This window comes from Suncus etruscus, chromosome 5 (genome assembly GCF_024139225.1).
Source record: "Suncus etruscus isolate mSunEtr1 chromosome 5, mSunEtr1.pri.cur, whole genome shotgun sequence".
NCBI classification, from domain to species: domain Eukaryota; kingdom Metazoa; phylum Chordata; class Mammalia; order Eulipotyphla; family Soricidae; genus Suncus; species Suncus etruscus.
Genome location: NC_064852.1, coordinates 129,175,702 through 129,247,790, shown reverse-complemented (window position 1 = coordinate 129,247,790; position 72,089 = coordinate 129,175,702). Strand labels below are relative to the sequence as shown.

General features: G+C 39.1%; 1 protein-coding gene across 2 annotated transcripts; it reads left to right on the top strand.

The window, feature by feature from the left end:
- Positions 1 to 11,813: 11,813 nt before the first annotated feature.
- On the top strand, positions 11,814 to 46,019 carry INPP1 (inositol polyphosphate-1-phosphatase). Of its 2 annotated transcripts, XM_049773272.1 has the most exons (6): positions 11,814 to 12,144; positions 31,702 to 31,968; positions 35,232 to 35,292; positions 41,842 to 42,042; positions 43,633 to 43,807; positions 45,399 to 46,019. In XM_049773272.1, exons 2-6 carry the CDS (start codon positions 31,765 to 31,767, stop codon positions 45,967 to 45,969), a joined length of 1,212 nt encoding a protein of 403 aa, XP_049629229.1. In that variant the 5' UTR covers positions 11,814 to 12,144; positions 31,702 to 31,764; the 3' UTR covers positions 45,970 to 46,019. The 2 variants fall into 2 exon arrangements, with proteins under 2 accessions (XP_049629229.1, XP_049629230.1); XM_049773273.1 differs by lacking the exon at positions 11,814 to 12,144 and having other exon boundaries at positions 31,671 to 31,968.
- The last annotated feature ends 26,070 nt before the right edge of the window (positions 46,020 to 72,089 follow it).

Sequence of the window (72,089 nt, the reverse complement as noted above, 5' to 3'; positions counted from 1 at the left end):
CCCTTGTATTGTAGTGAGATGTGGTCTAAATCAATTTCAAGTTTATGAGATGTGACTGTGGCAGGTCTCAAAAATGTTGTGTGACAACAATGGATAAACCCAATGCTTATTTGATATGACTTAGGAGAGAATTTGACAGAGCCTAGAAAGCTGAGAACTACTAATTGACACTACACTATTAACTCCATTCTAGAGGCCTTGGATAATGTCTCCTGAACTCAACTGCAGTGAAGTAGGAGAGAGGAGGGCATTACTAGTCGTGTGCTGTTACAGGCTAGGGGTCCTACATTTAACCTCAATTCTGTGACTGTCTGAAGATAGTCAAACATTTTTATTTTTAACTCTGAAGATAGTCGGACATTTTTATTTTTAACTTATTAAAAAGATTTTACACTGGTCTTATCCGGGTGGCTTTTAAGGTGATGACTTTGTCAGTGATGACTTTGTCATTTTCTTTTTTGTTTGTTTGTTTTTTTTTGTCTTTGTTTTTGTTTTTGGGTCATACCCGGAAATGCTCAGGAGTTATTCCTTGCTCTACGCTCAAAAATCACCCCCGGCAGGCTCGGGGGATCATATGGGATGCTGGGATTCGAGCCAGTGAACTTCCACATGCAAGGCAAACGCCTTACCGCTGTGCTATCTCTCTGGTCCCGACTTTGTCATTTTCTAAGTATTTGTTCAAAACTTGCCAGAGATTCATTTTATGACTGCATATTTGTGATTAGTAAGAACTTGAAATAACATAAGAACCCATCATAAATTAAAAAAAAAGAAATTTGGATTTGAAAGTAGAACTAAAAATTAATTTTTAATTTTTTTTAAAAATTGATAAACTATAGTGTGTAATTGGAATAGGAGAGGAAGTCATTTGTAGTCTGGATTATATCCTTAGTGGAAAGGACATTCATTTTCCTTTGTGCCACTACTCTGTTCCTGAGAACATAATAACAATGTGTTAAACTGTACTGAACATTTTCATTGATGGCTGCAAAGGAGTGAATTAAAACAGGATAGTAAAAAGATGGCTGCTCTCTTAGTATCATTGTTGCACTGTTCACAACAATCAAGATTCACAGATTAAAGTTTTAGTCTTTTCACTCCAATCTCTTGACTACCAATTTCCTCCACCGATGCCCCCTCTAACCTCATTTACCTTCCACCCACCAACCTGCATCTACAAGAGGCTCTTTTTTTGTTTGGTTTTGATTTTGAGGCCACATCTTCCAATGTTCAGGGGTTAGTCTCACTCTTAACCCTCATCCCCTACACTACCTAGATGAGCCCTAGGTCCCTATGGTTACCTGTGCTCCTCAATGGCTCATCACAGGTTCTTGCAACTTCCTCCTTTCAACGATTACTTTCCTAGCTGGATCCTAGAGATTATAGAAATTTTGCACTTACCAGATTACCAGTTTATTATAAAAGGGTAAAATCTACAGAATCTATACTAAGAGAAGCAAATGGCCAACTACAGGTGTAGAAAGGGGTATAGAACTTCCTTATCTGTATCAAGCATGTTGTTCTCCCTGCCTCATCTGTTTACCAACCCAGAAGCTCTCACTACCTTGTTCTTAAGGGTGGAGGGTGTTTATGGAAACTAAATCATATAGGCATACATCACTGGCCATTGATGCATCTGTTTAACGTCCAGCCTCAAAGATCAGGAGAGTGGAGCTGTAAGTTCCAACACTAAATGCATGGTTTAGTCCACCTTAACCAACCTCCATCCTTAGGTGGGATCCAAAAGGTATATAAAATGGGCTAAGTGATAGTACAGTGAGTAGGCCTTGCTTTGTAGACCTGAGTTTAATTTCTGCCATCCCATATGGTCCCTGGCGGCCAACCAGAAGTGATGCTTGAGCATAAAGCCAGGAATTATCCCTAACCACTGCCAGGTATGATTCCAAAATTCCAAAAACCATTCAAAAGAACTAAGACAAGAAATCTAATATAAGATACCTATTATTCTTATCACTAAGAAGTCCTAAGGATTTAGAGAGCTGTGATGGAGAATTTATAGACTAAGCTCAAATATGTATTTTTTATAAATCATAATACTACTAGTCAAAATAAAATTTCAAAAAATATGTAATTACATTGGTAGAATGTTCTTATATCAAATATAAAAGTTTACAAAAAAGTTAGATAACATATTTAAGTTTATTCAATGTGAAATTACAATGTTATTCATTACTGGGTTTTATATAATGTTTCTACACCAATCTCTTCACCACTACTTACCTCTACTGATGCCCCCTTTGATTCCCTTTACCTCCCACTACCAGTCTGCATCTACAAGAGGCACCTTTTTTTTGTTTGGTTTTGGGGCCATACCTGGCAATGATCAGAGGTTACTCCAGGCTCTGCATGCAGGAATTACTCCTGGCAGTACTCTGGGACTATATAGGATGCCAGGGATTTATGGAACTTAGATTGGTCATGTGCAAGGCAAGCACCCTATTTGAGTTTTAAAAGTCATAGTATTTATGATGGATTTTATCATATATATTTGCCTTTATTTAATTTTTTATTGCTAAGGTAGCATAATTCCAATATTATTAATGTGTATGATTGTCGCAAGCTGTCTGAGTAGGATGCTAGGAGACTCACTGAGTCCTCTTAGGATGGTGGGTGTAGGAGTCGGCGATGGGAAACAAAGATCACACACTCAGAAGTGAGCTTGGATCTATGTCCATTTATTAAGTGTTACTACAGGATATCTGAGCAAGATTTTTTGGCAAGACATGATAATTTGGTGTTTGTAATTTTTTAATTTTAATTTTATTTTTTTAGGTGGTATGTGAAAAGCTCACATCTGTTTTCTACAGGGTTAAACATTATACTTCCTTCTTATCAAAAGCTTGGATGACTGTCAGTACATTCTGCTTGATCTATAAAATTCCTTTTCAATCTGCAGGCCTTTTATTTTTAGGGCTTCAACAATAACCATACATTCTATATCCTCTAATGTCTGACTAAAAAGACAAGTTTTCATTAAAAAGACAGACTTTAATTAAGGTGGCAAAAGGGGCCTATTCTTGAAATAACAGATTTTCCTGGGAAAAACTTTCTTCCATTAACAACCCATTGTTTTACTCCCAGGCCATACCTTGGTTGTTATTTTGAAGTAAAAGATTAGCAAGTCACCAAAAGTCTCTATACATCCAACATTTCCTAAAACCTCATTTCTTTTATCTGAGGGGACAGGGTGGTTAGCAAAACATAAAGGCACAGGACATTCTTTTAATGAATTCATTCCACTGTATGTTGTTTTAAAGTTTTATTATGTTTCTCTAATGCTCTATTTCTCAGGTAAAAAAAAAAAAGATATTTAATCAATGCCACATTTGCCTGTACTAGTTCTTTCATCCAGAGATAAATGTTCAAATATAATCATATTTAGCAACATCAGAAAAGAGATTTATGTTTTACAGGCCAATAAATGCAAGCAACTATCAGTAAGCAATACTGATATATGACACAGCCTCTTATCAGGGAAGGGGCTCTCTTGAGGCTCTTCTCAGTTATCCATCCCTGTCTCAGTTATTCATTCACTCTGTCATAGAGTGGCTACCTTGTGCCGTCTCCTCAGCAGGCATTGCTGGTCCTTAGCCCTCTCTAAAATGGGGTTGTGGGTATATGGTCTTTTTCTGGAAGAGGGGAAATTTTTGGATCTACACAGCAGTACTCAAGGATTATACTCAGAACTCTGGCCCTGGATCAAGGATCATTCTTTGTGGTGCTGGGGGTCAAACCAGGGTTGGTCACATGCAAGGCAAGTCCCTTAACCTCTGTGATCTCTCTCTCTCTCTCTCTCTCTCTCTCTCTCTCTCTCTCTCTCTCGTCCCATGTTTGTGTTTTCCTTTTGTTTTCTTATTTTTGGGGGGTTTGTGTCACACCAAAGTTGCTCAGAGCTTATTCCTGATTTTGCACTCAAGGAACACTCCTGGCAGGCTTGGGTCCAGAGAAGCTCCCTACCCATTATACTATGACTCAGTTCCAATCCCCCACCCCATTTATGGTTCTGATGTACACAGTTACTGCACCTCACCAATACCACTATCCTTACATTACTTATATATTCTATTATACCTCTTCTTTCTCACCCATCTCCTCCCTCTACAGTAACCTTAGTTTTGCAATCCAGGTCTAAGTATTTACCATCATTCGTTTCTATCTAATCCCTTTTTTTTTCTACACATGTCACAGATGAGTGAACACATCCACTATTTGTCCTTCTCTTTCTGACTTCTCTTAATATGAGGCCCTCTTTGTCCGCCCATAATTCCTTGTTTGTTTGTCAAGATTTGCACAAACTTTAAATGGTGTTATAAATATCATGAAAAAGTGAAGTTTGAGGCAGAGGCACTACATTGCTTCTAAAAAGCTATTCCATAGGCACAGTAATCCAAAGAAAATAAAGAAAATTGGAGGACCTAAATTATTCAGTGCTTAAAGGAATTCAGGCATAATCTAGTACTCATCACAAAACTTAGCAAATCATACATGCTAAGCATGAGTCCCGCCATTTAAGCCATAATCCCTGGAAAGTCCTCTTATTCCATTGGATGTTAAATTCTATTTAAGCTATTTTTTTCTTAGAGGTCCAATAAGTTTTTAAATATTTCTAAACTGTAATATTTAATTTATTTAAAATAATACAAGGAGATATTCTCTACAACTAGTAGAGATAGTCTGCATTCCCCTTGTTTGTATGAGGTCCTGATTCCCTCTCCATGAACAAACCAAACACTAGAGAAGAGAAGAACAATAGAGTGTTATATCCTCCCCAAACACTCACCTCATGGAGAGAAGACAAGTTTCTGACATAAGAACCTTTTAGATTACTATAATTGCCTTGCAGAATGTCATACTCACATGAAAATATCCAGGACTTGTAGAAGAATTGAGACACTTATGTTCTGTGATAGTCACTAGTGTTCCTTCATTTGTCAGATTGCCCTAACAGATATTAGTCACCACTTATACTTTTCAACCCAGGACAGTTTTTTGTTTTGTTTTGTTTTGTTTTGAGCAATGGCTTGCAGATGTCAAGGGATAGGTTCAGATATGGGGCCATGAATAGAAACAAGATGAGAGGAACACTGTAAAAGTTATGGAGAGCCCAAGTCCCTTGGACTAAAAAAGCTGTTATTCTCTCTAGGACTGAAGGAAAGGGAAGGTGATCATGTTAGCAGGGCACTGGAGAGGGAACTGTACTGAAGAACATTTAGGGAAACAGTTACTATTGATCCCTGACCCAAAGCAGGAAAAGAAGTGGGAAAATATATCCCAGCTGTCCTCTTTTGTCTCACCCATTTTTTTCACCCACCTAATAGCCAGTGGCAAGAGAGCCCAGAGGAAATGACCAGCTTATGAAATTTTTACTTTCTGAGGCACAGGAGTAGCTAGGAAGATAAAAAATAGATCTGGCAGAAAAGTTGACAGTAGTCAGAATACTTAAATAGTTAAATACCAAATACTTAAATAGTTAAATACCAATAGAGGAAAGTGTCAGCAAATGTTTGTTACCCATTCTTCAATTTTGCAAATAATGGAACTCAAGATGTCATTATGCATTCAGGGCATCATTATGCATGCAAGAGAGTAATGACTACAACTGGAGGTTTCAGAAAATAATTTCTTATTGAAAAATTGAAAACTAAGGTGTTTTGTTGTCACCCAAGTAAGCTTTCTTTATTCTTGATTACAAAAATAATACACATTAGTAACAGGGAACTTCCAAATGCACACCTTGTCATGAAAAAGCTAATCTCATGCTCAATCCAAGGCCACGAGCATATCTAGTATGTCTACATCCTTTCAGGTTTTATAAAGATAATAACCTAGTATTGGAAAATAATCTCCTTTAAAAAGTATTTTTCAGGGTAGGGTGGTGACCGACAGCACAGAGGATAGTGCATTTGCCGTGCATGTGGCTGACCTGGGTTCAATTTTTGGCATCTATATGGTCCCCTAAACTTGCCAGGAATGTTTTCTGAGTGCAGAGCCAGGAACAATTCCTGAATGCCACTGGGTATAGTCTAAAACAAAAACAAAAATATAAAACAAATAAAAATTCCGCTGGGGTCAGAGAAATAGTAGAGAGAGGATGGTTGTCTTGCATATTGTTGACTCAAGTTTGAACCTGGCATCCCTTATGGCTCACAAGATTGCTAAAAGTGGTCCTTAAGCAGAGATAGGAGTAAGCCCTAAGTACTGCAAAACAAAACAAAAAAACAACAATAAAAAAGAGAAAAAAGAACTTATTTCTCCAGTTAAAAGCCATGAATACTATAAAACAAATATAATTCTTCAACTTTATTAAACACTTAAAATTTTTAAAAAGTTTTCCTCATAACTCATCTCATTTCATTTGTTGTGTCCTTGTATGGTTACTAAAAGCACTATGACGAAGTTTCTTGTAGTCTATTCCTTATGCATATGACTGTTCAGGCCATCTTCAGGACACAAACTTTTCTACAGTGACCAAGTTAGTAGCTTTTCTATTAAAGGGGCAAGGGTGTTAAAGAAAAATGTGTGCAGAAAAACAACAGGCATTTGTGGTCTCAGAGCCTAAAGTATTTTCTACCTGGGCTTTTACCAAAAAAAAAAATTTGCCAACTCTCCTTTTTATATTGCCCCCCCCCCTTTTTTTTGCTTTTTGGGTCACACCCAGCAGCGCTCAGGGGTTACTCCTGGCTCTATGCTCAGAAATAGCTCCTGGCAGGCTCAGAGAACCATCTGGGATGCCAGGATTCAAACCAATGACCTTCTGCATGAAAGGCAAATGCCTTACCTTCATGCTATCTCTCCAGCCCCTATATTCCCAATTTTTGAGTCAAAAGAAATGAATGGTTTTTGAGATTTTTACTACATTCTGCCAAATTGCCTCCAGAAACATTAAACCAATTTACATTCATCTCAGCATGAAGTTTGGCCATTTGCCATGCACACTGCCTTCAGGGGTACTGGCCCACATCACCAACTGAACATACTCCTGTTCTCAATTATTGCTACATTATTGTTAGGAGTTTTCACTTCCCTTAAAGATGTTTCTCCACTGACATTTTTTTTTCATTACCTAACTTACGTTTTTGCCCATTACAAAACAGGATACTTATATTTTTATATTATATATTATAACATATGTTATATTATATATCATTATATAATATAACATATATTATAAGAGGATACTTATATTTCTGTATTAACCCCATTAAAATAAGGATGCTACTTTTATCTTTTATATACATTTAATTTGAGGGGATAATTTTTACTTTTCTTTTATTTACTTTAGTTGTTTAATTTGCAAGAGCCACACCCAATGGTGCTAAGGGCCTTTTCCAAGGCATTGCATGGGGGTTGTACTAGGGTACCATTTGTTGTAGGGCTAGAAATTGGGGCTCCTGCATGCAGCCATTCCAGCCCCTTGAGTCATCTCATGGGCTCAATTTTTACTTGTGTTTCATAAATGTTTTGTTATTTAGTCAGTAAAGTTTTATTTTAAGTTATCCCATGTGCAGTTCTCATCTTTCTTCCCTTCAGGATGTCTAGAGAGAGCAGAACAAGGTCTCAGGGTGGCTACAGGTATGTGGGTATGTGGGTGTGTGGACCGCAGAGGGTCTGTAAACCCACAGGAATAAGTAACTACTGCCTGAGTTTCTGCAGCATCCTGAGATCCTTCAATCTTTGGTCTCAGCATGTTAACTTGTCTTTTAATTTTTCTTGATGTCTCTTTGATAGAAAGGTAAAAATTCTATAGTGATTTTCTTTGAGATTTTTGCCCTCTGTTTAGAATTTGCCTTGTGATTAAAAAAAAGTCCATTTATATGTTCTCTTTGCATTTTAAAAATCTTTTAAATTTAGTAATTCTTTTAATCCTGCTAAACTTTTGTATCTAAGAAAGAAATGAAAGCTTCAATGGAAATTATAATTTGAATCTGAGTTATAATGCCATTTTTAAATTAGGCTCACCATACATTTTAGGTTTGATGAGTTTACTTAAGACATTTTTATTCTGTGTTCAATAGAGAATAATACTTACTAAAGCAATAAATAGAAAATGAACAGAAGGGGATGGGATTAAAAAAGAAAAAAAATCAAAAACAAATGATAAAAAGGCCCAGAGATATAGCACAGCAGTGTTTGCCTTGCAAGCAGCCGATCCAGAACCTAAGGTGGTTGATTCGAATCCCGGTGTCCCATATGGTCCCCCGTGCCTGCCAGGAGCTATTTCTGAGCAGACAGCCAGGGCACCGCCGGTGTGGCCCAAAACCAAAAAAAAAAAAAAAAAAAAAATGAAGAGCTAGAAGAAACACAAAGCACTTCACATAGTATTACTAGCTATTATAGCAGTGAGACTATCCCAGACAAAAGCAATAACCTGTATAACGTACAAAGGTATTAAACAAGTTTGTATGTCAAGGAAACTAGATGTGGCCTGAAAAAGGGGTGTCAAGTGAAGGTCAAGAGGGAAAAGGAACTTTTAATACCACATCCAAGAATTTACTTTTAAAACCATGTGACCTGGAAGTCAAATGATGTTTTTATTTTGTTTGTTTCGTTTTGATTTATTTTTCTTTTCTTTCTTTCTTTCTTTTTTTTTTTTTTTTTGAGGGGGAGGGGTTTGGTTTTTGGTGTTTGGGTCACACCCGGCAGCATTCAGGGGTTACTCCTGGCTCTGCACTCAGAAATCGCTCCTGGCAGGCTCGGGGAACCATATGGAATGCTGGGATTCGAACCACTGTCTTTATGTATGCAATCTCTCTGGCCCTCGTTTTGATTTATTTTCTTGGTTTTTGGGCCACACCTGGCAATGCTCAGGGGTTTTACTCCTGGCTCTGCATTCAGCCTGGCAGGCTCAGAGGACTGACTATATGGGATGCCAGAAATTGAACCCAGGTCTGTCCCAGACAAACACCCTACCACTGTACTATCTCTTCAGCCCCCAAATGATGGCTTTAAAAAAAGAACATCTCATGGAGCTGTGAGGTTAAGAGCACAAGCTCTGGCAGCAAATTCCTGAAAGCAATTCCCAACTCCCCTCCCCAAATTCCAGATCTCTAGAGGCAAATTCCTTTACCTTCGGACTATGTTGGTATCTACTTCCTCTAAATACCATGTTTAGGAAGATAATGAAAAGGGCTAGAGAGAATACTTTATATGTTGGAGACCCAGATTCTATCCTTGGCCCTACATCCCTGGTCAGGAGTGAAGTAAGCCCTGAACATCTCTGAGTGTAGTCCGAAAACCCCAAAACAGACAGGAAGGAAGAAGGAAGGAAGGAAGGAAGGAAGGAAGGAAGGAAGGAAGGAAGGAAGGAAGGAAGGAAGGAAGGAAGGAAGGAAGGAAGGAAGGAAGGAAGGAAGGAGGGAAGGAGGGAGGGAGGGAGGGAGGGGGGAGGGAGGGAGGAAGGAAGGAAGGAAGGAAGGAAGGAAGGAAGGAAGGAAGGAAGGAAGGAAGGAAGGAAGGAAAGAAGGAAGGAAGGAAGGAAGGAAGGCAGGAAGGAAAGGAAGCAGGACTGAAGGTCTCTGTTAAAATAGTGCCTCACACGTCCAATCCCTTCCAGCACCCCTCAAGCACAGAGCCAGGAGTACCCCCTGAGCACCACTGACTATGGCTCAAAAACCACCTTCACTCAACCCACCATAAAAATCCAGAACTAGGAGCTGGAGAGATAGCACAGTGTTAGGGCGTTTGCCTTGCACACAGCCAAAACAGGATGGACGGTGCTTCCAATCCTGGCATCCGTATGGTTACCCAAGCCTGCCAGGAGCGATTTCTAAGAAGAGTCAGAAGTAACTTCTGAGTGCCCAACTCCCCCAATCCAAAAGTATCCCCACTGTTCTTGCTTTCTAAACAGTGTTCTGAAGACAAAGTGTTGGCTTGGCCAGAAGATGGTCTGGCATGGTTTGAGAAGTGCAGAAAAGAAAGTCAGCAGGTAGGGCTTGAAAGATGCGTCCTGCCTTTGAGTAATGTGCTGTATAGCAAGAACCTATATCCCCCACCCTCGTTCCCCCATCCTTTAGAGTGAAGCTTTGTCAGGCTGTACTACCTGTTCTGAGCAACTCATTGGGGCCTTCAGTAGGATCATTTCCCAGGGGTGCTGGAAGGACTAGGCTGTGAGGCACTTTTATCACAGAGACTCTCAGATATTTCCTCTCCTCCTTCCTCCTTCCTTCCTTCCTTCCTCCCTTCCTCCCTTCCCACCTTCCTTCCTTCTTCCCTTCCAACTTTTCTTCATTCCTTCCCTCCCTCCATTCTTCCCTCCTTCCTTCCTTCTCTACCTCCCTTTCTTCCTTCTTTACTTCTTTCCCTTCTCCTTCCTCTCTCCCTTCCCTCCCTCCTTCCCTCCTTCCTTCCCTCCTTCCTTCCTTCCTTCCTTCCTTCCTTCCTTCCTTCCTTCCTTCCTTCCTTCCTTCCTTCCTTCCATACATTCATCTATCCATCCATTTTGGGGTTATCGTACTACACTCAGAGATGTTCAGGGATCACTACAGGCTCTGTGCTCAGGGTTCACTCCTGGCAGTGATCTGGGACCAGGTTTAAGCCCAGGGTGTAGTGAGTGAGGGTGACAGCCAGAAGGTTCCTATGCAAAGCAAGTGCTTACCTCCTGAATGCTTTCTTGGGCCTAAGTTTTCTTTTCTGATTTGATTCATCTAAAGAGCATTTCAAATTCTTCATGCCAATCTAAAATTCCTGGTAATATAGTTGAGGCCCAGATCACAATCATGGTAATGAAATCAGAATCATCTGTGAGGGGCCCAGCAGGCTTCAGTGATAATATATCGGTTCAGTGATTCCAGCTGACAGTGAGTTTAGGGAACTTACAGGTCCCCAAGTGCTCAGGAATGGGCAATTAGATGTCATCAGACTTCTGTTCAAGATTTTATTAGCCTTATGAAACACATCTGCAGAATGAGAGATGGTAAATAATTGCCTTGTAGGCAACCTAGCCTGATTCCAACCCCCAGGACCCTGTGATTTGACTCCTCTCACTGCCAAGAAGGATCCCCAACACAGCTGAGTTGTTGCCTCAAACCCACTTGCCGTCAATATCACCCAATCAGATCCCGGGCATTTAAGAGGCTGGAGAGATAGACATTCCTGCTCTCTGTAAGTCTCCTCATATACACAGCTGGAGTATTTCCTGGAGAACAAGTGGCCCAATAGGTAAAGATTTCCCCTCCCAAGCCAGTAGGAAAGAGGGGAAGGAGGAGGAGAAACTTTTTGAGGTGGGGGCTCTCAAGCAATAATGCTCAGGGTCTGGGACCCCCTCCTGATTATACCTGGAGAACAAGTGGTCCAATTGGTAAAGATTTCCCCTCCCAAGCCAGTAGGAAAGAGGGGGAGGAGGAGGAGAAATTTTTTGAGGTGGGGGCTCTCAAGCAATAATGCTCAGGGTCTGGGATCCCTTCCTGATTATACTCAGCCTAAGCAATGCCACAAACCTGGCCATTCACTGGTCATCCCTGGCCAGTGCTCGGGGATCACACCCAGGCCTTTAAGCCTTGAGTTCACTCCCCAGTCCCAGAAAGATTGCACACACACACACACACACACACACACACACACACACACACACACACACACACACACACACACACACACACACACACGCAATTTTGTGGGCGTCTGCCAAAACAGCATGAGGAGCGGTGGAAGGGGACTCGGAGTCCTTTGCCCCTCTTGCATCGTCACCTTCCACTTGTGACGTGGCGGGCGCCGGGCTCCGGGGCGTGGGATGCCCGGGCCGCCCGCGGAGCTAACGGGGCGTCACCGCGGTCCACCCGCCGCAGCGCCCGGGAGAAGGGGGCGAGCGAGGGGACCCGTGGAGGTCGGAGACCCGAGGCCCAGCGAGCCAGCGCCGCCCGCCGGCACCGCCTCCGCCTGCGGTGACCTCTGCGCCGCTCCCCGCCCCGCGGCCTGGACGCACCGAGCCCCGGACGAGCCGCCCGCGCCCCGCGCCCTGCGCCCTGCGCCCCACGGCCAGTCACCCTTGTCCCCGCGCCCTCGCGCTCGCCGCCGCCGCCTCTTCGGCTTCTGCAGGGAACATTGCAGCCTCCCTGGCTCCGCAGCCCCTGCCTGCCTGCCGCCTCCGGTTCGGACCCCTCCTTGGCCCCCCAACCCCGCTGGTGAGTGGATCCGGGGCGCCCGGGCGTCTCTGTCGGACGCCAGGACTCCCGCGGGGCTCCGGGCTCCCGCCGAGATCTCCCCATGGCTCTGCAAGGCAAGATCGGAAAGCAGCAGAGGGAGGGAAATAGGACCCGCCAGCAACTCTGTTTAAGACAAAGCCAGGGGCAGTCGCCTTTCTAAACAACCTTAGTGGGGAGCCCCCCCCCCCACCCCGAGATCAGGCCCAACAGGTAGCGGGCAGAGCTGTCAAACGCCCCTCGCTTGGGCGCTGCGAGGCTTCTAGGTCTTCCAGAGCTGCTGGTTGCTGGCCTAGATCCACTAGATAGGAGGAAATAGAAACTCTATCTAGACATGTCCTTAATCTTCCAAAGCAGAGCATTCTTTGGCTTTGGGGAATGGTGGCTCGGTGGGACCCCGCAGAATGTGACAGGAGAGAAGAAATGGACAACGTGGCTTTGGTGGGATCTTTTCAAGAGGGCAGAGGGACACGAAGCAGAACACAAAACTATGAGTCGAGTGCATCCAGGAAGAATTAAGTAGTAAAAAGATGTCAGTTTGGGAGGACAGTTTTAAAGCTAAGAGTAAGGTGTTACTAATTAAATCACTTTCCCTCACTGTGGCAAGGGCTTTCACTTCACTGGAACAGGGATTGGGGTCATCCAAGAACATGAATGAAACATCTTTTAAATCTGATAGTCTAATGATGAAAACGATCTATTGGACTACCTTTGTCTTGATGACGTAGCTAAGTGATCTCATTTTTATCTTTTATGCATTTGTTTTATCTAGTGGAGAAGGACACACCTAGCAGTGCTTGGAGATTTGAATCATGGGGTTGAGTGGGTTACACAGCAACCCCCTTAACTCCCAGTTATTTTTTTCTTAGGCCCTTCATTTTTACCTCTGGGCAGCACACCCAACTGTGCTCAGGGTTTTCTCCTGCCAGGGCTTTGGGGTTCAGGTGCAGTGGTAGGGATTGGACTCTGATGAGCCCCATGTAAGGGAAGTGCGGACATACTGCACTAAATGGCATCACCCTATCTCTCCGGCCCAGTTCATTTTTACCTTTTAACAACAAGAATATACGGGGGGGGGGTGTAATAAAGGTAATAAAAGAGTTTCCTCCCCCGCCCCATAACCTAGGGCCAGAGCTATAGGACATTTTCCTTGCATGTGGCAGACTCAGGTTCTATCCAGGCATCCCATAGGGTGCCCAGAGCCTCCAGGAGCAATTTCTGAGCACAGAGCTAGGAGTAACCCCTGAGTGCTGACGGGTAGGGCCCAAAAATTAAAAAAAAAAAAAATTCTTACTTACAACTGACATTTTAAAGTATTTGTGTTTTCTCTGATTCTATACCAAGTTATTCTTGTCTTGAAGGTGAATTATGGAAAAGCATAGCTACAATTTACTTAGCACTGATTTTTAAAGTGTTTGTAGTATTGCCACTTACTTGGAAATTGTAGCTTTGACTCATGCAATTTTAAGTGATATATCTCATTAGATTTAAATTATGGGTGTACTTGTGGTAGTCCTAAAAAATTAAAAGAACATCCTATTTGACATATAATTCTTGTGAAATCGAAGTTCAAAAGTTATTCCCTATGCAAGCATTTCTTTTTTTGTTTTTTTATATTTTTTTCTGATTTTTTTTTTTTTTTTTGTCACACACAAGATTCCGCAGGAATGAAATTCTAAATTCCTGCTTGCAAAACATGCACCTCAGTCCTTGGAGCTTTCTCCCTGACTCCATTTCCTCTTAGTTTTCTGTCTCTGACAACCAGAAAATGTCTAATTCTAGTTTATCTTGTAGATGAATTGCCTCAAGGATTTATTGCCTGGATGAAATATGACTTAAAAAAGATTCTTCAGTTGTAACTTGGGAATTTGTAGAATGCCTGAGCAGGGGGGAAAAAGACACTCACAGAAGGAAAAAAATGTTAAAAATTGTGAATCAAATCAAGCACACACTAAAAAGGCAAGCTTGACAAACACAGGTGGGAAATAACTTGTTGAAATGAAGAGCTGACGGTACCTATTAGCATTGCTGTAGATCAAATGTCCTTAATGGAAGCTTTGCTAATATGATGCTGTTGCCCTCTAAGCACATGGAAACATTTATACTCTGATAGTTACCCACCAGTGATTAAGTGCTTTGCACGTTTCGTCTCTTTGAAGTGGAAGGAAATGCTAATCTAAGGTCTTTTATAAGAACGTAGTATTAATGGATTTTAATGCAGATTACGGTGATTAATGACCCATAGCAAAGTATGAGGTCTGACAATTTCTCTTTTATATAACAAATTTGCTATGTCTTCTGTGTTCCTAATTGGGGAAAACATGATGGCAATTTTTAATAGTAATAATAGCTTTATTTATTTGGGGGGTAAGGGGAAATGCTTAAGCTGTTCTAGAGAGCATGTAGTGTCGCTTCTAGCAAATATCAGTCAGCAGAGCAGTTGTTAAGTATGAGAAATATGGTGCTCTAGGCAAGGCCCAGAAGACCACGAAGTGCAGGATTTGAATGGGGTTGACTACATACATGTCCAGCCTTTAAAGTGTTTATTTAAAAATGATCAAACCTTGAGGTTGGAGCAATAGCATAGCAGGTAGGGTGTTTGCTTGCACGCAGTCAATCGGGGACTGATCTGGGTTTGATCACCTGCATCCTATATGGTCCCCCGAGCCTGCCAGAAGCTATTTCTGAGCACAAAGCTAGAAGTAACACCTGGCCACCACTGGGTGTGGCTCTAAAACAAAACAAAACAAAACAAAGCAAAATAATCAAACCATCTTCAAAAGAAGCAAACCTTTACTTGTCCATAAGACAGGTCAATTATGTATAAAAATAAATCAACACATTGATTGTTAAATATCTATAAAAGAACTTGTTAAGATGAATGACCACATTGAGTGTTAGAGTTTCTTTTCTTCTCTTTCAATTCCTATTTTTTTTCTCTCTTTGGCAAGAGAGTGGTTTGCTTGCTTATTTTTATTTTTAACATAAGTGAGTTAAATATGACTTATCCATAATTATATTTATCTGGATACATTTAAATAATCTAAGGAAACTTAAAATATTGCTTATGGAAATATTAATTTAGAGAAAATAATATCATTATTTTTCATGATTTGTAACATTTGACATAGAATATTGCATTCTAAGTTCTTTTATTTTGGGGGGGCCACACCCAGTGACGCTCAGGGGTTACTCCTGGCTATGTGTTCAGAAATTGCTCCTGGATTGGGGTGCAAATGGGATGCCGGGGATCAAACCCAGGTCCATCCTGGATCAGCTACGTACAAGGCAAATGCCCTACCATTGTGCTATTGCTCCAGCCCCATATTCTAAGTTCTTTACCTAGAAACCCCTTCTTGTTAATTTTCAAGAACTACGTACAATCCCTACTTGATCTTTAAAGTCTTAAAAGTATGATAGATTACAAACTTCTGGTTAATGAGAGAAGTAGAAATAATCAGATTAAGAACATACATAAAAATCAGCTTTGACATTTATTTATGGTTGAAGGATTAGTAAAAATACAAAAGAGTTTAGGATAAATTTGTCTATTGATGTGGCCTTAATAAGCCACTTATACCTTTAATATGGCCATGCATTGTGTTACAATAGTATTATGCTCTTTGAAACGTGCCAGGTATGTTTGCTATGCCTTGTGCAAATGTCATAGACTGCATACCTGGTGATGTATAAGATCACCTTTGTACACATCAGGTGGCCTGGAACTATACTTTGAACTTTCCAAGTGACAGGTTCTTTATTCTTTTGTCAGTTTGTCTGAGCTCCTTTAAAGGCAGGTGTTATGTTCAGGGTTCTCTATTGTGCTAGTCAACATAGAAAATATTTGCCTCCTAGAGCTATCAGTAGAATGGTAACAGATATCCTGTGAAGCCAAATCTACCAAAAATTTTAATAAATGGTCTAAGACATCTTCTTTCTTACTGTAATATTCAGGGATTACTTTTTAGGTCATGTGACTTATCATTGCAGAAGTAAGCAGAAGCCATCTTCCTTAAATCCCTGTAAATAACTGCTTTTAATGATGTTTTCTAAATTGTTATCCTAAATTTGCATAAAATAATTCCTTCCAGATTAAATTTGAAGAAAGAAAATCCTTTAAGGCATGCTTATCTCTAAAGGAATGAAAATCTGTCAACTTATAGAACCCCTACTGTTTGTCTTGAGGGGTGTGTGTACTCTGTTCTAGCGGAATTCAGTAGCCTGTTGGAGACAGAACGATAGTGCCTCAGAGGGTGTTCAATGATCCCCCATACATAAGAACCCCTATATATAAAAATGCCCTCTGACTATTAGAACCCTGTCTGATGTACAGGATGCAAGATCAACTTTCGAACAAATTCATCTAGTAGACTAATAGTACTCAACTTCCTTTCAATCTTACTTTTATACTCTAATGCTAAGCTCTTTTGTTTTTATTCAGTAACATTTTGCCTTTTATTACTAAATAGATGATAAATATAAAAAAACTTCAAAATGTGCACTTTTTTATTTATTTACTTTAAATTTGGGGCCACACCTGGAAGTGCTCAGGGCTTACTCCTTGCTTTGGATTCAGGGATCACTCCTGGATATGTTTGGGAGACTATACAGGCTGTTAGGGAATGAACCTAGGTTGGCCTTATGCAAGGCAATGACCTTATCCACTATACTACTTCCCTGGCCACCAAACTCTGTATATTTTTAAATTTATGGTTTTTTTCTTTAGTCTGAAAACATTTTAGTATACTTTTGTTGCTGTTATTATTGTTTTAGGGTCACATCAACCAGTGCTTAGAGCTTACTTTGGCTCTGTGCTCAGGATTCACTTCTGGTAGTTTTTGGGTACCATATACAGTGCCAGGAATTGAACTGGTAGGCAAATGCAAGGGCCTTACCCCCTGTAATATCCCACATATTTTAGAAAAACTTATATGCAAAATTTTTCTTTTTTTATTAAATTTTTTATTTAAGTACCATTATTACAAACATGATTATAGTTGGGTTACAGTCACAAACAGAACACCCCCCTTCACCACTGCAACATTCCCACCCCGAATGCCCCCCTCCTTCCCATCACCTGTCTATTCGAGACAGGCATTCTACCACAGTTATTTTTTTTTAAGTTCAGTAAGCTGTTTTTTATTCTTTCTTTAAAAAAATATAGTAATAAAGGTGTGAAAGTGGCAATCGCCGTTGTTTGCATAGGCCTAGCAAAATATGGGGAAAATAGGAAAAAAAAAATCCTTGGCCTGATTACAAGAAAATCTCACCCTAGAAGTTTATTGGCATAAGACCAACTCTGTGCTCCAGGCATACCAGTCTGTCCAACCCCTGAGTCATTCTCCATGGTCCTGATGAAATTTTTTCGCACTTTAGCTATTGTTGGTGTCAGGTTCCTGCATTTAAAGATTCTGGATTCAGTTCATTTCCTTCATTGAAGTCAGGCTGATGTGGAGCATCCTCTAGTTTCACCTCACCATTAGTTGTGGAGAGCCCTGTCCTGCAAGCAGGTTGTTGCTAATTCATCTGGGTGTTGAGAGCACTCTTTGGAGTAAGTCAATGCCAGAGCAGTGGTAGGATCTTCCCTGGTAGAGGTTTGTGTCCTGGTAATATTATAGACAATTGTGGTTGCTTCCATAGATGGTATCCATTGTTCAGGGGTGTATGAACAATGCCCATTCTTCTGAGCCTAAGCCTAATCATTATGCCAATGTTTAGGATATGAAGCCTAACTGCATTACAAAATTTGTGTTCCCATCACTATTAGATAAGAACTTGTTTGCATATTTAATATTTTCCCATTTTAATGTGCCTATGCAAAAGAGAAACAATGCCACAAAGTATTGTTGGTGCAACTGGGGCTCGAGGGAACAAGTCCAACTTTCTCTGTAATTTGGTTCTAACATGAATTCTATACAAAGATACTCTTCTACCAGCATTGCTTATTAAACAGATCTCAAAGGGGAAAAAGCAAACAAACAAAAAACCGGTGGGCAAAATTGTCACTATATGAGGATATTCAAAAAGAGTTATAGATGTTAAGGGAAAACATCTAAGATATACAAAGGATATACACATGTCCCTTTTATGTTTTAGAAATAGTCGGGGAGGGGGAGGGTGTTGTTCTCGGGACACCACTTTGGTCTGTGATTTGGCCATCTGGAATCTAAACAACTCCCAGCACTCCCGTATTAGGAAATGTCTTTGAGTGGGGGCCTCTTGGAAAGTGATTATGGTAGCAAGCACAGGTACCCATGGAAGAGAGTTGGAGGATAGAAGTCAATTAATAATAGATTGATAGGAACAGAGTTTTGGTTTTTTCCCAGGCTGAAAGTCTATTTTTTCATTTTGGGAGCTGGCTGGCAGTTAGCTTGAGAGAGGATAATAATCTGCTTCATAAGGATCAAAGAGTTGAGGGTAAAAATGGTTACATGTGGGGTAATAGACAGTGGGGGTGAGAATAAAGGACTAGAAATGAGCCTGTAAGGTGGTGAGCCAATGGGGGAAGGGAATAATACAACATAGACATTTTGTATATTATAAACATAGATGAACACCTATGATATCCTATTTAACTATCTAATCTGTATAACACAAAGTGAATCAAACTATATGATATCCTATAAATCTATATAAATTTTATGCGTGGTGGCAATAGCCCCTGCATGGTTTGAGAATGGAGATTAGTGGGAAGGGAAGTTCACCAGTCCCCTCCCCCAATCCACCCCTCTGGTGCAGGGTGGGAGATGGGAGAGGCCTGGGGTCCCCTTTAAACTGCTCACCATTAGGGCCCGGAGAGATAGCACAGCGATGTTTGCCTTGCAAGCAGCCGATCCAGGACCAAAGGTGGTTGGTTCGAATCCCAGTGTCCCATATGGTCCCCCATGCCTGCCAGGAGCTATTTCTGAGCAGACAGCCAGGAGCAACCCCTGAGCACCACTGGGTGTGGCCCAAAAACCAAAAAAAAAAAAAAAAAAAAAAAACTGCTCACCATTACCCACCTTGCTGGCACCCTGGTAAGGCAGCCAGGGGTAACCCTGGGATCTGGGAGGAAGGAGAGAGAAGGCTATGGGGGGCAGCTGGGAGCTGCATGTTCCCCTAAGCTTGGCCAAAAAGCCTACAGCATGGAGCCAAGTCATTCCCTGTGTAGCCTTCTGAAGCTTCCGGCTCCCAGAGAGGAGTTTGGATCCTTAATTATGCTGGAAGCCAGAAGTTCACCAGTCCCCTCCTCCCTCAGTGCAGGATGGGGGAGGCCTGGGTACAAAATTTTTCATGACTAAATGTTACTGGTTAAGTTAAAAGCAAAGCAGAACATAAAAACTAACTTTATTATGATCTAAATAAAGGTTCTTTCTTCAACTCAACTGCTTGACCCATATAGACAATAAAGTCTAGCATTAGATGTATTAGTACCAAAAATAAGTGCTTCACGAGTTCAGAAGATAAAATGACAGAAAAAATGTTATGTGCAAATGGACTTGAACATTAAGATTGTAGAATCTGATCAATAACTATCAAATTATAAATAGTGCTCTACTGGAAAATATTTCTTAAGTCAGTGATTTTGCATCATATTTTTCTTCTTTGAATTATGCATAACATTTTGGTGTATTACACATTACATTATGCATTATGTATATAAAATCTTTAAAATGAGATTTTCTAACTACCAAGAGAGTCAAACTTAATCTGCCTCAATTTTTATATACTTGTGATTTCAGGTTTCAGTTATGATGCCATGGTTGTTTTGAAATTATCTTATAGTCACTAGAAGTTTAAAATATATATTTTAAAATGACTAGATAGGGGGCCAGAGCGATAGAACAGCGTATAGAGCTCTTGCCTTACACATGCTCGGCCTGAGTTTAGTCACTGGCATTTCATATGGTCCCCTGAGCATGCCAGGAAAGCATTCTGAGCAAAGCTAGGAGTATTGCCACACCTGAGCATTGCCAGGTGTGGATTAAAGAAAGAGCCAAAAAAAAAAAAAAAAAAAGATAAAATGAGCAGATAAGAAAATATCTAAATGAGTAGTTCTTTTACTTAGTGAAAATCTTCCTAACTTAAAAAGCCAAACAGAGATCATTTTAAATTTAAAATTATTTCTCAATGGAATTATTTTTTTTATGGTTTTTAAATGAGTTCTGAGAAATCTTCAAAATGCCTACTTCTTGCAAGTATTATACTAGTATTTGTTTGTTTGTTTGTTTGGGGGCCATACTTGTGCTCATGAGTGAGTTACTATTGGCTCTGTTCACAGGAATTACTTTTGGTGTTGCTCAGGGGATCAAATTGAATGCTGGGAATTGAATCCCAGTCAGCTGTATACAAGGCAATCACCAAGTTCTGTACTGTCACTCCAGTCCCTGTACTAGTATTACTGTAAACATAGATCAACTTGCATTCTTCAGCATTTAATCTTTATTAGAAAAAGCCTCTGAGCTGAATAAGGTTCTCACCCTCAGTTGCAGTAACAGGAGACAACCAATGAGAGATGGTTACTTAATATTTTCTTGTTATTAGGGAAAAGTCAGGTAAGTCACTTATTCTGTTCTCAGCTCTGATCTACTAAATCAGGTGTCTCCAAATGAGGAGGGTCATAAAACCTTCATTTTGAACTGGTGTCCCATGAATTTTTGACCTAGATAATTTGGAGAGCAGTGCTAAAGGATAGTCTCACTCACATTCACAAGTTATCAGAACATTTGAGAACTGTGTGCCTCTTTAGGAGCAATGGTTTAGTGCTAGAGATGTCATGTGGTGACTTTCACAGAGCTCAGGTGAGGTGAAACAGCAGCTTAGAAATGCTGCTAGAAATATGTCAACAGTATTCAGGAAGTAGGAAAGAGAAATGTGAAGGTTAAAGAGATGAATTGACATACCCTGCATCTTAATGACTTTTGAACAAAACCAAATTACACAAACTATTTTTGATTACTTAATCAGCTCAGTTAATTAGGTCACCCCAAATGGTAAAGCACTATTTTAAATTTTAATTTGACACTCAAAAAATGGTGTCAATGCTAATCATTTAGGTACATCTTGGTTTTGTTAATGAGTCTAGTATATTTATATCTATATTTATATCTAAAGAGAGAGAGACTTATGTAAATACATATGGACTCCCATACCTAAAAGCACCTGCATAATGCTGATAAAACCCAAGTAATAAGTAAGATGACAAGAAAAAATGATGTGTTCACAAGGTGAAATAGAAACTCATCAGTCAGGCCTGGAGAGATAGCGGCGTTTGCCTTGCAAGCAACCGATCCAGGACCAAAGGAGGTTGGTTCGAATCCCGGTGTCCCATATGGTCCCCCGTGCCTGCCAGGAGCTATTTCTGAGCAGAGAGCCAGGAGTAACCCCTGAGCACCGCCGGGTGTGGCCCAAAAACCACACACACACACACACACACACACACACACAAGAAATTCATCAGTCAACATTTATGGAGCACCAGTAAGGTAAGCAGAGGTCTAAGAAACAGACTATGTTTAATTCTCTTACCAAACAGAGAATATCATTGTGATAAGGATGTTAGAGAGCTGAGCTAGAGATAGTTTCCACCTCCTTTTTCCCATGATCCAAGGTGAGGATCAGGAATGGCTCATGAAGACATCAAGAGTTTCTTGATCAAATTGTTTGTCCCCTTTACATACATACACACACACACACACACACACACACACACACACACACACACGCAAACACACATATTTGAAAACAAATAGACAGTAACACTTTTTGTTGAATTAAAAACATATGAACAAGACTATCAGTTCTATAATTTATATAGTTAATCCATCCATATAGTCCTTTCTGGATCCAGAGCATTTCTGGTACATAAACCCTTTATGTTCCCTCCATACCAACCTCTCCTTCTCTAAGAATAAGCACTGTTGTGAATTCTGATACCATGACTTAGCTTTGTGAGTTTTTCAACTATAATTAATTTGCACAGCATATATCTTTTTTGTCTTGATTTCTTCTACTCAGAAGTCTAATTTTTTAGCATGTGTGGATTTTTATTAGGTAAGGATAGAAAGTGAGAATGATTCAGTATTGTTCATATTATGCTTATCATGTTTTTAGTCAACAAATTTTACAAGTAGTTCTTCAAAAATAATTCCATCAATTTCATACCTGTCAGCAGGATCACCCCAAAATGAACATGTTCCTTTTTTAAATTAAAGCAACTCTCTTTGGTGGAGGAAGTAGACACTGTTGAAGGAAGTAGACACTATTGATGTTGGAACATTGCATGCCTGAAACTCAGCCATGAATAACTCAGTAACTCTGTAAAGAAATAAAGTACGATAATTCTGTCAGATATCTGGTGGTATCATTTTATGATTTTAAATGATATGCTCCTGATTATTGATGAGAGAAACATTCATTCCAGATGTTCACTTTTAGCCATTTGACATATCATTTTATGAAGTCCTTCCTCTAAGTTCTTACCCTTGAATTGAAACTGAGAAGGTGAGTTTTGTAAAAGGCAGTGGGAAGTCCTACCAATCAGAGAAAGAATGCATGTACAAAGTGATAGTCTGTTCAGAGCACTGAAGAAAATGCACCAAGGAGGGAACTGAACTGCTGAACTTGATCTGAGCCTGAGAGGTGACAGCAGCAATAATAGTACACAGTTCGAAGCCAAGCATAGGCAAGCCAATAATATAAGTAATCAATTCTGAAAAAAGCAGTTTCTAGGCAGGGCTGCGAGGATAGCTCAAGTGGGAGAGCATATGCCTAGCATGGATAAAGCTGAGTTTGATCCCTAGTACATAGTCCTGGTGAACCTCAAGCTTTGCAGCACCAGGTCATATATCAGTCAAATCTACAATACCAGGCCAAGCATTACCTCCTCTGTACCCCTTCCGCACTGTTAGATATTTGATTTGATGGTAAAATACCTGAAAGTTGAACAAGCATTATACAAGGACAATTTCATTCCCCTAAAGCCAAAGCTAATAGTGTAACTCCTTGGTCAAGCTGTGGTGCTGTTTCCCTCTGGTTTAGTCCCAGTGAAGCAGATGAGAATCTTTGTGTGTGTGTCTGTGTGTGTGTGTGTGTGTTTAATTACTTTATTTAAACTCTGTAGTTACAAGATTGTTCATATGCAATTGGTTCTATTTTCTTGCACCATTGCAAAGTTGTTCAAATTGAGTTTCAGTCATACAATGTCCAAAACTCTTCAAAAGTGCATGTTTCCTGTCACCAATGTCCTCATTTTCCTTCCTACCCCTCAACACTAGTCTCTCCCTGCAACCTCCCGTGGGGGACCCCCGACCCTCGGGGGTTTGAGAAGTTAGTAAGAGAAGCCCTCAAGACGACACATGCTGTTCAAAAGGGAAGTTTATTGTTGGGGGATCAGCTTTTAAGGGCTGACATATGTCAGAGGGTGTTACGGGTTTTTCCACCAATTACAATTACAAGTATTCATTAGCATAAGCTGGGTCAGGTAATAGGGAGGGGCAAAGAGGTAGAGAGCACGTTTTACCTGAAAGCATAAGATTCAAACAGAGTTCTATAAATTTTACTTAGCAAGCATAAATAAAAACATCAGTTGTAATCATAATAACCTTTTGCTAACACAAAGGCAAGTTGCTCTATATTTTTCTTTCTGGCTGGATGTATTGGGCTGCTTTGAATTACTTTAGTATTTGTCTATTTCCTTTGTTCTCAAGGCATGGGCGCCTTTGGTCACGTGGGTGACAAGATTAGGAATTACTGAGGTGTCCTATGTTCTAGGTTTCATCAGCTAGGCTCCCCACATCTCCCCTGTCTGAATCTCTCTCTCTGCTTTCTCTCCCCCAGATGAGGATCTTGTATAGTAATATTGAGATAGTGAGCTGCACTTCAGTCATTTCTAGGTGCTCTGGGAGTTATGCATGTTGTAACCCAAATGTACTTTGTGTGAGGCCTAAAACGTCTGACAGGGAAGTTTCCATTCTTGAAACTACTTCCTGAAGCAGCCTCAAGTATGGTGCAGTAGGAGTAGCAGAAGGAGGTCTTTGTTTATGCTGAGCTAAGCAGAACTGGGGCTGGCCCCTCAGTAGTGCCCCATCCGGGCCTGGAGGACATTCACACTTCCTGGAGATGGTACAACAAGCTCTCACAATGAATGCATGGATTACTTGGTGAAAGCCAAGATTTTGCCAGTGCAGCAGTAACTCTTAGCAGAGCTGGCACAAATCTCCAATTGCTGGTTCCCCAAGGATGGATGAAAGAGTGAGTTCAGGGTATGATGAATGGGGAGTGGATTACTTGTTTGTAGGGCAAAAATAGTGGTGGTTCTTCATAGGAATCAGGGGGTGTCTGTGGAAATGTTCTAATCTGAGCCACTAACCATCTTCTCAGAGAACAGTTCTCTTGTGTGTGGGACCCTAATCCGTGGCATCACACATCTGAGGCCAGGAACCATGAAAGGGCACAGCCCACTTTTGCTGAATGCTGGCTCTTCACGCTAGAACAAATGTCCTTGGTCTAGAATTCCTACCACTTACCCTAATGAGCCGTCACACTTGACAGATATTGAGTCTTTCCAGTCATCCTTGGACAGTCAGTGATGCAGCCAGAGCACCTGGAGAACCGCAAAAGCCAGCACTTCCACACGCATGCCCAGATTCTGAAGCAATGGAGTCTACACAAGGAACTCTTTTGAGGGGCATTCAGAGAATGACAAATAGTAGACTAGCATATTTTTATTGTTGTTGTTTTAAATATTAAGATATATTTATTTTCTGGGGCCGGAGAGATAGCATGGAGGTAGGGCATTTGCCTTGCATGCAGAAGGTCAGTGGTTCGAATCCCGGCATCCCATATGGGCCCCCAAGCCTGCCAGGAGCAATTTCTGAGTGTAGTGCCAGGAGTAACCCCTGAGTGCTGCCGGATGTGACCCAAAAACTAAAAAAAAAAAAAAAGATATATTTATTTTCTTTAGTGTATTATTTAGCTGAACATAAGGTAATGATCTTGACACAATCCAATTTCCCTTTTTCCTTTTCTTTTTTAAAAATTAATCACTTTGTGGCCGGTAAGGTGGCACTAGATGTAAGGTCTCTGCCTTGCAAGCGCTAACCGAAGAAGGACCGCGGTTCCATCCCCCGGCGTCCCATATGGTCCCACCAAGCCAGGGGCAATTTCTGAGTGCTTAGCCAGGAGTAACCCCTGAGCATCAAACGGGTGTGGCCCCCCAAAAATTAATCACATTAAGTACTGTGATCACAAGGTTGTTCATAATACAGTTGCTTTTTCCCATAATCGCAAAGTTATTCATGATTGAGTTTCAGTTATATAATGTACACCACCCTTCACCAGTACAAATTTTCTGCCAGCAATGTCCCAAGTTTTCTTTCCACCCTCTGTCCTGCCTGCCTCTGAGGCAGATATTTTTCTTCTCCCCCTCTCTCTCCCTCTCCCTCTCTCTCTCCCCCTCTCTCCCTCTCCCTTTCTCTCTCCCTCTCTCTTGCTCTCGCTCTCTCTCACTCTCCCTCTCTCTCCCTCTCTCTTGCTCTTTCTCGCTCTCCCTCTCTCCCTCTCTCTTGCTCTCTCTCGCTCTCTCCCTCTCTCTTGCTCTCTCGCTCTCTCTCACTCTCCCTCTCTCCCTTGTTCTCTCTCATTCTCCCTCTCTCCCTCTCTCTTGCTCTTCTTGCTCTCTCTCACTCTCCCTCCTTTCCCTTGCTCTCTCTCCCTTGCTCTCTCTCCCTCTCTTTCCCTCTCTCTCCTCTCCCACTCTCCCCCCCCTCCCTCCCTCTCTCTCTCTCTCTCTCTCTCTCTCTCTCTCGCTCACTCGCTCTCCTCTCCTCTCTTCTTTCCTTTCCTTTCCTTTTATTAAATAGTGGTTGCAATATTGTTGTGGACTAATAGCATTTTTAAATAAAAATTTAAGTGATCCACATCATGTTGTCAATCTGTTTTTCTCAGGTTATAATATAAGACTGTTTTATGGGAAGCTGTATTTTATAATCATAGTTGTCTTTTTTTCTCTTCCATATATAAAACTAAGAATTGAGTCCTTTTCCAAAATGCTTGCATTTGATCTTTCTGATGTCCCAGCAAAGTATTATCTTCAGAGAACAATGTTTCAGATATGCCAGCAAATGATCAGATGACCTTCAGCTAGTTAATAGAAGAGCCAGATTTTGATCCCAGGTCTGTCTGGCTTCATCATTTACATATCTATTACTGGACTACAGATTACACCAATAGCATGTAAAATTTCTCATTTGTGACTTTTTTTTAATCGGTGAGGGTGGACGGGTAGAGTTTGTGCCACATCTGGCAGCACTCAGGGCTGCTCCTGGCTTGGTGCTCAGCAGTTGCTCCTGACAGTGCTCAGAGGATTGAGTGTGCCAGGAATCAAACCCAAACCTTCAACCTGCAAAACAGGCACTCAAGCCCTTTGATCTATATCTCTGGTTCCCTGTTTGTGACTTTTGCATTCCTACTATTCTTATGAGGTAACAATAATCAGGTATTAAAACTAGATTTTGTCTTTGTACAGAGAATTAGCTTCTAAGAGAAATATTAAGATAAAGACACCATTTTAAATGGGCCTTAATTTTATTAAATATGTTCAAACAGATATTAAATTCCACAAAGAAAAAGTTATGTTTCTATCTGACATTGTGAGGTAAGAATATGTAATATTACATAAAATGTAATATTAATATTAACATACAAATATCAATTTGAGATGGTAAAGATGCAACTTTGTAAAACTACTCTGCTCAAGAATGTTTAGCCCCATATTCTCCCTTGAACACTATCTCACTTGCTTGTCTATTTCTTTGCTTATTTCCACTCTGAAGAGGTCTGAATTCTCTATAAAACACACTTCTCCCTCTCTCTTTTCTCACATCATTCTAAATGACTTTCTGTAAAAACTGTCTTGCTTCAAAAAAATAAAAATAATAGAACTACTTTGTTTAAAATAATCACATGGGTTATTATGGAATAAGGCTGATGAAGGTTTACTTTCATCATGAGTGATGAGTTATTTGGCTGTCAAAGTGAGTGGCCTCTAGTGGGAAAACTTGCTACACAGGATTCGATTTTATAGACCACAAAAATGGGGAAGAGAATCTTAGGCTATTTTTATTGTTTGACTAGAAACTAAGAGATAAAAGGAATGGACTGTATTGACGTTTGCTTGAAAATACAGGTCTCTATTTCAGAGGAATTATAAGCAAAATTATATGTCAACATTTGAATGTTCAGATGCTATAATTTCTTTTTTTTTTTTTTTTTTTTTTTTGGTTTTGGGGCCACACCCAGCAGTGCTCAGGGGTTACTCCTGGCTGTCTGCTCAGAAATAGCTCCTGGCAGGCACAGGGGACCATATGAGACAACGGGATTTGAACCAACCACCTTTGGTGCTGGATCGGCTGCTTGCAAGGCAAACGCCACTGTGCTATCTCTCCGGGCCCAGTTTCTATGGTCTCTGTAATTTCTAAGTTGATGACTGTATTCAGAAATGGGGAAATAGAACCTGTAAAATATGTTAGAAGAAGTAAGGTCATGTAGTTGGACCCTAATCCAATGGGATTGATACCTTTATAAGAAGAGAGAGAGAGGGGCACCAATGCTGTTCTCACAGAGGAATGGCATAGTAAGAAGATGGCCATGAGCCAAGAAGACAGATTCTAGAAGAAACCAAATCTGCCCACAGTTGTTCTTGTACTTCCAGTCTTCTGAACCATGAGATATTGTTGTTGTTTATACCATTCAACCTGAAGTATTTAGTGATGGAATCCTTTGTAAATTAATACAAGAGGAATTTGATATTAGAGATGAGCCAATGGTAGCCAATTCAGAGAGACAACAGAATAGGTTGATGAATCAGCTAAAGAAAAAGTATCTGAGAGAAGGAGGTAAGTCAGAACAAATCGACGGTCCATAACCAAACTCGTGGTTTGTGTTTTTGGACATTTTGTTGTTGTAAATATTCTTCCTGTGAGATAAACTATTTTAACTCAACCCTGGTTCAAAATTAAGGCAAGACTTAAAAGTAATTGCATCTCTAGAAATCTTGGTACACTTTTCCTACTTTTTGTTGTTTACTTGCCTATTGACACCTCTTGACATTATATTTATCACAGATCCTCCAAGAATGAAATGAAGTCTTAATCTTAAAAGCAACCTGAAAAAAAAAACTGGAAAAAAAAAAAGCAATCTGAGTATCCCACAGATGATTGGATAAGTAAGATGTATAAACAGAATGGAAGGCTATGCAGTCATTACATATATTAAAATGACTGTATATGTGCATATATAATATATATATTATTTATATATACACACATATATATAAATCTGCATTTTGAAGCATCATGGATGGACCATGGTATTATGCTTAAAGTAAGATGCTATGATTTTATACATACATGGTTTATAGAGGAGTCAATGCATCAAATGAAAAACAAATTAACTTTTGAAGTCTAAGTCAAGTTAGGGGGTCATTAAAACGGAAGATCAAATGAAGTTGGCTAAATCTGATATAGAGGGTCAACTATATTGTGAAAGACAGAACAGCCTTTTTGTGATTTATTAAATATTTAATGCAGTAAGACAAACACTTCAATAACTATAAGCAGAAAATAGAATATTGCATTAAAATATAATACTACATATTACATTTCTATTTTTCTTTTCTATTTTCACTTGCTAAGTAAGAAAGATAAAGGCACATCTGTAAATCTAAAAGCAAAAAAAGGAATTTTGAGAAGTACCTACACAGACTAACAAAGGATTATAAGCTTTCATGGTTCACTTTTTATTTTTTTTAATTTTTTTAAAATTATCTTTATTTAAACATCGTGATTACAAATATGATTATAGTTGTATGATTACAGTCATGTAAAGAACACCCCCTTCACTAGTGCAACATTCCCACCACCAATTTCCCAGATCTCCCTCCTCCCCACCCCACCCACACCTGTACTCAAGACAGGCTTTCTACTTCCCTCATTCATTCACATTGTTATGATAGTTTTCAGTGTAGTTATTTCTCTAACTGCACTCATCACTCTATGTGGTGAACTGCATGTCATGAGCTACACCTACCAGCCCTCATCTCTCTTGTCTCTGAAATACTGTTAAAAATGTCTTTCATTTTTACCATTTTCACCATTTTCTTGTGAACTTAATGTAGCATAGACAGGATTTTATTTTTAATGATACACATGTAAAAAAATTACATTGCATGTAATGCAATGTTACTCAATAATAATTTTTAAGAAAATTATCTTAGGACTGAAGAGCTAAATCAAGTGGAAGAGCAAATGTCTAATATGTTTAAGGCCCTGAGTTTGATTCCTGGAAATGGATGGTTCTCTCAATCAAAGCTAAGTATTGCTTTGGTGGTAGTAAGGCCTCAATTCATGAGGCCTGAACTTCCAGGCAGAAAATTTCTAGGATTAGCTCTAGTGCTCCTGAACATTAAATCACTAAAACCCCCGTAAAAGATTTTTTCCTTTATAGTGGAGAAAGAGAGTTCATTGTTATATTCATTTTGCTTTTATTACTGTTGTGCTTGGACATATTTCCAAAGAAATTGATCAATAAACTAGAAAATATTTTATTAAACTGTCTTAAGTCAAACTATAACATGTATTATAACTATAATACAGGGCAGGGCTAGAGCAGTGGCAGTAGGGCATTTGTCTTGCACGTGCTAACCTAGGACAGACCGTGGTTCGATACCCTAATGTCCCATATGGTCCCCCAAGCCAGGAGCAATTTATAATTACATAGCCAGGAGTAACCCCTGAGTGTCACCAGGTGTGGCCCAAAAAGCAAAAAACAAAAAAACAAAACAAAACAAAAAAAATCTCTCCTGATGGCTGCATAATATTCCATTGTGTATATGTACCACAGTTTCTTTAGCCATTCATCTCTTGAAGGGCATCTTGGTTGTTTCCAGAGTCTTGCTATGGTAAATAGTGCTGTAATAAATATAGGCATAATGAAGGGGTTTTTGTATTGTATTTTTGCGTTCTTAGGGTATATTCCTAGAAGTGATATAGCTGGATTATAAGGGAGCTTAATTTCCAGTTTTTGGAGGAATCTCTATATTGCTCTCCAGAAAGGTTGAACTAGTCGGCATTCCCACCAGCAGTGGATAAGAGTTCCTTTCTCACCGCATTCCCGCCAACACTGCTTGTTCTCATTCTTTGTGATGTGTGCCAATCTCTCTGGTATGAGGTAGTACCTCATAGTGAAAACAGAACTATTTTTAAAGGAAGGAAATAGTTTAGTATCTGATTCTGAGCCGTTCCATTCTATATTGTGTAACTCTGAAGATGTTACTTAACCTCTCAAAGCTTCAGTTTCCTTGACTATAATGTGAGAAATTATTAAAGCTTTCCCCCTTTTAAAAATAAGTAGAAAGTGACTCTAATTGTAAGATAAAGCATAGTTGGTAAGTCAAGTTATAAGAGCATAACTCTTAGAAGTCAGAGTTTTTCAAGACCCAACAAGTTACATACTTGATCTAATTGAATCAAACTTTATTGTTAGAAAAACAACACAGATAGGAAAGCTCTTTGTTTTTCTTTTTACTGGGCATTACTCTCAATGCCTCCAACATACCAGGCATAAACTTTACCATTAAGTCACATCTGGCTGTGTTCAGAGTTTACTCCTGACTGTTTAAGAATCACTCCAGAGCAATAGCTCAGCAGGAGGGTATTTGCCTTGCATGGGGCCCTCCCAGGAGGGACCTGGGTTTGATCTCCAGCATCCCAGATAATCCCTAGAGCCTGCCAGGAGTGATTTCTGAGTGCAGAGCCAGGAGTAACTCCCTGAGTACTGCTAGGTGTGCCCCAACCCCTCCCCCAGATAAAAGAACCACTCCAGCAGTGCCTGGGATGTGTATGCCCAGATTTGTGGTGCCAGAGATCCAACTGGAATCAGCTGTGTACAAAGCAAGCATCTGACCTCTCCCCATCTACCTTTTTGTTTTGAAAATATTTTTTATGTGAGATTCTTGTTATGGAAAGAAAGTGACTGGCAAACCATCTGACCCACTAGCCCACAAGTGGTCTGAGTCTTACAGAGCACGATGGTCCTTGCTGCTGTGGTACTGAGTATTTTAGAGGCTTGCCCCTGAACTTACAGGCTAAATCCTTTCCCACTTCTCCCACTTCCTGCCTAGGTAAAAGAAAACACCACTTCAACACTGCCTCCAAACCCATACCATCATTCCAAGGGCATCCTAAAAATACAACTTTTCAAAATCCCTGCATGTTCGTCAGTCTGTGCCCAAGATAGAAAGACACAGTAGATTTTTCACTCATGGCATTTCTCTACTGAGAATTTAGTTCTTTGAAACACGGATCTTTGAGACTATAGATATTCTTTTAGAGATTTTTTTTCCATTCCGAATCTCCAAGGTAATATCTTGCATGCAAAGGGTAGAGCTATGAGACAGATTAGTTTGTTCAGCTAAGCAGGTCCCTTGATGCCTGGATGACTGGTGAGTGGTGGGAGGCAGCCTGACATCACTCTTGAGCTACTTTCTCTTTCACATTCTTCCCAGCTGACTGAACAGAGGTGGGTGCTGGCTTCAGCAGAAGCTGCCCCAGCAGAGCAAGGTTTGGAAATGTCAGCAATCCTCCGAGAGCTGCTCTGTGTCTCTGAGAAAGCTGCCAACATTGCCCGGGCTTGCAGGCAGCAGGAAGCCCTCTTCCAGCTGCTGATAGAAGAAAAGAAAGACGGAGACAAGAACAAGAAGTTTGCCGTTGACTTCAAGACTTTGGCTGATGTGCTGGTCCAGGAAGTTATAAAACAGAATATGGAGAACAAGGTAAGAAAGGTCGGGGCCAAGGTAATTGGGAAATAATTACCCCCTGGGTTTTACTTCCCCTGAGAAAAGGTTGCCCTTCCCTCTTCCTGGTTCCAAATACAGCTTAGGTATTCCCCCCACCCCCACCCCTTGTTTTGACAGCATTAGCTACTGACATATTTGCTGCATAATGAATTCTAGAAACAGAAAGCAAATAAGGAAATAAAAAATCACTTCCATTCCTAACAATTTTTGTGTGTGTGGTTTTTGGGTCACACCCGGCAATGCTCAGGGGTTACTCCTGGCTCCATGCTCAGAAATTGCTCCTGACAGGCATGGGGGACCATATGGGACGCTGGGATTCGAACCGATGATCTTCTGCATGAAAGGCAAACGCCTTACCTCCATGCTATCTCTCCGGCCCCAGACAAATGTTTTTGAACTGACAAGGATAATACTTTTCTTGGATAAAAGAAAAAAAATCTTAAGTATTTATTTAAATAAGTAATACACATTTTATGGGGGGGTGGACAAGGGAAAGTAGAAATACTCTTGTGAATAGAGAAAACCACAGCTATGTTTTATGAAAGAGTTAGAACAATTTTTCTTCTGTGGTTAAGTGGCATCTATCACTTATTTCAAAAAGGTGTCATTGAATAAATTAACTTGGTGGTGTTTTGGGGGTCCCCAGTGCTATACCCTGTGATGCTCAGAGACTTATCAAAGTCAGGGCCTCACACATGCTCTACATGGGTTCTATTGGTTGAACCATCTCCCTTTTTAATAAATTTCCCTTCTGAGTTGCACAATTGACTGTTCTTTTTTTTTTTTCCTTTTCTTTTCTTTTCTTTTCTTTTCTTTTTTTTTCGGGCCACACCCATTTGATGCTCAGGGGTTATTCCTGGCTAGGTGCTCAGAAATTGCCCCTGGCTTGGGGGGACCATATGGGACGCGGGGGGGGGGGGTGGAGGGGTCGAACTTCGGTCCTTCCTTGGCTAGTGCTTGCAAGGCAGACACCTTACCTCTAGCGCCACCTCACCGGCCCCACAATTGACTGTTCTAAGTGGTGTACATAGACTGCTCCTGGATCTCTGCTCATGTATTATCCCTGGCCATGCTGGGGATGGGGGACTATCAGCAGTGCCAGGATAGAACCAGAATTGGTTGCATTGCAAGGAAAGTGCCTTAATCCCTGTATTCTCTTTTTTGTCCCAAATCCCCCCTTTTCACTGTAATCTTTTATCTAATAGTGGTATCTATTATGGGCTTATAGAATTCTGAAGACTCAGTGTTTTCTATTCTAGTAGAAAAACATTATTTACACTCAACATTGATAATGATTCTGGATTATTTGGGATTCAGCTCATTGGAGAAAACAAACTATTTATAAATAGTAATAATGACAAATGACAACACTAGCAACTAATTGTAAGTGGTTACTGTATATGGGCTTTAAATACAGTCACTTATTTAAAAGAACTCTTATCCCACTGCATGAAGGAGAAAAGAGAAACATAAAAGTTACTTACTAGGGGTTATATAGTAAATGCAGAACTGATCTTTCGGGCCGAGTTTGTGCACTTTGTATAAAATATTGATTTTTTATGGAATTTTAATAGTTAATTTGAAGTTTGGCAAACTCTGCTTTTCATGCTCTATAATGTCTGACTTCAACAAAATGAATTTATTTCTGTTAATAATCAAAATCAAAATACTTGAGGAACTGAGAAACTATATTAGAAATATATCAACATTCATTTTAATAGGGTTAATATTTGTCCAAAAGCACTATAATAAATTTAGGCAATGGTTAATTCATAAGGATCTATGAAAAATAAATAATACTTTTGACCTGTGAACCACCTTTGTTTCCTTTGTGTTCTGACCCTCAGTCCTATACCTTGAATGAAAGAACTTGAGTTCAGAATATATAGGCTGGTTGCTAGCCTTGTAGATTTGCATTATTAATCAAAAGAGAAAGAAAAAAAAAAACAAGCAGTAACAAGTAGTTGTAAGCACTATTAAAGCTAATAGTCATCAGGGGCTTGAGCTATAGGAGAGTGAAGATGGCATTTGCCTTGTTCGTGGCTGACCTGAATTTGATCCCATATGGTCCTTGGAGTCTGCCAGGAGTAATTTCTGGGAATAGATCTAGGAATGATGCCTCATGTACTACTGGGTGTGGCCCAAAAAAGAACAAACAAACAAAAGATAATAGTCATTAGTATTGAGCTTAAATATTTAAAACATTTCCTTGCTTTTATTCTTTAAGAATGCACATATGAACACCTTTGAAGAAAACAACACCTTTACTATACTTTACTATAGAGTGGTTTAGAAGTAAAACTTATTTGAAAACTTCTGGTCACAGGGAGATGAGAGAAAATTTTAGCTTTATTTTTTTAATTCAATATAGAAATATAAATTATTAGCCAATAAAATATTTCCTTTCTTTTTATATATCATTTATTAAAAATACCTCCAACAAAATCAGAGAATGTTATTGAACAATGAAAACAAAATCTAGTGTAATCTTATGCCTTTTCTAATATTATCTTGTATAAATGTCGAGGGTACTGTTCAAAAGCAGCCATTTACAATATCTTCCTAGTAAATATTCTAATTATATAAATTAAGAGGTATGGATTTTCTAAAAACTCTTGAGATTATGGTAGTAATTTTATATAATATGAACATTATAGAAGGAACACTACATATCAGTTCATTAGAATATTAAGAGGGCTGCAGGCAAAGTGATAGTGTAGGGCTTAAGGTACTTGCCTTGAAGTTGGCCAATCCCAGTTCAATCCTCTGCATTACATCTGGTTTCCCCAAACACTGCCAGGAGTGATCCCTGAGCAAAGAGTTAGGAGTATGCTCTGAACATTGCTAGGTGTGGCCCCCAAATCAACAGAATTAAAAACAAATATATTAGTAGAGATCCAGAGAGACAGTAGAAAGGGTAGGTGCTTGCCTTGCACCTGGTGATCCCTTAACTGAGGATGGCCCCCAGAGCACTGCTCGAAGCAGCACTAACATGGCCTGAAAACCAATAAATTAAAATATTAGGAAATTAAAAACTGCACCATCATCACTGCACCATTGCATCATTTTAAATAATGATTCCACTGAGACATGCTGATTTCTGGAATTGGACATTTCTGAATTTTAGGTCCTCTAAAATTTTTTGCTGCTTAATTTCAAAATAAGTAGAAATCTGTTCAGAATTGAACAATTATGTTTGCTTGATTGATGATCTCATTTTATAATCAGTTTCCATTCAGTTTCCAGGCTTGGGAGAAAAAGTGTTTGGAGAAGAATCCAATGAGTTTACTAATGATTTAGGTAAGTCTATGGATCAATATATTTTAGTCACTCCATTATGATGTGGTATTTTAATTCTCAAGACAGATGGATGTTTCAAAGTCTTTCATGTTAGAAAAACATACTTAAATGTGATTCCAAATTTTCAGGTCTTAAGATTTATCTGAGGTGTTTTTTTTTTTTTTTTAGCAAGTTCACATCTATTATTTTAGATATAAGTCTGTAGTCTTTAAGTTGGACAATCTTTGGAAGATTTGTATGGCCCTTTGGGAACTTAAGAGTGCACCCAGAACAAACAAATAATTGAGCAGACAATTTCAAGTGTAAGGTTTTAATTCACTTGTAGAATCCTGTGGAATTTCATAGCCCTTGGCTGAGACAGTAGAGGAAGCTGAAATACTGTGGTTTCCATCAAATCACCTTATAACTTTTCAGTGTTTACAACCTGGAAAGGGAGCAGCAGTCACTAAAATGTCCCATTTCATGCCAGGCTTTGTCTTAGTGATTTTTCTTTGGGACAAGATTCTCTTTGTATAAGTCACCATGTTCCTTGTAGAGAAAATTATCTAAATCTCTGACTCTTTTCAATAAAACATATTTTGTTCATTTTGTTTTGGTAAATAGTAAAGCTGAAAACCGTGAGTTTTAAATAATGGTAAATTTTAAAAACTTGGTTTTTGAAAAACTTAAAAATGTTTTTTAAGCCACACCTGGTGACACTCAGGGGTCACTCCTGGCTATGCACTCAGATATCACTCCTGGCTTGGGGGACCATATGGGATGCCAACCATGGTTCATCTTAGCAAGGCAAACACCCTACTGCTTGCACCACCACTCCAGCCCGAAGTGGCACCTTTTTTGCAGGAAAAATTTTATGTATTATATATGGAAAAATATTGTAAGAACGAATAAGAAGTTGGGCTCAATCACTTACCAGTGATTTCACTTACCAGTGAAGTAGTTCTTGAGACAGGTTAAAAGTTTAGATAAGACAGAGAGAGTTAACTCAGAAATAAAACCAAAGTTGGTGCCCTCCAGGAATAAGGAACTAGAGTATTGAGTGAGCTTGGAATGTTCTATCAGAAAAGGCTCCCTTGACAACCAAAGTTTGAATCAGAGTATCCCTTGACAGCAGGGTTTGGATCAGAGTATCCTTAGACAACCAAAGTTTGGCCAGAAAAAAAAAAAAAAAACAGTGGTTAATTAAGACATCTATACAATGAAATAATTGTACTGTTACTGCTTGTGATTTCTATATAAACTGCTTGAAGATTTGACTCAGACTACTTGCCAAGAATCCCTTCATTGGATGAGGATGGGACCTCGGCTAGCCAAATAAACTATTTCCTTTTGCATCTTGCATTATCAGAGGTGTTCTCTGACTCTCGGTGCCATTTTGGGTATCAATTCAGACCCTAACAATATTTGTTGCTTTCATTGGTGTCATATGAAGCTACAAATAGTTCCTTAATACTTAGTGAGAAGAGAAAAAAGTCCCATGTAACCTTTTTAGGTTTTAGAAAACAAAACCCTAGGGCCAAAGAGGTGGGGCTAAGGGTTCCTTTGCCCTATATTTGTCCCACCTCTATCAGATTTCTGGCCTCATGTGTGAGGTGAGGGCATGTTTGGGTGTACCTCTGATGCTTCCCCTCGAGGGTCACCAAATGTGACCCTAGTGGTTCCCAACACTGCCTCCCTGCACCCTAGCAGTCAGCCATGCCCTGCTTGTTGAGGGTCTAGGGAGTGGTCCTGGGACCCCATCTCCAGCACCACTTATGAACCTCCCTCCACCAGAAAACACTACAGATGTAATGCACTCACAAGAAATCCTAAAAATACTTATAGACCATTCTGTAAGCCATTTAGTGTTTCATTTATATTGAATTATAGTGGAGAAAAGGCATCTCATAAACATCCTGCTGAGACTTGAACAAGTCAATAGCATCCTGTGTTGGTGGGACAGAGAAAGGGACAGAGAAGGATGGGCAGACACTGGCAGAGGCAATGTGTGCAGCAGGCTAGACAGCGGGTCATGGTAGGAAGATATATACATTTTCTTCTGTGCTCGAAATGCACTAGAAAAATGATACCATGGTCTTGTTCCTTTTAGCAACTCAAACTGAGACTAGAATAATAGAAGCCTCTGGAACGGTGATGATTAGCATTGTTAGTCCCCAACATTAATGGTCTAATTTAATTGGATTTTAAATTGAATGAGTGCTTCTTCTGACTCAGAGTCAGCATTAGATTAGACTGAGGCTTTGCTTTAACGAACATCAGTGATTTATGACTCACCTGGGGATCTCATTAAAACTCAGGTCAGGGTGGGTGGGGTCCTTTTCTGAATTCCCAACAAGCTTCCAGCTGCTGGTCCTTGGAATGGCTTAAGTTTCCAGGAGTTTTTGTACCTAAAAAGTCCCAAGGTGCCATGACACAAGTGGTAAGGTGTCTGTCTGCCTTGCCCACGCTAACCTAGGACGGACCTTGGTTCTATCCTCCGGCATCACATATGGTACCCCAAGCCAGGAGCAATTTCTGAGCACACAGCCAGTAGTAATCCCTATCCCTGAGCATCAGCGGGTGTGGCCTCAAAACAAAACAAATGAAAATAAATGAAAGATGCTAGTGGCTAGAGTGATAGCACAGCAGGTAGGCACATGCCTTGCAATCCCCCACAATCGCATATGGTCCCCTGAGCCTGCTAGAAGTGATTCCTGGAGTAACCCCTGAGCACTACTGGTGTGGCCTGAAAACCAAAAAGAAAAAAGTTTTTAAAAGATTATTTTCTTGGGGTCAGAGCAATGGCACAGGGATAGAGTGTTTGCCTTGCACGCGGCTGACCTATATAGTGCCATATGGTCCCCCAAACCAGGAGTGATTTCTGAGCACATAGCCAGGAGTAACCCCTGAGTGTCAACCGGATGTAGCCAAAATAATCGAAAAAAGAAAAAAAATTATTTTCTTTATTATTGTTACTTTGTGTTGCTATTAGTTTGTCTATTTGGGTGGTTTAACATCTCCTTTCTTTTTGGGGAGAAGCTATAAAACAATTTCACAAAATTTCTAAGAAGTATGTTTATTTTTTTTTGTTTTGGGCCACACCTGGTGATGCTTAGGAGTATTCATCGCTCTACACTCAGGAATTACTTTTGGTAATTACTTGAGGTTGCATATGGGATGCTGGGCATCGAACCCAGGTTGGCTGTTTGCAAGGATAGCACCCTCCCTATTATTCTATGGCTCTGATTCCCAAGAAGCATGTTTAAAGTGATAGTAAGGGACCTGGTATACGGATCAAAGGAGAGGAGATTATGTCTGTTATGTGCAACCTTGAATGCAACCTGCATACGCATTACCCTAACACTCCAGACCACTACCCCGTGTGGCCCACATAGTGCAGCTCCAAAAGTCTGATCATCCCTCCATTCTCCCTAGGTAACTTGACCTTACCTGCAAGACCCCGCCCATTTCTGGGAGGGGTCTTGGAAAAGGTAGATAAAGCCTTTGACCCAGGGGATTAGGCCTTTTTGGTCTTTGGCCAGCATGGAAGTCAAAGGGAAGATGGCTGAAAGAAGTTAAGATGCAGGGCTAGCTAAGAATGACTGATTGCTTAAAAGGTTATGATATAGGCCACACATGTGGTGGACAGGGCATGAATAAAGTTGATGCTTCCTGATGCCTGTCTCTGGATGAGTCTGGTTCCCCCGTTCACCTAAACCTGGGACCCGCCAACTGAATGAGAATTGCGGAGCCACGTGGCCTGGGATGGCAGAGAAAAATCCTTCCATCCATCCTTCACCATCCAGCTCCATCGTTAATTATTTAACACAACAGTTGTGGGCTCCAGGAGGAGAGCATTATTGTGGGTGGCCCTATAAAATATAATAAAATGGGGGCCGGAGAGATAGCATGGAGGTAAAGTGTTTGCCTTGCATGAAGAAGGTCAGTGGTTTGAATCCTGGCATCCCATATGGTCCCCTGAGCCTGCCAGGAGCGATTTCTGGGCATAGAGCCAGGAGTAACCCCTGAGTGCTGCTGGGTGTGACCTCCCCCAAAAATAATAAAATGAGGATGATAAATTATGGTTTTCTTTAGAGAAGGAGCTTTGCTTTCATCTTGACTTTAATTGAGTTTCACAGTTTATTTCTCTATATGTCATTTCTTTTCTATATTAACAAAAGCCAGATACTTTGCTCTCTATTACTTTACTGTGCAAAAATAATTATGAGGTAAAAACAGTACCCTCGGGGATAGAGAGGTAGTGTAGCAGGTAGGGCTCTTACCTTGTATGCAATCAACCCAGCTTCAATCTCAGATTCCTATATTATCTCCTGAGCACCAACAAATTATCTTCTGAGCCCTTCCAGGAGTCATTTCTGGAAGTAGAGCCAGGAGTAAGCCTGGAGTACTGCCCTGTCATGGCATGCAGCCTGAATGTCTCCATTGTAAGGGAAGCTAGCCCACCAGATGTGTCTATTGGCTTTCCTGGTGCAGTGAGCTGAAATTCCCCCAAGAAATATTTTGACCAGCAGGCCCGTTGGTGGAATCAATCATAACCCCTGCATGGATTACTGGCTATATTTCTGTTATATTCATGACATGGCGGTGACATTATATATCTCTTTTCTTTTTTTTTTAATATAATTTTTATTTTAGTTATAGTGGCTTACATATCGTTCACAGTAATATTCCAGGTACATATTTACATTGAATCAGGGGGATTCCCACCACCGAATTGTCCTCCCACAACCGCTCCCATCCTGCCTCCCATATCCTCCACTCTCCCTCCCAGGGGCTACTAGAATGCATGGTCCCTTCTGTGTCTAGTTTATTACTTAGTGGTCTTATAACTGTTTGGTCTTGGTGACTCCATTATATATCTCTTTTCATTTGGCTTCGTCTCCCTTGCAAGACTACAGATCAAAATTCAGCCTCAGTCATTGTGCAGTCAGAGAAATTTCAGTACCAAAAAGTGCTATTTCCCTGCTGGCTAAGTATATTTGCAACTCAAAGACAGTCCAGCCAGCTAGCTACCTGCAACCTGTTTTTCTGTTTTCAGTTTTTAGGTAGTAAACAAACAGCTCCTATCTTTCTTGCATTTTACTATTCTGGCAGGCTGCAAAATTGTAGCAAAACCAGTTCCTCTTTCTTTGTTATAAGAACATCTTTTTTAAACTAGATGTTCTTATATATGATCTTCTTATATATATTCTTATATATGTTTCTTACCTTTTACATTTTCTTTTTTTTTGTTTTGTTTTTTGTTTTTCAGGCCACACCTGTTTGATGCTCAGGGATTACTCCTGGCTAAGCGCTCAGAAATTGCCCCTAGCTTGGGGGGACCATATGGGATGCTGGGGGATCGAACCGAGGTCCTTCCTTGGCTATTGCTTGCAAGGCAGACATCTTACCTCTAGCACAACCTCGCTGGCCCCAGTTCCTTACCTTTTAGCTGGGGATTCTTTTTACCTGTATGGCTAGTTCTTTAATATGTATATTCTAGGGCTTGGTATCATTGTATTCCTCCTAAATATCCTCTGCCCTTTGTTTTTGGGGAAATACTTTGCATACCAGAGTTGTGCTTAAATGACAGCAGCCTGAAGAATAATTTTGTCACACGTCTGTTGCAGATGCAGGTCCCCATACAATGTGTGGTCTTATTATTTCATATTTTATATTCAACCGCTCATGTTACCCGTTGTCCTTCGTGAAGGATTTTTATCCCCACCAGAGATGCTGAGACGGAAGATGCCTGCAGCACTGCCCAGTGTGGCCCCAAACCAAAAACAAAACAAAGTATATCTTAGAAGCAGTTAGAGGCACTTAAATGTGCTGATAAAATGCAGGTTCTTTTAATTTACTTCTTCAAGCATGAATAGAATAGTCTATTGAAACATAAATGGCATACATAAAATTGAAACACAAATATAAATTTATTACCAGTCTAGGAGGTGGCTCAAAGGGTTGAAGCACATGCTTGGAATGTAGAGGACTTGAGTTTGGTAACTGACACCACAGTCTCCTGAGTTGAGATGACTGTGGGGAATGGCCCTGCGTACTACTTGGGAAAAAATTGCTCTCACCCCTTAAAAGAAATTATCTAGGGACCATGACTCAGGAATTCTTTTTTTTTGGGGGGGCACACCCATTTGATGCTCAGGGGGGGATTGAACAGCGGTCCTTCCTTGGCTAGCACTTGCAAAGCAGACACCTTACCTCTAGCACTACCTCACCGGCAGGACTCAGGAATTCTTAACTGATCTGGAAGCTCCCTTGAATTGGATACAAATTTGTGTAACTGTGCCCTGTGGACAATTTCCTAAGCAAACAGACCATTGACTCCTCCAGCCTATTTCCCATTATTCACAAGAAGAACATTAATTATCTCTGGGCATCTGTGACTTACCAGTCTTCTATGTTATTCTGGTCATCAGACAAGTTGAAGCTCCTGATAGAGATGACTCTTCCTCATTTAACTAAACCACACAGTTTTGTTGTTCTCCCGGCCCATTTTTTGTACCACCCCCAAAAACTCTTGAAAGAGAATGACTTAGTGTGCCTTTCTTCTAGGGGAAAAGATTATCTTGAGAGTGTGTCCAACGGAGGAAGAGATGGTGGAACTTCTTAGTAAAGTCCTTAATGGAAACAAGTTGGCATCAGAAGCATTAGCCAAGGTTGTTCACCAGGATGTCAACTTGACTGACCCAACTCTGGATTCCATTGAGATAAACATTCCACAGGACTTGCTGGGAATCTGGGTGGATCCCATAGGTAAATATAGGAAAGGGAATTTGATTTTGTTTAATGTTATTATAGAAATGTTTTGATGTGGGAGTAGTGGTGGGAGAAATCGGTCAAATGAAAGTTATTGAAAATAGAGTTTAACTGCTGGAATTTTTGAACAATTGACAACTTTGAAATGATAAAAGGCTGATATGTATAGATACATGCATCCCTCCAACAGATAGGTGCACACATTTATGTCCGTGTACAAAGCCAATGCAGTCAAGCAAACCACAGCTGACTCATTTGAGAGCTTAGCTAACCTTGATTCTTTATTTGTAACGACTAAAATAGAGCCAAAACATGAAGCTCATTGCCTTAAAGCTGTGGACCTTATCTCTGATACTAATTTGAGAATTATCCTTGGTATTTTTAGGACTTTCTTCTTTCCCATCTGTCTAGCATATTCAACTCACTACAAATGAGACCATTCATTATGCTGAGCAGGAAACTTGCCTCCGCCATTTCCATCCTACACACATAATAACAGCTTGATACAAATGCTTTGAGTCAGAGAATTTTAGAATATCCAGCCTGTGGATAATATACATAATACTAAGGATCTTTCCCAACTCTTTAATCACTCAAGGATAAACTAGCATCCTTCAGGCTTCTGAGAGACTAGGCTCTCCTATTGATTGGCTCTGTCCTGACCTGACTCCTGTGATCTTCTGTTGCCACAGCCTTAAACCAGTACTTCCAAATGAGCATTAATTCCCTTGCAGTTGTGGTCTTTTTTGTTTTTGTTTTTGTTTTTGTTTTTGGGCCACACCCGGCGGTGCTCAGGGGTTACTCCTGGTTGTCTGCTCAGAAATAGCTCCTGGCAGGCACGGGGACCATATGGGACACCGGGATTCAAACCAACCACCTTTGGTCCTGGATTGGCTGCTTGCAAGGCAAACGCTGCTGTGCTATCTCTCCGGGCCCGCAGTTGTGGTCTTGCTTTACATGTTGGTCTTAAGAAAGGACCTGGCCCCTTGGCAGTTTTTTTTTTTTTTTTTTAACAGTCAAGCCATTAATTTCTTTGTTGTCTCAATTACTGTCTCCTTTGCTTTGAGGAACCAAAAACAAAAGACATTGTCTACCTGAAAGTTCCTGAAAGAGTTTTTCCTTTCCACTTAGAAGCAGTCTTCTAACTCACAGGAAATCTAATGAAATGTCTGTTTTCCTTTTAAATATTTATGACATTTTATGACTATTTGAGTACTTCTAGGCTACAGAGTGCCATGCTACATGCCACAGAATGATCAGGGGAGATTCATCTTCCTAACTTATAACTGGGGCCTTCTGACTGTGTCCTCTAGTGGAATGGACAGGAGATTTCTCCAGATCATCTCTTATAAGTGCACTAATCACATTCAGTAGGGTTCCACCCTAAATTATATCTCTCCCAAAGATTCCACCATGACCATCAACTTTAAGGAGTTAGAATTTGGAGAAAACCACAAAATTGAGATGAAAGTAATTTCCATTTGAGTAGGAGAGAGAAATGATATGACTGACTGTCTTTATCACTGTATCCATCATCTTTTAACTAATATTTTTCCCTGAATTCAAACAAGTTTACTCAATTTTCAGATTCAACTTACCAGTATATAAAAGGTTCTGCAGACACTAAATCCAACCAAGGAATCTATCCCAGTGGACTCCAATGTGTGACCATTTTAATTGGTGTGTATGATATACAGACAGGTATTCCCCTGATGGGGGTCATCAACCAACCTTTCCTATCACAAGACAGAGACACCCACAGGTAAATGATGAGCATTTCTGAATCATATGATTTTCAGAATCACTTCTCATTCTTTTGCTTAGAGTCGAGTATACTATAATCTTATATGATATTCTATATGGATAATTTATAGCAATTTCAGAGGGAATTCAAAATAAAATGGAAAAATGACCCAAATTGGTAAGTATGCTGAGAATTAGGATGCACTGTGGAACACTGTCCCTAAGCTTCACCTCTTTTTCTGTCCCTCCCTTAATCTCCATGGACTCCTGAATGGACAGTAGGAACCACCATGATGCCAGTTGCTTTGGTCCATAGCCCAAAGGCTTTGCAGGAGACTTGGGAAATTTCAGTGAAAACAAGCAGCTTTCTTCTTATGGTGTCAGCTTTTGATTGAAATCAGCCCTAATTTTCCTTTCCTTCTGAACTTTTTGAATTGCTTTAGGCAACTAAGAATTATTTCTCCTTCATAGCTATAAACTCAAGCTCTGATATGTTCACATGTACGCTATCTCCCTGACTTCTTCCAAATGGAAATCAATGTTTCTTTTATCTTTACATCATCATGTCCAAGTTAAAATGCAGTGGAACTAGCATTTACTAGCAGATACAGCCCTGACCTAGAAATGGAGGTGGCTGCAGAACAACTAGAGGAGCAGGCTCTGCAGTGAGACTGCTTGATTGGAATGCAGGTTTACTGATGAGATGGGCTTGAGCAAGTGATTTTTATACTTGCTTTTCCTCTCTGTAAGCCAAGTAGGTTAATAACATGCACAGTATTATTAAGCATTCATAAATGAGAAATGCAGGCATTTCTGCCAAACATGAGGCTTGGGTCTTAAAGCCAAACTGGATCTAATGAATGGAAGAATGAAAAGGAGGGAGCAGGGCCTAAAACAACAGTACAGCTTGCCTTGCATGTGACTGACACAGGTTTGACTCTTGGCATTCCATATGGTCCCCTGAGCCTGCCAGATCTAGGATAAGCCCTGAGCATTGCTGGGTGTGGCTCAAAAGAAAAAAAAAAAAGAAATGACCAGATGAACATAAATTACTATAAGAATTATGAAAGAATTGCAGATAAAAAGTTACCTGTTGATCTTTTTTCCTCTGCCAAACTCCAGATGGCAAATATGAAAACGACATTTTGTATGTGGCCAGAAGCCCCCAATTATTCCCAGTATTGTCCCAATTGGATAGGATAATCATGTGAGATTTATAGCATTGTGAATCTTTAACAACACAGAGCTGCAGACATGTGAAAATCTTTTAGAATATTAATGTATATTAATATTATTGACATTAATGTATATACTTATGGACAGTTGACTCCTTACATTATTTAATATTAAATAATATAATTTATTCATTTATCATTCTTTATTATTTATATCCAAATATGTAAAGTATATGTATAAATCTGTATATAAACATATGTATACTAGTAATATTAGTATGTTATCATTAAATTGGAAAGCAATATAATACTGATTATAATAATATATACTATAATAATATATTAATAATACATATTAACATATCTGATTATATATAAACAATATAAGAACAATGTCATCACCTACTTCCACAAACCAAAAGTTGTCTTTTGCAGGTGGAAAGGACAATGCTATTGGGGCCTTTCTTACATGGGCACCAATATCCACTCACTTCAGCACCTCAACTTGAAGAGAAACATCACCGAAATGCAGAATCCAGCAACTGGAAAGAAAAGCTCCGAAGCCCAAGAGCCAGGAACCCACTTTTCAGCTGTCATTAGTACCAGCGAGAAGGAGCCCATCAGAGCTGCACTGTCACGTATATGTGGGGAGAACATTTTCCGGGCTGCAGGGGCTGGGTACAAGAGCCTTTGTGTGATCCAAGGTCTTGTTGATGTTTACATCTTTTCTGAAGACACTACCTTCAAGTGGGACTCCTGCGCGGCCCATGCCATCCTGCGGGCCATGGGTGGGGGCATGGTGGATCTGAAAGAATGCTTGCTAAGAAACCAAGAGCCAGACCTCGACCCACCGCAGCTGGTGTATCACATGGAAAATGAGGGTGCTACTGGTGTGGAGAAGTGGGCCAACAAGGGGGGACTGATTGCATACAGGTCAAGGAAACAGCTAGAGACATTCTTGGGCCTCCTCATCCAGAACCTCACACCTGCAGGCTCAACCATATAGATGAAGCTTGTCTCCATGTACTTAGACACTGAACTGTGTATCATTTTCCACATCTCCATCTTGAGGGTAGCTTGGTCCTACTGACTGATGGTCAGTGCTATATTTCTGGGTTTTGTTTTGTTTTTTTTTTTTTTTGCAAGGATGGGCATGAGGATTCTCTCAGCAGTGCTCAGAGGGCCTGGAGGACATGCCTAGCATTGGTATTCCAACTGGATATGCTGGTCAGTTCGATGATGGAGCTTGATGATGGAGTGGTGCTTGGGCCTAGTGGTGGGACGAGTGGGAATGGGTTCACATGGTGCCAGAGACTGAATTTAGGGTCTAACATACACCAGGCATGAGCCCCTGTCCATGGAGTTCATTTCCCTGCCATCTTCCTCTTTTGAGGTGCATTTTTCCATTGTGTGTTCATAATATTAATTTCAATAAATGAACAACGTTCCTTTAGCAGTTAATAGCCTTGGGAATTCTTCAGAGTGGGTCTTAGTTGAAACACTGCAATAATATTCTGAAGATGAGGGTGGAAATCCTGCTCAATGAAGAAGTTTCTCTAAACAGCCAAGTGATAGGAAAAAGTGAAGAGCATAAAAGAGGGCATTGTGATTGGGGCTGGTTTTCTGTTTTAAGGGGAACTTTGCAGTTTTAACCTCTGGCAGAACATTCAGAACTATGGATATTCTGCACCATTTAGCCAAGTTTGTGTGCTTTAAACAGTATTTTTGTGTTTCTCATAAGAAAGACTGGAACTCTGGATTCTCTCTCTCTCCTTCCCTCTCCCTCCTCTTCTGCACTCTCTCCTCTCATATTCATCTCTAATACTCTCTCACCCTCACTAAATTTCTCTCTAAATTTTTCATGTATCAGTAAGAGTCAAGTAACTCTGGAACTTTTGTGTTTTTTTTTTTGTTTTTTGTTTTTTGTTTTGGTTTTTCGGGCCACACCCGTTTGATGCTCATGGGTTACTCCTGGCTAAGCGCTCAGAAATTGCCCCTGGCTTGGGGGGACCATGTGAGACGCAGGGGGATCGAACCGCGGTCGTTCCTTGGCTCCAGCTTGCAAGGCAGACACCTTATCTCTAGTGCCACCTCACCGGCCCCACTTTTGTGCATTTTTTGTTCTTCAAACACCAAAAGTAAACTTAAACGCCACCCTTGTTTATATTAGCATCTTCCTGGGTCATTTCTGTGAGGTGGATGTAGACTCTTCCCTGTCTCCTAAAGCAGTTTGGAAAAAAAACTTTGGCCTCCCTCAGTTCTCTTCTTTCCTTGCTGCGCCCTCTGTGGGCCAAAGGTATTTCTGCAGATTTCTCTCTTTTTTAATTAGTAATTTTTTTGTAATTCAATCACCATGAATCACACAGTTACAAAGTTGTTATGGGTTTCAGTCATACATTGTCCCTTTATTAGTACATATTTCCCACCACTAGTGTCTCCAGTTTTTCCCCACCCTCCCCCACACTTCGACTCTATGCAGACATTTTCCTTCTCACTCTCTTTCTCAGTCTTACTTTTTTTAAACCCTTTTAGACACTTTGGTTTACTTCTATGGTTTGTTTCTGAAGAGATATTATATATATATAGCTTTATATCCTTTCAACACTCAGTCCTTTTCCAGAGTGATCATTTAAAAAACAGTGTAAAACTATGTAGTTAGGAAAAAAAGTCATGAAATTTTATTATACCTGGATGGATATGAGAATATTATGCTGTATGAAATGAGTTAGAGGGAGTGGAGAAGATATATAATTATTGCCATCATTTGTGAGATATCTATACAGATATATACATACACAGAGACACAGACAGACAGTGATAATATCCAAAGACAATAGAGATAAGGACCAGGAAGACTAGTCCATGAAAGCTTGGCAAAAAGGGAGGGATGTGCAGTGCAGTTAGGGCATAGAAAGGACCACTTGACAGCATTCTTTACTTTTCTGTGACTGTGTTGAGTGTAAAATTAACACTCAAACTCATTCCTATAGTGCATCCAGCAGATGTAGTGAAGTAGAGAGTGATAGAGATTTCTGTTTTAAAAACTCTGATGATCCTTTGTGAGTGATTGTGGACTCTCAAGCTGTATAATCTTCCCATTTATAGTCTAAAGATAAAGGTTTATTTTTAGGCAAGTGAGGCTTCTTCACCAAACATGTTAAAAATAAAAACCCATATCTCAGTCCTGCTCCTTGCTATCTGCCAGAACAGAGAAATAAAACATGATGGAAAAAAAAACCCACATTTTGTATGGATGTTCTTAGATTATGTAAATAATCAAAATCCAGTGAAAAGCTATATGACAGGAAGAATAAAATCCCAGTTTCTTTAAGCCTTTACTCACAGATACTTTGGGAGTGTTTTTCTTGTATTAAGTTCCCTTTGAATATAATCTCTGGCTTTCATTTCTGCAAAGAAAGAACTTCAAAAAGTAGGCTGAGGGCATAATTGTGCTGGTTTCCATTTTTTTCCATCTATTTTTAAGTTTTCTAATATGTGCTAATTTTTTTGTAAGATCTGTTTCACCCCTTCTGAAAGCCCTCCATGTTTTGTTTCCAAACTCACATTCCATTATTTTATATAATATTTAATGAACATACTTAGGAGTTAAGTATATAATCACATAATATGTTGGAAAGAAGTCCACAATGCTTGGTAAAGGCACAATAGAACTGAAGGAGCAAAATTGAGGATGGTGATGAGCAAAGTGGTTAAGAAATTTGAGAAAGTTGCCTAAAGCTAGGGCTTGCAATAATTATAAGTGTATAATAGTGATAATTGATAATAGTACAATAATTATTATTCCAGAAAGTAGCCTCTCAGCCATGAAGATCAGTGTTCTGTGTTAGTTTCATAGCTGCTTAGCTTCATAGAATGGAGTAGTTCATCTGCCAGGACACTTGGATGGAAGGTAAAGAACAGAGAAAAGAAACTTCAAGTGCATTTTCAGTAATAATTTACTTTGTAAAGCAAGTCAGCCCTGATTCTTCTCCCCTCACAACTGACACTAAGGAAGCCCTCTTGAGTCCACTTTCATCGATATGGAGAATTCACTTACTCCTCTTCATTCCACTACCCTCACTCTGCCTTGCTTGTCTCACCTAGATGACTATGAATCAAGGCCCTCCCAAATGTAACACAAAGTGATCATATCCAAATAAATTTCAGATCATATTTTCATTATCTCCAAAACTCTCCAGCAAATCCTCAACTTTATCCAGAAAAAAGCCAGTGTCCTGATACAGACTATCAGGTCCGTCTCAAGACCTTCCTACTCCCCTGAAAAGTAGGATGTCAAATGCTCTCCCATTTCTTTTCTTGCTCCTTTAATTCCAGCCATGTTCTCTATATTGCTGTGCCTGAACTTGTAAAATATATTCTTTCCTTCTTAGGATGTTGGCACTTGCTGTTGTAACTTAAATATTTTCTCCAGATATTTTTATATCAAATAATTTTCCTCTTTAATGGCACTCCTTGCTTCTAACAATGATCATATGTTCATTCTCTCTAACTTTTTATTATCTTGCCTACTTCTTTAGCCTAAGCCTTCTCATAGCAGTTTAACTGCATAATAGTTTCTCCTTCACCCACAAGAGAAAGTTGTTCTAACATACCATGTAAATAACTCAGCATATTTGAAAGAGTGAGCTTGTAAGCAAGCCTGGCCCTTAGAAATACTTGACCTCAGCACTGTAGCTCAAGCTACTGGCTCCCAGACCCAGTTGGACCAGTTCAGCTTTTGCTGGATAAGTGGCCAATTTTCCCTATTTAGTCAATTATTAATTATTAGTTACTTAAAACTATTGCAATATCTCTCTTTCTTGTCCTGTCATCTAAAGAACTTACAGTAGGGAGAAAAATGTGACTCAGACTCATTACTTTCTCCCTTAACTAGTTTTTATTTCCTCACTCATCCCCACCAACAGAGCCTGAACATCACTGCTGGTGACAAAATACCAGCCCCACAGCACAGATTTAATGCAAAGATCTGGTTATTTGTTGCCATATTCTATGTGTCACCAGAGCTACGCTAATGATGCTCAGCATGCAAGGCAAGGCTTTCATCATTGTCACTACTTGCCTGCCTCCCCCCACCCCCCATCTCTGAGTAACTATCCAAGACTTTAACTTGCTCTTGGGAAATGCAACAAGATTTATTCTCTGACACAGTTGATTCATAGGTTACTTAAGTACTAAAATGACTGACACTAACAACTTAACTAATCAACTGTAAAAATGAACCTCTGCCTTACTGTCAAGTTTTCTAAAATATTTGGAATCTTATGACTAGAAGTAATTGATAATGCTCCTGTCCAACTCCTTTATGATGTTGACACTTATGGAAGGAGTGGTGACACAATTATAGAAACAGGTTAAAGAGGAGGGACACAAAACCTATTTTTTTAATAATATAATTTTATTTTGATCATAGTGGCTTACATATTGTTGACAATAATATTTTAGGTACATATTTACATAAAATCAGGAGGGACTCCCATCCATCACTAAATTGTTCTCCCTACCCGTCCATTTTTGTCTTCCCTCCCATTTCTTCTTCCCTCACCCCCAGGGTGGCTAGAATATGTGGTCCCCTCTGTATCTAACCTACTACTTAGTAGTTTTGCACCTGTTTGGTCTTGAGGCCTCCCTTATTTCCCCCTCTAACTGGAGGCAAGACCAGCTATTTCAAGTTACGCAGTTTTGCCTGAAAAAGAAAAAAGTAATAAATTGGGGTAAGAGTCCAATACCCCGAAAGTGGGTGGAATCTTTCTAGTGGCTCTCATCATTGATTTGGGAGGTGAAGGAGAAAGAGAAGGTGAAACACTCCACCAGTACCAAAAGAAGTGTCAAATATCCAGTGAGGACTCCAGCTTTATAGATAAGCACCACAAAAAAAAAAAAACAAACAAAAAACAAAACAAAACAAACAAAAAACCAACAAAAACAAGCACACAAACAAAAAACACATCATGGTCTTGAAATAAGAAACATGGCATAGCACATAACGAAAGAAAAGAGAGGAAGAGAAAAAATAAGTATAACTGGGGACAACAATTTCAATAATCACACCCAAAGAGAGAAATCGACCAAAATAGGTAAATAAAAAATAATAATAATAAATGAAGGTAAAAATATATATATATATATAAATAACCAAGGTTTTGTGCTTTTTGTATTTTTGTTTTTTCCCTCCTGCCCTGGCACAGTAAATATTGGGGTCATTCGACAAGGAATACACTTGGCCTAAAAAATATGGGGTTTCTCCGTTCTTGGAGTATACTGTCATGGGATCAACTCTAGACTTTGCTCAGGATCATTTACTCTCCCGGTGGCGTTTTTGTGGTTGGTAGACTTCTGCTCTGTCCAGAGTGATACAACCAGAGCTCTGTGTTTAGAGGTCTCAGTATCTGCACAGATCCTAAGATGGGATTTATGATGAAGTCAGTCTTTGTGATTCTAGAGGTTCTGTTACCTCAGTGTCATTTTAATCCATCTTCTGTGGTTGGTGATCTTGGGCTTTGCACTGAGCCTAGGATGGCACCTAGGTTAGCGTCTTTCTTTGTGCTTCCAGAAGCCCCATTCCATTACAATTGTCTCTGCAGGACCTTTGGGACTGGGGATCATGCTTATTGTGCAGGTCATAGTTCAAACCCTAACCTAGGGCTTTTTTATTGGTCCCAAGATGTGTACAGTCTGGTCGTGCATAAAACCTATTTTTAAAAGTATTAACAAGCAAGCAATGCTGTGAAAAGAAAAGTGGATAAGAAGTTCAGGAAAGATACCTAAAGCTAGGACTGCAATAGTAATAAGTAAAGATCAGACTGAAACCGTGACATTTGAAAAATGTATTTAAAAATCAGTTTATCTGGCATGGAGAGTTTTCAGTAACTCATAGTTGAGCTGCATATAAATTAGCAATTTCACTTTTGGATACCTATGCCCAGGACTTAAAAGCTTTCTTTTAAAAAGATGTATGCATGCCATTATTCATTGCTGCAATGAATATAATAGCTGAGATATGGAATCAACCTAGATGTCCAAGATCCATATGTCATCATTCAGATGTCAATCCAGGTAAATGTATTACAAAAATTTGGCACATAAACACAATGGATTACCCCACAGCTGCAAGGAATGATAAAAATCATGACATTTGCTGCAAACTGGTTGGCACTAGAAGATTGTCATGTTGAGTGAAGTCAGAAGAAGAAAGAGCAACAGGATGAGCACACTTCTCTGGGGTTTATAGAATAACTGAATTAGGAACTGTCATGGAATAAAGGAGGACGCCTAGACCACCCTTGACCCCAGAATTTATTTAGTGAAGAAAGGACAGAAAAGGAAAGAAATCAAGGCAGGAATAAAGAATATGAGAAAGGTAGAGAAATAGAAGTCCCTCTATTATATTGGTGATGTGGGAGAGTGGTGTAGCTATCAATCCAAAGCACAGACTCAAAAACACTAAAAACATCAGATCAAAGCTGCAACCACTAAATTGTAATGTGCCTCTCAAGGTGGCAGGTAGGGAGTGAGAGAGTAGGAGATGATGGGGTATGGGAGCACTGGTGAGGGGAGTTCACAATGATGTCGGAGAGGTGTTGAAATACTATATGCCTAAAACTCAACTATAAATAGCCTTGTAAATTACGAATCTAACTAAAATAACTTAACTTTATTACAATACATCACAACCTGCAAGTGGCAGGTTGGCTCTCCTGGTTTGGGGGTTTTATTTTTCTTTTTGAACAAAAATTTTTTGGAACTCCTAAAAATTTTAGGAGCTTGAAAGTGTAACTCAGTGGAGAGTGAGTGCCTGCCTTGTAAAAACGAAGCTGAAAGTTCAATTCCCAGAACTGCCCAACATGCTGAGTGCCACTGAGAACACTGTTGTCTATAGTCCCAAGCACCTGGACTAAGGTGCCATCTCTGGCTCACTGCAGCCAATTGTGTGGTCCCAACAATGTGACATCAGCAACAAAAAGGAAGGGGGGAAGGCAGAGCCATAGGGTGGCTGGTAAGCTAGTAGGATAATTACCTGTCATGTGGATGACTGTTGACAACTCACATGTCTGTACGACCTTTCTGAGCACACCAGGACTGATTCTCTGATCCTGAGCACAGAGCCAGGACTAATCCCTGAGCACCATCAGGTATGACCACAAAACAAAACAAAAGTAAAGAGGAAAGTAAAATAAATCTAAAACAATATCCTAAGGATTTTTATTTAATTATGCATATTATTCTGACATTCATAATTGAATCTCTAGCAACTAGACTTGCACTAGCCTCGGGTAACTTTTGAGTACATGAAATGTAGCTATTCTGAGTGGAGATGTGCTGTAAGTTAATATACACACTGGGCATCATGGAAAATCTCTAAAATATAATTATTATTGGCAGGTGAAGTGAAACTATTTTAGTTATGTAGCATTAAATAAAACATTGCTATCATCAATTATACCTGTTATTTTCTTTGATATTGTAGCTGCTAGAAAATTTAAAATTATAATCTAGCATCTTTGATAGTCTCACCCTTTTAAAATAACAAGATACATACATAATAAAAATTAAATTTTAACCATTAGATATATAGTTAATTTTGATTTAGCCAATAGATATAGTTTAGTGGCATTAAATATCATCACATCACTGTACATTAATTACCATTATTCATTTTCACAACCTTATCAATCTTCCTTAAGTAAAACTCTCTAGGACTAAACAGTGTTTCTCTTCTGCCTCTCTGGTTATGACCACTCTACTTTTTTGCCTCTGAATTTCCCTACTTGAGGCACAATGTATAAGCAGAATCACATAACACTTGTCCTTTGGTATTGGACTTAATTCACTTAGCGTCACAGTTCAGGTTGATCCATGTTATAGTGTGTCTGCATGCTCTTCCTCGAGAAGACCGAAGACTATTCCTTTGATACATAGTTCACTTTAACTATGTATTTATGTATTTAAATTTATGTGTTTATTAATTATTATTTTATGTATTAAATACATGAATACCAGTCGTCTCTTGAGGAACCATTAGATTGCTTCTGTCAGATGGAGGAAGCATCATCTTGTATGACTTACCAAAGTGCACCTTAGAAATTGCTTTGGGTAACTAAAGAATCCTTGTCTTCTGGGTGAAGCAGATATATAGATACAAAGCAGCTGACAAAAAAGATGTTAAACAGTGAAGAAAAACACAAAGAGGAAAAATGGTTCCTAGCATCAGCTCAAGAACTTAGACTCGAGCTAATCAACACTTAGACTTTTTCTGATACTGAATTTCATCTTTAGATAATGTGATTACTCAACTTTTGATGGAGAGTTTTGAGTTATGAACAACATACCATAGTTTGCAACTTGGTGAATATTATAAAGTTTAAGCAAAATAATACATCACGAAGGCATAAAGTTCATTAGTAACAGAATTAGTAAACAATTGTAGTTGCTTAGAAAGCCTCTAGAATTTATCTACATTTTGTTGTCTTTTGTCATTTTATAACTAACAATGTGTTCCTAGAGCTCTGCTGCCCTCTCCTCTATTCTTCCACTGTTTCAAACTCAGAGTGCAGATGAGCTTTGCATGTCTTCTACTTTTCCTGTCTGGCTTAGTCATTCAATACATGAAGTCAGCTTAGACCAATCTATATTACCTGGTCCCATCTCTTTATCCAGAATCTCATAGACCAGAGCATCTTACTATAACTAACCCATTCATTCTTTGGTTAATTTATTTCCTAGTAGAAAAAGTAAATATTCACATATTTTCTTTTTTCCCCTAAAGATTAAAAAGCAAACGTTTTCTTTTTATTCTGTTTATGTTCTCCTCCTCCAACCCCTAGTGTTAAATGCAAAGAAATAACAGGGACTTTGCTGCAACCTAAAGCATCCATAGGTGACACCTCTAATTGTAGCAGACCTGGCAGTTGGCTTGAAACACATGTTCATAAAGCAGGCATAACTAGCAACAAATGTTCCCTTTGATGGGGAATTTCATTAAAGCCGGATACCTGCAAGAACAGAGCATTGAAATTGGTCCAGGGAAAGTAGTTGGCTTGATTACTGGCTCCATCTTCAAAGGTTTTATTTTCTTTCTTCTATCTGATAATCAAGTTATCCGAAAACTCTGGCTCTCAAAATGACTGGCATTCTGAATATATAGCTCCTTTTTTTGCTATGTTATTGCCAATGTATCTGGTATTAAAGGAGACATGGTCATCAGGATTCAGAGCCATTTTCCCCAATATGCACTGGTGAAGGAAGGGGTGTTGAAAGGTAGTATGACTGAAACTCAACCATCAACAACTTTTTAACTCTGTATTTCACAGATATTCAATCATTTTTTAAAGAGCTCCTTTACCTTTTACTCATTACAAAAGAAAGGAAAACCACCAACTAACTTCCTGAACTTGTGGCTTGCAAGCTTCAGAAGGTTTTCCATACAGAAGACTGGCTAATGCCATTTCAACAAGTTAAAAATGTTTCTCACCATACATATGTTTCCGAAATTGAGCTGATGAAACAGTGGAGCATCTGTGTGAATGAACAGAGCAGTAAAAGGCCCCCTACCTTCCATTCACAGAGTCTAAAGTGTTCTCTGAACCCTGTGAGCACAAATTCCTGGAGATCCTGATGTACAGGACAGCAGCCTGATCCAGTGAGTGAAAAGGAAATACAACACTCATGAAAGAGAAAATTGGGATGCCAAGAGTCCCTGAGAACTGAGACTTGCTTCCAAGAATCCAAACTTGCTCCTTTCATGCAAGAAGGTGGCATGGAGGACCAAGGCAACCTATTATATCCTTTCTCGTTTGTTATTTTTCTATATTAGAAAATCAAGGTCCGGAGAGATAGCATAGCGGCGTTTGCCTTGCAAGCAGCCGATCCAGGACCAAAGGTGGTTGGTTCGAATCCCGGTGTCCCATATGGTCCCCTGTGCCTGCCAGGACCTATTTCTGAGCAGACAGCCAGGAGTCACCCCTGAGCACCACCGGGTGTGGCCCAAAAACCCAAAAAAAAAAAAAAGAAAAAAAAGAAAAAAAAGAAAATCACCTGGAGATGATAACATAGAAGGCAGGGAAGATAGTTTAACTCAGTTTCTGGTCTTCCCAGTTCTTTCATGCTAGGTGACAGGGTTGGAAGAATAAATGCATATCAAGAAATGAGGCAACAAGTCTGGAATTAGGCTAGGGATATTATTCAGTAGTAACTTGAGATGCAAGTGTGGAGCTCTGAGTTTGATCTGATACCAAACAGTCCCGCAAACACTATTGGGTGAACTTTTGCACTGAGCTAAGAAGGCCCCTGAGCACCGCTAGAGGGGGCACCCAAGCAAAAAGACAAATACAAAATTGCTAGTTTCATGCACTGTTTTGATAGTTCTGATAAAAGTAACATATAGAGCTACATACAAGCTATGATCAATGATTGGTATGGTTTGGAGTTTTTCAAATATGAGGAAAATGCTCTGATGACTACTCATTGTGCGATATATAAAATGAACAACAATTTTTGTTATAATTTAAGTTTCTATACTTAAACATAACAGTAAATGCAAATAAGTATGACTAATTGAAAAGGAATGATGGGGAGGGAGGAAAGAGAAAGACAGATTGTGAAAGAAAGGGGGACTTCTTTTACTTTTGTCCCTTTAGAGGTATGTTTCCCCCCTGCTTCCTGAATAAGAATCCCTATCTTGCCCCCCCCACACCCTGAATTCACTAGTTCTCCTCTTTTTACTCTTTGAATTTTTGTCTTATTAACCTGACCAATGAGCTAGGTCTACCCCCATCTGAGAGTTCCTAGGGTCTTTTTTAGTCACTGTAAAACATGCTACAAAACCCAGAATGTTTTAAGTATATTTTTTACCTGGCATGTGGAGGTTCTTTTTGGTGTTGTTTTTAAATTACTTTATTTAAACACCAAGGTTGTTCATAATACAGTTTTCTCTCCCCCCACAGATTCAAAGTTGTTCATGTTTAAGTTTCAGTCATACAATGTAGACCACCCTTCACCAGAGCACATTTCCTGCCACCAATATCTCCAGTTTCCCCACCTGCCCCCACCCCTCTGCTTGTCTTTGGGACAGTCATTTTTCTTCTCTCCTCTCTCTGTCTCTCTTTGTCTGTCTGTCTGTCTGTCTGTCTGTCTGTCTCTCTTTGTCTGTCTGTCTGTCTGTCTCTCTTTCTTTCTCTCTCTCTCTCTCTCTCTCTCTCTCTCTCTCTCTCTCTCTCTCTCTCCTCCTTTTAGACACACTACTAACGGGATCATGCCTGTCTCTTTATTTCCTTTCAGCACCCAATTCTTGTTCAGAGTGACCATTCCCAAATATCACTGTCATAGCAGAAAAGCAACCACTATGACAGTGATAGTTAGAAACGACCTCTGTGGGGGTTCTTGCGTGCAGTGACAGCGCCAGTATAGGTCAGCACATTCCACATTTGCTGGAAGCTTGAGACTCTGTCCACCAGGTGTCTCCAGCACATCTGTGCAAGCTCAGAGGTAATGTCTAAGGCTTATTGTGGCAACTTTTGTGGCAACTTCTGTTCTTGGAAAACCTCTAATAAAGGATGACGTTTGCATCATGTTTTACACAAACCATTTTTCTTAAATAATTAATTTCTGTTATGGTGTTAAAGTATTTTATTTTTATTACATTCTTAAGTGGAAAACACACAAAGTCAAAAAGAAAAATATCCCACGTCCAGATATAGCTATTGTGGACAGTTTTCCATGTTTCCCTACAATTTTACTTTAACGCATAAAACAGTGGAAATGCAAACTGTAATGGAGAGATATTAAATATATATGGCAATTTAAAAAAAATGATATCCAGGAGGCTAAAAAACTACAAATTAACAAGAAAAGGACAGAAAGCGCAATTTAAACATTTGTCATTAGAGCCTTCACAAAAGATAGTACTTAAAGGGGCTGGAGAGATAGCATGGAGGTAAGGCATTTGCCTTTCATGCAGAAGGTAATCGGTTCGAATCCCGGTGTCCCATATGGTCCCCCGTGCCTGCCAGGAGCAATTTCTGAGCATGGAGCCAGGAATAACCCCTGAGCACTGCCGGGTGTGACCCAAAAACCACAAACACACACACACACACACACAGTACTTAAAGGACCAGTAACTGATACCTAAGTAATAGCACAGTGGGTATGGTATTTGCTTTGCATACAGCTGACCCGGGTTTTATTTTCAGCATCTCATATAGTCCCCCGAGCCTGTCAGGAGTGATTCTGAATGTAGGGCCAGTAGCAACTTTTGAGCACTGCTAGGTGTGGTCCAAATACAACACACACACACACACACACACACACACACACACACACACACACACACACACACAAACAACAACAGCAACAACAAAATAGTAACCATAAAAATGGTTATATGAGTCATTAGCAAATTATTTAAGGGCACATAGAAATGCTACTATACTGGCTAGAATGATTTAACTTAACACAATATCAAGCACTAGTGAGAACTTGTTAAAGTCTTTGTTAGTTGGAGTGAGGATTTGTACAAACACTTTAGAAAAATATTTGGAAGCATCTTACTTGCTATATTTTGCCTTGTACACATCAGACCTAGGTTTAATCCCCAGCATCTTATACATTTCCCTGAGCCCTCCAAAAGTTATCAGTTCAGAGCTAGAAGTAACCTCAAAACAAAACAAAAAAATTTTGTTAAGGATATTGGTGGGATTTTTCTTACAATTTTATCTTTTGATCATAAAATTAATGTTAACCTAATAAATTTCCAGTTTCTGTGTTTGTATAGAAGTGATATTATTTTCATTTTGCTTTGCTTTGTTTTTGGGTAACACCTAAAGTTGCTCAGGGCTGACTCGGCTCTGTGCTCAGAGATCTCTCTTGGAATTGCTCCGGACCAAATGAGGGGTCAGAAATTGTACCTGGGTTGGTAGTGTGCAAGGCAAACACTCAGCCAACGATGCTGTTTCTTCAGCCCTGACACTTTATGTTTTTAAATTAATTTGTATACTTTATCTATACAAATAAAAATTTGTATATTTGTATGTTACTTTGCATAATACTTTGTCTTTTTAGGGAAACTTTGGTACTTTCTTTTCTTTTGGTACCCTGACACTTTATGTCTTTAAAGTAATTTGTATACTTTATCTATACAAATACAGATATGTATATTTGTATGTCAATTTGCATAATACTTTATTATTTTAGAAAAACTTTGGTACTTTCTTTTGGTTTGGGGGCCATACCCAGAATTACTAAAGGGCTCCTCTAGCTCAGTACTTGGTGATCAAAACTGGAACTCCCCTATTCAATGTATGTGTCCAATCTCTTAATAGAGATGCTATCTTGAGATAAATACCCCTGACTTAATATTATGTCTCCAGCCCTTATTTCTGTTATTGTTTTGGCCCATAATAACTTGCCTAGGGGCTACTCCTGACTTAAAGCATGAGTATGGGGCCGTTCTCTGCAGTGTTTGGAGAAAATATTAGGTGCTAAGAATTAAACCTAGGGCCTCACCACATACAAGGCAAGTGCTAACCACTGAGCCACATTCCTGACCCCTTATTATCTTTTTAAATAGGCTTAATAGAGAAATCCCCTTCAGTTTTGCATTGTGTCTTCTTTATATCTCTTGTTCTGCTTAACTGGATATATCAATTTTATTGATAATTTTAAATTTTTACTCATTTTACTCATTTCAAATATATATGTCTAACATAAAAATATAACTCACAACTTATAAATAAGTATTATGGATGAAACCACCTTACTCTGCAAAAGGCACCATTTCAATAATGGAAAAATGGGCACAGTGTATAGTTCAAGTGGTAGAGCACACATCAAACATGTTCAAAGCAGCTAGGTTTTATTCCTGGCCACATAGGGTCTCCCCAGAGCAGTGCCAGAACTGAGCACAATGGGTCCTCCAGCTCTGCCAGGTATGGCCCTTTAAAAGAAGTGAATAAAAGACATGCCACAAACTTAAAGCAAGATTTGCAAATCATATACCAGACTGTATCCCAAATATACAAGGAATCCTCAAAATACATCAAAAAAGCATAAAGTGGGGCCGGAGCGATGGCACAGGCACTAAGGCATCTGCCTCGTGTGTGCTAGCTTAGGACAGACCGCGGTTTGATCCCCTGGCATTCCATATGGTCCTTCAAGCCAGGAGTGGTCCTTGAGCATTACCAGGTGTGGCCGAACCCCCACCCCCCACAAAGTGCCCAATAAAACATGGGCAAAATATCTGAATAAATACCTTACCAAAAATAAGAGATAAGCAACTACTTTAAATAAGCATAACAGCTTATTTAGATAATCAATATTTTAGTCATTTTACAAGTCAAATTAAAACTATGACATGTCTATGTCTGTATCCCTATTGGAAGCACTGAAAGCAAACACTGAAAACAAGAGCTGGAAAATATATTGCTATATATTGCTCTAGAAATGAAAAAATGTCCTGACTATAAATCTTTCGAACAGTTCTTAGAAAGTTTAACACACATTTACAATGTTATATGGTAATTCCACCTCAGGATTAACTTAAACTAACAGAAAAATTGAGTATATAAAATTCTTGGGGGCTGGAGAGATAGTCAAGGGCAAGGCATTTGTCTTTTATGTGGCTGTCCTGCTTTCCATCTCAATAAGACTCAAGAGGATATGGGAGCAGAAATGTAAAACTTCAAACAGAAAAGATAGTACTAAACCGTTTGGTAGGCTAGATTAAAAAAAAACAACTCACTGGATGGCCTCATCAGCAAAGTAACATATACTGAGGGAAAAAACAGTGAGCTGGAAGATGAGGGTACAGACAACAGTAAAAGATGAAAAGAGTCTTAAAAGAAATAAACAGCTTACAAGAGAACTTGAATAAGAATCACTGAGGTGCCAGAGGGCCAGGGAAACAACTCACTTGAAGAGGCAACAGTCAATGATATTATTGCTGAAAAGTTCTCAAGACTACATGCACCCATACCTTAGAGACCAAAGGGTACCGTAAGCTAAATGAGAATTAAATAAAAATATTCTAAGTCACATTGTTATCAGAATAATGAAAACCATAGAAAGAGATAGAACAATCAAAACAGCAAGATCAAATAAGGAAGTCACATACAAAAAAGTATCATTAAGATTTACAGCAGGGCTTGCTTCAACCTGGAAACTTTGATCTTCTCTGGTATTTGTCCCCTGACAGTTTATCTCAGCTGAGCTTGCCTCAGCTGAGGTGAGTCTTTCCGGGCAGGAGTTGTGGATAAAGCTGACTCTGCTGGGCCCCTTAAGCCCATCTATAAGAGGTCGAAACAGAGGAGCGCAGCTGCTCCGCTTCACTTCGTGGCCGTGCACTCCACCTAGCCAATGAATACCACCACAACATGTAGAAAAAAACCAACAACACAAGTGTGACAATGGGGAAACTACACAGACCAACATCAGGCATAGAGAATGAAGACGAAAACTCTGTTGACCCAACAATGGCCAACCACCTATGTAGTCTTTCAGATATGGAGTTTAGAGAAGAAATATGGAGGATGCTCACAGAACTCAAAGAAAGTATAGATCAGAACACTAATAAGAATCAAGAGAATCTGAAGATAGAAATCAGAAAACTCCAAACTGAAATATCAGGTCAAATAACAGGTCTGAAAAACTGAGTAGATGAATTGAAGAACATAATGGATAAGCTTTCCCACAGGTTAACAGCAGCTGAGGATAGAATTAGTGTGCTGGAAGATCCGATGCATAACAACTCCACACTGCAGAAGAGATTGGAAAAAAACCTTAAATCAATCAGACAATGGAAAAATTACTCAAAGAATATGAGCAGATGAAAATAGAAGTCTTTAATAAGCTCAACAGAAACAACCTCAAAATCATTGGAGTTCCAGAGACCCAAGAAGAAAATCTCCAGGAAGAATCAACAGAACATCATCACACCCGGAGAGATAGCACAGCGGCGTTTGCCTTGCAAGCAGCCGATCCAGGACCAAAGGTGGCTGTTTCGAATCCCGGTGTCCCATATGGTCCCCATGCCTGCCAGAAGCTATTTCTGAGCAGACAGCCAGGAGTAACCCCTGAGCACCGCTGGGTGTGGCCCAAAAACCAAAAAAAAAAAAAAAAATCATCACAGAGAAACTACCAGAGCTAAAAAAAAAATATGTGACCAAATCCTGCATGCTCAAAGAGTAGCAGCTAAAAGAGACCCCAGGAAAAACACCCCAAGGCACATCCTAGTCACAAAGATGAATCTCACAGATAAAGATAGAATACTGCAAGCAGCAAGATCAAAAAGGGCAATCACATTTAAGGGAGCATCCTTGAAATTTACAGCAGACCTGTCACCAGAAACACTCAAGGCCAGAAGGCAGTGGTGGGATATAGTGACAAAACTCAATGAAATAAATGCTTTGCCAAGAATACTGCACCCAGCAAAACTCACTTTCAGGTTTGGTTTCACAGATAAACAACAGCTCAAAAACTTTACAGACTCAAAACCAGCCTTAAAAGAAAAACTGAAAGATCTATCTATTCTAAAGACAAGACAGACCAACAAACACACCAAACTTCTACACAAAGATGGCAATAAATCCCATGACAATTATCTCTCTCAATGTCAATGAACTAAATGCATCGGTTAAGAGGCAGAGTGGCAAAATGGATCAAAAAACTGAACCCAACCTTCTGCTGCTTACAAGCAACACACCTGAGTAGTCAGAATAAACATAGACTCAAAATCAAAGGCTGGAGGAAAATCATTCAAGCAAACAAAACCCTTTAAAAAGCGGGGTGGCCATACTAATATCAGATGACACAAACTTTATACTCAGAAAAGTTGTAAGGGACAAAGATGAACATTATGTACAAATCAAGGGATATGTACAGCTGCAAGAAATCACTCTCCTAAACATATGCGCACCCAATGAGGGACCAGCAAACTATTTAATACAATTGTTGACAAATCTGATAAAGGATATCAATAATAACACAATAATTGTGGGAGACCTCAACACGGGCTTGTCAACACTTGATAGGTCAACCAAATTGAAACCCAACAAAAATATACTAGACCTGAATAGAGAAATGGAAGAAAGAGGCCTAGTGTATGTATATGTATATGTATATATATATATGTGTGTGTGTGTGTATATATATATGTATATATATATACATATATATATACACACACACTCCATCCTCAGAAACCTGGATACATATTCTTTTCCAACATATATGGGTCATTCTCCAGGATAGACCACATGATGGCACATAAAACATACCTCCATAAAATCAAGAAGATAGAAATTTTGCAGGCTACCTTTGTTGACCACAAGTCTCTGAAGTTAGATGTGAACTAAAAAGGAACACAGAAGAAAAACTTTAACACCTGTAAATTAAACATTCTACTACTGAACAACCAGTGGGTCCAAGATGAAATCAAAGAAGAAATCAAAAATTTCCTGGAAACAAACGACAATGAAAACACAAACTATCAGAACCTATGGGATATAGCAAAAGCGGTACTGAAAGGAAAATTTATAGCTTTGCAAGCACACATCAGGAAGGAAGAAGGAGCACACAAATAGCTTAATGACACAGCTTATAGAATTAGAAAATGATCAACAAAAGGAAACAAATAGAGGGAAACAGAAGGAAATAACAAAGCTGAGAGCAGAAATCAATGAAATGGAAACCCAAAAAACAATCAGAAAGATCAACAAAAGTAGAAGTTGGTTCTTTGAAAAAATAAACAAGATTGATAGACCATTGACAAAACTCACAAAGAAAAAAAGAGAGAGAAACTTGATAATACATATTAGAAATGAAAAGGAGGAGATCACTACAGATACTGCACAGATTCAAAAGTTATTCAGAGAATACTTTGAGAAAATCTATGCCACTAAATATGAGAACATGGATGAAATGGATAAATTTCTGAACTCGTATAACCTTCCACAGTTGAATAAAGAAGATGTAGCATATCTAAATAACCCCATCACTATTGAGGAAATTAAAACCGTAATAAAAAATTTGCCCAAAAACAAAAGCTCAGGCTCTGATGGATTCACGAATGAATTCTTTCTAACCTTTCAAGAGGAACTACTACCAATCCTGGCCAGGCTCTTTTATGAAATTGAAAGAACAGGAATACTTCCAAATAGCTTTTATGAAGCCAAGATCATCTTAATACCAAAACCAGATAGAGATGCTGTCAAAAAGAGTAAATTACAGACCAATATCCCTGATGAAATCAGATGCAAAGATCCTCATCAAAATCCTGGCAAACAGGATCCAATGCCTCATCAAGAAGATCATTCACTATGATCTAGTAGGTTTCATTCTAGGAATGCAAGGATGGTTTAACATCCGTAAATCTATCAACATAATACACAACATCAACAACAACAAAAAAATAAAAATCACATGGGCATATCAATAGATGCAGAAAAAGCATTTGATAAGGTTCGACACCCATTTTTGATGAAAACTCTCAGCAAGATAGGAATAAAAGGAACCTTTCTCAATATAGTTAAGGCCACCTACCACAAGCCAATGCCAAATATTATCCTCAATGAATAAAACTAAAAGCCTTCCCTCTAAATTCTGGTACAAGACAAGGCTGTCCTCTCTCACCACTCCCATTCAACATAGTGCTGGAAGTACTTGCTATAGTGATTAGGCAAGAAAAAGATATCAAGGGAATCCAGATATAAAAGGAAGAAGTCAAGCTCTCACTGTTTGCAGATGACATGATACTCTACTTAGAAAACTCTAAAGACTCTACCAAAAAAGCTACTAGAAATAATAGATTCATATAGCAAAGTGGCAGGCTACAAAATTAACACACAAAAATCAATGGCCTTTTTATACACCAATAATGATAGGGAAGAAATGGACAGTAAGAGAACAATCCTATTCACATTAGTGCCACACAAACTCAAATATCTTGGAATCAACCTTACTAAAGATGTGAAGAATCTATACAAAGAAAACTATAAAACACTGCTCCAAGAAATAAGAGAGGACATAAGGAAATGGAAACACATACACTGCTCATGGATTGTCAGGATCAACATCATTAAACTGGCAATACTTCCAAAAGCTTTGTACAGATTTAATGCGATTCCTCTAAAGATATACATGACGTTCTTCAAAGAAGTGGATCAAACACTTCTAAAATTTATTTGGAATAATAAACACCCTCGAATAGCTAAAGCACTCCTTGGGAAAAGGAATATGGGAGGCATTACTTTTCCCAACTTTAAGCTGTATTACAAAGCAATAGTTATAAAAACAGCATGGTATTGGAATAAAGACAGACCCTCAGATCAGTGGAAAAGGCTTGAGTACTCAGAAAATGTTCTTCAGACATATAACCACCTAGTTTTTGATAAAGGAGCAAAAAATCCTAAATGGAGCAAGGAAAGCCTATTCAACAAGTGATGCTGCACAACTGGTTAGCCACTTGCAAAAAAGCGAACTCAGACCCCCAGCTAACACCATGTATGAAGGTAAAATCCAAATGGATTAAAGACCTTGATATCAGATCTGAAACTATAAGGTATATAGAACGTGTTGGTAAAACACTCTATGACATTGAAACTAAAGGCATCTTTAAGGAGGAAACAGCACTCTCCAAACAAGTGGAAGAAGAGATAAACAGATGAAACTATATTAATCTGAGAAGCTTCTACATCTCAAAGGAGATAGTGCCCAGAATACAAAAGCCACCCACTGAGTGGGAGAAATTATTCACCCAATACTCATCAGATGAAGGACTAATATCCAAAATATACAAGGTACTGACAGAACTATACAAGAAAAAAAATCTAACCCCATCAAAAAAATGGGGAGAAGAAATGAACAAACACTTTGTAAAAGAAGAAAGGCAAATGGCCAAAAGGCACATGAAAAGATCCTCAACATCACTAATAGTCAGAAAGATGCAAATTAAAACTACTAGGAGGTACTACCTCACGCCACTGAGATTGGCACACATCACAAAGAAGGAAAGCAAGCAGTGCTGGTGGGGATGTGGAGAGAAAGAAACTCTTTTCACTGCTGGTGGGAATGCCGTCTAGTACAACCTTTATGGAAAGCGATATGGAGAGTCCTTCACAAACTGGAAATTGAGCTACCATACAATCCAGCTATACCACTCCTAGGAATATACCCAAGGAACACAAAAATACAATACAAAAATCCCTTCCTCACACCTATATTCATTACAGCGCTATTTACAATAGCCAGACTCTGGAAACAACCAAGATGCCCTTCAACAGATGAGTGGCTAAAGAAACTGTGGTACATATACACAATGGAATACTATGCAGCAGTCAGGAGAGATGAAGTCATGAAATTTTCCTATACATGGATGTACATGGAATCCATTATGCTGAGTGAAGTAAGTCAGAGGGAGAGAGAAAAACACAGAATGGTTTCACTCATCTATGGGTTTTTAAAAAAAATGAAAGATATTTTTAACAGTATCTCAGAGACAAGAGAGATGAGGGCTGGTAGGTGCAGCTCATGACATGAAGCTCACCACATAGATGAGTGTAGTTAGAGAAATAACTACACTGAAAACTATCATAACAATGTGAATGAATGAGGGAAGTAGAAAGCCTGTCTTGAGTACAGGTGTGGGTGGGGTGGGGAGGAGGGAGATCTGGAAAATTGGTGATGGGAATGTTGCACTCGTGAAGGGGGGTGTTCTTTACATGACTGTAATCATACAACTATAATCATATTTGTAATCACAGTGTTTAAATAAAGATAATTTAAAAAATGTGTACAAAACAAAAAAAAAGATTTACAGCAGATTTACCAAGTAAAATCCTCCAAACCCAAAGGCAATTGTGGGATATAATGAAAAAAGTAAATGAAATGAATGCCTCCCCAAAAACACTTTACCCAACCAGACTCTCACTTACATTTGAAGGAAAAATACAGTGCTCAGGAGCTTTTTTACAGACTCAAACCCAGTTTTAAAAGAACTGAAGTGGGTACTTTTATGCAAAAAACTCCCAACAAATTCACCACATTTATACAAAAAGATAGCATAAAATCCCACGACAATAATATCTCTCAATGTCAATGAACTACATGTACCAATTAAGAGATAAGTGGGAAAATGGAACAGATATTTGAACCCAAAATTCTGGTATAGGCAGAAAACAACTGAATAACTGGAGCAAATATAAACTAAGGTCAAAGTTTAGAGGACAATCCTTCCAGCAAACAACTTCCTCAAAATGTCTGGGGTTGCCATACTTATATTAGACAGCATAGACTTTAAGCTCAAAAAGGCTATAACAGACATATCTTAATTATCAATGAATATTATAACATGAAGAAATTACACTACTAGACATATATGCACCCAATGAGGAGCCAGAAAAATACATAAAACAACTGCTAATAGGGTTGAAGAAAGACATCAATAGCATCATAATTTTAGTTGGAGACTTTAATACTGTTTTGTCACCTCTTGATAGATAAACCAGGCTAAAACTCAGCAAAGAAATACTGGCTTTGAAAGAATAAATAGAACAGAAGGGATTAGTGTGTATGTGTGTGGTTTCTATACAAATATATGGCTTTTCATCCCCCAAAGCCAAATGCACATTCTTCAGTGCACATGGGTCATTCTCCAAGACAGGTCACATGCTGGGCCACAAAACATACCTCCATAAAATCAACAAGATAAAAATGATATCAATTATCTTCTCAGACCATAATGCACTAAAAGTAGATGAATTGCAAATAGAAATGGAGAAGTAACTCTAATACCTAGCAATCAAACAGTTCACTTCTGAATAACAGTGGGCAAAAGGGGAAATTAAAGGATTCATAAATGCAAAGGAGAATGAGGACACAATCTATCAGGATTGGTGGGACACAGCAAAAGCAGTTTAAGAGGAAAGTATACTATATAGCTTTGCAATCATTCATCAAGAGAAAGAAAAGGCCCATATAAACAATGATCACACAGGTTAAAATATTGAAAAATAACCAACAAAATGAGCCAAAGAAGGGAGGTGGAAAGAATTATAAAACTTAGAGCAGAAATTAATAAAATGGAAACCAAAAAAATACAAAAAAAATCAAAGCAAGAGCTGTTTTTATTTAAAAAAAAATAAACAATAAACATTTATCAAGACTCACCAAGAAAGAGAGATATGGATATTCCTAATAATTATATTAGGAATTAAAGAAATATGTCAAGAAGACACTACATAAATTCAAAGGATAGTCAGTGATTACATTAAAATTTTTTATGCCAAGAAATTAGAGAACCTAAAAAATGCATACATCTTGGACTCCTATAAACTCCCATTGTTGAACCAAGATGATTTAAAATAACTGAACAGACCTATCATTATTGAGGAAGTAGAAGAAACAGAAACATTCTCAGCAGTTTCTATGAAGCTAGTATCATCCTAATACCAAAATCCAGAAAGAAGAAAAGAAGAAAAAGAAGACTAAGAAAAGGAGAAAAGAAAAAGAAGAAGAAAAAGAAGAAAAGAGGAAGAAGAAAGAAGAGAAGAAAAGAGGAAGAAGGAGGATGCAAAGACTATCAACAAAATATTAGCAACTGAAATCCAAAAATTAATTAAAAATATCATATTCCATGATCAAATAGTATTCATCTCAGATGCAAGGAATGCAAGAATGTTTTGACGTGTTCAATTCAATCAACATAATGCTAATAAAATAAAAAGTCTATTACCATACAAATAAATGCAGAGAAAGCACTTGACAAGATCCAGAACCTAAACATGATAAAATTTCTCAACATGATGGGAATTGAAGTAATGTTCTTCAGTATAGTCAAAGACATTAACCACAAGTCTGGAGCAAGCATTTTACTCAATGGGAAAAATCCTTTTCCTCTAAGATCTTTCACAAGACAAGGTTGCCCATTCTTGCCTTTTCTACTCAATATAGTACTAGAAGAACTTGCTATAGCATTTAGGAAAGAAAAAGTTATGAAGGACATACGTTAGGAAAGGAAGACTTGCTATTTTCAAATGACATAATAGAATATTTAGAAAATCCTAAACACTTTACAAAGAAAAGCTTCTAGAAATAAAAGATTTGTATAATAAAATGGAAGTCTACAAAATTAATATGCAAAACACTATGGCTTTCCAATATGAAAATTATAAGAAAGAAGAAAGGGGTGTTACAAATAGCAATCACAATTGTGCCTTAAAAAATCAAGTACCACAGAACCAGTTTAAGTAAAAAGAGTGAAAGAACTATACAAAGAAAACTACAAAACTCTACGTCAAAAAAATAAAAGAAGTCTCAAGGAAATGGAAATACATACCTTGTTCAAGGAATAAGAGGATTAATGTCACTAAAATGGCAATACTCCTCAGAGCACTGTACATATGCAATGCAGTTCCTATAAGGATTCCTAATGATTTTCAAAGCATGGCATTGGAATAAGACTTTCAGATCAATGGAATAGACTTCAATATCCTGAGACAGACCCTCATGTATATGATGAGTTAATCTTTGAGGAAGGAGCAAGAAATACAAAGTGGAGAAAATAAAGAAAACCTCTTGAACAAGTGGTGTTGAGAAAACGTGATATCAGACCTGAAACTAAAAGGTTTCAGAAAGACATAGGCAGAATTGTCTATGACATTAAGCTAAAGGTAATTTCAAGGAAGAAACTCCATTGTCCAAGCAAGGAAAAGAAAAGATAAACAAATGGGGCTACATTCCACTGAGAGCCATTTGCACTGCAAAGGAAATGATGATCAGGATATGACTGTCCACAGACTGGAAGAAATTTTTCACCTAATACTTATCTGGTAAGGAATATATGGCACTAGTAATGCTTAACAAGAAAAAAAAATCTAACCCAATCAAAAAAAAAAAAAAAGGAGGTGGGGGGGAGAAACTATGAAAGAGATTTCCTCATAGAAAAAATAGAAATAGCAAAGAGGCACATAAAAAAATGCTCCACATCATTAATCATCAGGGAGATGCAAACCAAAACAACAATGAAATATAATTTCACACCACAGAGACTGGCACACTCAAAAAAGAACAAGAACAACCAATGCTGGTATAGATGCAGAGAAAAAGGCTCATTCAAGATGGATGGCAATGTAAAAATGGTAGTTTTTTTTGAAAAACAATATAGACATTCTTCAAAATACTAGAAATTGAGCTCCCATATTACCCAGTAATACTGCTCCTGGGAATACACAGACACACAGACACACAGACACACACACACACACAGACACACACACACACACACCATAGGAAAGGCATCTGAACTCCTATGTTCATTGCAGTATTATTTACAATAGCCAGAATCTTGAAACAAGTGCCTGATAACATGAGTGGAAAAGAAAGTGCAGCTGTTAGGAAAAAAATAAAATAATGAAATTTACTTATTCATGAATGATATGGAGAGTATCATGCTGAGTGAATTGAGTCAGAGGGAGAGGAACAGACATACAATGACTACATTCATTTGTGATATATAAAGCATAGAATGATAATAATGCCCAAATTCAATAAAGATGAGGGCTAGGAGCCCTGGTTCATGATAGGAAGCTTGCCAGAAAGGGGGTAGTGCAGTTAGGGGAGAGAATGACTATGACAATGATAGTTGGAAACGACAATTCTGGACAAAAATTGGGTGCTGAAAGAGGTAAAGTCGTAGTCATGATACCCCTTCAGTAGCAATATTACAAACCAGGGGGGGGAGAAAAGGGGGAGGGAGGAGAGAGAGAGGGAGAGAGCTAGAGAGAGGGGGAGAGAGAGAGAGGGAGGGAGAGGAGAATATGTGTGAGAGGCAGGCATGAAGAAAATGTGCTCTGGTGAAGGATGTTGAACATTGTATGACTGAAACTTAATCTTGAACAATTTTGTAATTGTATCTCACAGTGAATAAATTTAAAAATTATTACAAAAAGAATGTATGAGATGAACACAGAAAGTCTTGTGTTACTGTTACTAAGGTATAAACAAAGAAATAGATACGTTAAAAAGACACAAAAGTAAACAGAATGAGACATTTTTTACAATGAAAATGATTCACCCTTTAAGAGGAAAGAAATTCTAGCATGTCATACAATGTAGATGAACCTGGAGGCATGATGGTAAGTGGACTAAGGAGCAACATATAATTCCACTCCAGATTCCACAAAGTTTCAGGAGTCACCAGAAAAGTCAAATTCATAGAGAAAGCAGAATGTCTGGTTCCAGAATGTGTGTATGTGTGTGTGTGTGTGTGTGTGTGTGTGTGTGTGTGTGTGTGTGTGTGTGTGTGTGTGTGTGTGTGTTGAAAATAGGGATTACTATTTAATGTTTCAGTTTGCAAAGATGAAGTCATTTGGGAGATAGATGATAGTGATGATAGTACAACACTGTGAATTATATTTAATGCTACTGAACTTTACATTTAGAAGTTGTTTAAAAGACTAAATGTTATACTTTATTATATTTACTAATAAAATTAATTTTACTTTATTAACCTACTATTTAGTTTTACTTTACTCATTTACTATTTAATTTTACTTTACTAATTTACTAATTTTACTTTACTAATAAGATTAATTTTAGAGACTATTTTGGCAAAAAATATATGTATATATTTTAATATGCATATATTTTAATTTAAAAGTCAGTTTTCTGGGGCCGGAGCGACGGTGAAAAGAAGTAAGGAGTCTGCCTGGCCAGAGCTAGTTTAGGACAGACCACCCCCTGTGTCCCATATGGTCCCCTTAAGCCAGGAGCGATTTCTGAGCACATAGCCAGGAGTAACCCCTGAGCGTCACCAGGTGTGGTCCAAAAAAAAAGAGTTGATTTTCTGCCTAAAAATACAATTTACTGAAAGTGCATTCAAAGACAAATTATTTATATATATAAAAAAAAAAAGTGAGGGGGCTGAAGCGGTGGCACAGCGGAAGGGCATTTGTCTTGCATGTGCTGAACTAGGATGAACTGTGGTTCAATTCCCCTGCAGCCCTGCCACGCATACATAGACTTTTAGGAGAACTCAGCCCACCAGATGTATCCTCAGATTTTCCTGGTGGGAAGAACTGAAATAATCCCCACGGGGTTCCTCAAAAGGCCCACTGTGGATGC

Coding starts and splice junctions, on each gene's coding strand:
- INPP1 (XM_049773272.1), top strand. CDS start 31,765: ATGTCAGCAATCCTCCGAGAGCTGCTCTGTGTCTCTGAGAAAGCTGCC. Junction 31,969..35,231: donor AACAGAATATGGAGAACAAG/GTAAGAAAGGTC, acceptor GTTTCCATTCAG/TTTCCAGGCTTGGGAGAAAA. Junction 42,043..43,632: donor AATCTGGGTGGATCCCATAG/GTAAATATAGGA, acceptor CTCAATTTTCAG/ATTCAACTTACCAGTATATA.